Consider the following 71,019-nt stretch of genomic DNA (forward strand, 5'->3'; position numbering starts at 1 on the left):
AAATAATTAGAATCGACCTATTTTATATTACGGAGGAGGCAAAATGGAGCTGTATGGCGAGAGTGTTGGATGTGTTGTCATCTTTGTTAGAAAATTAGCACAAGGTTTAACCACCGAGTTACATGACTGACTTTTAAATAAATATACCTAGATGGGTGGTGTCTTTTCCTGAGTGGTGAATACTTACTTGGACAGGGGAATCACTTACTTAAATTATATTTGCCATCATTCCAAAAAAAGGTTTTTTTAACTCCTCTTTTGGAATTGTTCCTAGAGCTTCTGGCATATTCTTTTGAATATGTCTGAGGGTGAGAAATTCTTGTCCTTTCTGGATAATAGTGATTTTTGTAAATAGCCCCAACGTATTTGGCATGAAAGTTGGTAAATGAGCAAAATAATGCCATTTTTTAAAAATTGTAAAAAAAAAAAAAAAAAAAAAAAGCTGTGACAATAAGATAGGAAGCCTGTCTTTCAGTTTCAACAGGAGAGTGGCTAGTGGTTGGTTTCAAAAATTGGCAGTATTGCTGGAAAGGGCTGGTATCCTCCTCCAAGTGACCATGTCAGAAAAGAGAAGCCACTGAGAAATATGTTTCTACATTTGTAGTCCTTCCTTCACTATTTATCTTGGAAGACTGTTTGCCACCAGACCTTGGGTTTCCAGAAGGAATAGAGCATCGCACCTAATCAACCACAGGATGATTTTATCACAGCTCCTCAGGGCATCTGAACCCCTTACCTGCATGTGGATATATGTGCTAGCAACAAAAACAGATGTTTCCAAAGAATTAACATCTGGCTCTACTGGAAATAGAGCACCCAGCAGATTCAATTCTAACCAGTAGACTCTACTCCCTTAAAAATTTTGGATTTTCAGGACGCCTGGGTGGCTCAGTTGGTTAAGCGACTGCCTTCAGCTCAGGTCATGATCCCAGTGTCCTGGAATCAAGTCCCACATTGGGCTCCTTGCTCAGCGGGAAGCCTGCTTCTCCCTCTGCCTCTGTCTGCCTGTGCTCACGCTCTCTGACAAAAACAAAACAAAACAAAAAAAAGTTCAGATTTTCTTTTTCAGTTACGAAACAATCTATCCGGAAATTAAAATATCACTGATATCATTACAATGTAACCTGAAGCAACTGCTAAAGTACACTTCCTTTCGGTAGAGATCACTTACCTTGTTAAATTAAAACAAACACAATCAATCACGCGTTCATTCATTGGCTAGCTGTGAGTGCTTTACTGTTAAATGATGCCTTTTCTTTTATAGAAAATATTATTTTCCCCACCTCATTTTTTTTTATTGTGGTAAAATTCACATGACATCAAATTCATTGTTTGACCATTTTTTTTAAGAGATTTTATTTATGTATTTGACAGACAGAGATCACAAGTGGGCAGAGAAGCAGGCAGAGAGGAGAGAGGAAGAGAGCCCAATGCGGGGCGGGGCTCGATCCCTGAACCCTGGGATCATGACCTGAGCAGAAGGCAGAGGCTTTAACCCACTGAGCCAGCCAGGCGTCCCTATTTGACCATTTTAAACTATACAATTCAGGGCATTTAGTACATGCATGATCTTCTGCAACCATCGCAATGTCTAGTTCCTAAACATTTTCATCACCCCACAAGGAAACCCTGTCCCCATAAGCAGTCACTCCCCGTTCTTCCCTCTTCCTAGCTCTTGGCAGCTACTGATCCACTGTGACTATGGATTTGTCTGTTCTGGACATTTCCTACAAATGGAACCTTACAATATTTGGCTTCTTCCTCTTTGCATAATGTCTTCAGGGTTCATCCATATTATAGCATCTGTCCATCAGTATCCCGTTTCTTTTTATGGCAAACAATTCCATTTTATGGATATACTACATTTTGTGTATCCCTTCATCCATTGATGGATATTTTCATCTTTTGGTGTTTTCATCTTTTGGCTATTCTGAATGGTGCTGCCATGAACACGGGTGTACGATTTTTGGTCTGAATACCTATTTTCAATGATTTTTTTATATACACCTATGAGTAAAATTACTGGCTCATGTGGCAGGTCTATGTTTAAGTTTCTCAGGAACCCCAAACCTCTAATCTACTTTCATTCTTATAACTTCAAGGCGGACTTGATTATCAGACAGAAGCAGTGGGACTGCTCTAACCAAACCTCAGGCTGGGCCCAAAGGTGTCTATTTTTCAGAAACACCGACTATAGCAGCTAGGTCTGATCTGAGCCAACCTTGTTCCAGCACAAGGTTACACACTGGGCTTTGAAGAGCTTTTGCTGCTACTCTGCATGTCATAACATGAACCGGCCAGGCAGGAAAACCTTCCTGCCTCCTGGGCATCCTTGGTTCTCCATTATGCTGCACACACTTTTGGACAAAGAAAAAAATATATTATGTTCCCTGCTTAACTTACAGGCATCCCTCCTGATTTTGCAGAAGAGCTCAGATTAGCATCTGGAGCCCACGTAGAAATGGTGTGTGGGGCCCAAACCTGCTCTCTGGTTGGGGGCAGATGTTGGAGAGTGGGGCCTCCTGAACACAACTGAGACTCTAGAGAGATTTTCCATCCAGGGTCAGGCTTTTACCATACATTTTGAGTGAAGGCACCACCCCGTGATTCTGACCCTATGCATCCATAGATACTGGAGCTGGACCTACCCTGCTTTGTGTATTGTGGATTTTCCACCCTCTGGGATCAGCCAGGACAACAGGAGATAATCCTACTACAGCCATTGTTCATTGCAGCCTAGTTACTGAGTCACGAGGCTTCTCAGCCATTAAGCCAACCTGACAGTAGACTGGCACTGATTTTTTTTTCATTTAAACCTGTCGTGGGCCAACTCAGAGTGCCAACCTCTTACCTCAGCTCCCCAACACATAGGCAGCTTTGGAGTTACAGAGGCCCAAATCAAGGAGCACTGCCGTTGCCCTGCACAGAAGAGAGAAACCAAAACGGCTGTTTCCACTTGCCACTAAATACCGAGAATAGAGAAGTTGGCTTCTGGGGTCCTTGCTACGCAGACTGTCAATCCAGCTGTCACTTGTCCCTGGTCCCCTAGCAGCCCTTTCAGGTATCCTGGCCTGAATCTGCTCTTAGGGCAGAAAAAAGTCCCTTGGCTGGTCACATCCTCTGTAATCTGGCAGGAAACCGAAAATTTGCTTGCTCCGGTCCTCGGTCTGTTTGCTTATCTGCTTGTTTCCTTGTAGGGAAGAGTCTGCTTCACAGTGTCCGGTTTAGGGGGATTTTCACCATGACCTCACCCTCCGCAGCCACCATCCACTGACTTCAGTGCGACACCTCGAGTGGGAATCCACATTAATGAACATTAACCGCCCCCCCCCAGCCGCCTCGCACGTCTCAGATTAATGACAACCCCAGTTTCCTCCCCGGAAAGGAGAGTCTTTTGCAGGGTCTGCAAAAAGGGGGCTGGAGGGTTGATGATGTCTGGGTATCACTCTGGGCTTGGGAGAGCAGGATGTCCGAGAAACCACCTCCAGAAAATGCACTAACACCTTCCAGACTCGCGCCCGCGGTCTGAATACCGCTTGCGGCAAGGGGCTCGAAATTAGGCGCGCGAAGGGGGACAGGAGGCGGCGGGCACGTAACCCAGGTGTCAGAGCGTGGAGAGCGGTAGGAGAGCCCAAAGGGCTGTGTCTGGGACCTGGTCTCGGGCCTCCAAGATTCCGGGAAGACGCTTCTGCCCGTCCGTGAGGGCAGCTGATTAAAGGGAAACAGAAAGTCGGGCTCCGCCTGCGCGCGCCCGGACCGGCCGGAGACCACGTGACCATTCCCAGCTGCCCCTACCCGCGCCCGCGCCGGGCTCGAGCAAGACCCGTGGAGGCCGGGGAGGCTGGAAAGCGGCCGTGGCGTGCGTGCGTGCGTGCGCGCTCCCGGGAGGCGGCGGGCGCGCGCACGCCCGGGGGCCACCGCCCCTCCTGGGCCCGCCCTCCTTCCCTCCCTCCCCGGCTCGCCCGGCCCGCCCTGCCCGGCCCGCCCTGCGAGTCACCTCGCTGGTTCCCTCCCTCCGCGGGCGCGCTCGGGCCGCCGCAGCGCTCCCCGCCCTCGAGCCTCGTTGCAGGAGCCGCCCGCCGCCCGAGGAGGAGGTGGAGGGAGCCGGAGGGGCCCGCCGAGGCGGCGGCGGCGGCGGCAAGATGGCGGACTTCCTGCCGTCGCGGTCCGTGCTGTCCGTGTGCTTCCCGGGCTGCGTGCTGACGAGCGGCGAGGCCGAGCAGCAGCGCAAGTCCAAGGAGATCGACAAATGCCTGTCCCGGGAGAAGACCTACGTGAAGCGGCTCGTGAAGATCCTGCTGCTGGGCGCGGGCGAGAGCGGCAAGTCCACCTTCCTGAAGCAGATGCGGATCATCCACGGGCAGGACTTCGACCAGCGCGCGCGCGAGGAGTTCCGCCCCACCATCTACAGCAACGTGATTAAAGGTGCCGGGCGGGGGTCGCGCGGAGACCGTGGGCCGGGGCCGGGCCGGGCCGGGGGGGTGGGGGGGGCGGGGGCGGCCGGCGCGGGGTCGGGCACCGCCCTCGTTCGCTCCTGTCCCTGGCGGAGGACCGGGCCCGGCGGGCGGGCGGGAAGGGGGCGCGCCCCGGGCGTCGGTCCTGCTTGCGCCGGGAGCCCTCGCGCCCTCGGGGAGAGGATGCCCGAGGGCGCCCCGCTTCCCCCCTTGCCGTTCGAGAGGGGGGTCATGGGTGGTCCCTCACCCCACCCCCCGCCGCTGGCCTCGTCCCCTCCGAGAGGGAAGTGAGGCGAGCCGGGCTTCTCGGGGTGCTGGGTGATCGCGCCTGCCTTCCTCCAGACGAGGCCCAAAGACCCAGGAGTCAACCCCGGACCCTCACCCCCATCCGCCGACCCGGCACTGCCTGCCCAACCTCGCCGCCCCGGGTGGGTGACCCGAGTCACATGGGATCGGGGCTGCTCCCAACTCCCTGCTTCTTTGGCCGCCTCCTAAGCGAGCGAGTCCTGGAACCGTCTCAATAAGGAAACTTTTGCCTGAGACTTGTCAAGGGCGAAGGGTGACAGTTCCTGGGCCCTTTGGGGCAAAGATAACGCAACTTCACGGAGTCCTGTGTCCTGGGCTGGCATCAGGAAAGAGTAGACCCATACAGTTAATCTGAAAAAATTAGCATGAGTGGTTTTTCGCCCCCTTGTCACGGTCGGGCAGGATGTTTTGCCTGCAATCACTATGCAACACGTTCCTCTCTCCTTTTTGCTTAATAAGTGGGGTGCGGGGGGTACCACCACTTGCTCTCCTATTTAAATGAAGTCGTGCTTTGGTATAAAGAATCTTTGGCCTAAAAAGTGATGCGGAGCCTGTACAGGTTGAGCCAGTGAGTGGCTGTCGGCTTGGATCATAGGCCCTGCTTCTATTTGACAAGTGTTTTTTGTTTTTGTTTTTAATTAAGGTATTTGTAAGTGAAAAATACACAGATAATTTTGGGTCTTTCAGAGAATTGGAGAAGTTGGTTCTTATTTCAGTGACAGTTACGTTCATTTTTCTTAGTACCAAACATTTTCTAGTTTAGGCATTTTGGCAAATTTGAGATACAAAGCCTGGTACTTCAGGTGCCTCAGGAAGCCACCATCTGGGTAGCAATTTTCCAGGGGTTTGCTACCTGCGGATTTCAGCAGATTTGCCAGCAGCGTTTAAGTGGGATTTTTTTGTTCAAGAAGTTCTTAAACAACACCTTCTCATCACCTGTTTTTTTTCCCCTCCCACAATTGAGTTGAGGAAAAATATCCACCACCCCCGACCCCCCAGGAGGGGGTGGAGGTCGAGGGGTGGGGCTCGTGGGGGTAATTAGAAGAGCACTAGGCCAGGAGCTCACAGATGATAGCCAGCCAGCTCTGAACCCTGGCATTGCTGCAGTTGGGCTGTATAAAACAGTTGTATTTTTCCCATCCTACTGTTGAACATAAAACTAATTAAGGTCTCTTTCAAGGCTTAGGGCTCCGCCTTGCCAGTCCTTAATTGAAAGTACCTTTGTATCCTGATGCTGCTGAACTTAAGGAGTTATGTCAATGAATAGGGTTAGCATGTTAACTGATTATGGGCCAGGTAAACACCTGGTCCTTATTGTGCACTGGGTCGTAAGTGTGACCTACTTTGAGCACTGGTTATGAGATGAAATAAGTCACTAGACATCTGCTTTTTTGAGTTGGCATGCTCGGAAGATTGACAGCAAAATGTTATCCGGACAATTGACTGAGTAGTCATGTGACTGTTAATTAAGATGGACCAAAGATAACAGTTAAGTGATTAGAAATCCTGGGTTTGGATTAAGCTCTCTGAGTTGCATTCTCTGTTTCTATGCACTTTTTGCAGTTGCTCTTCCTCCCTCTTGGGGAAATCTAAGGCTTTCCTGTGACTTACACTGACTAGATGCTAGGTTTGGGAGTTTTTGAGTTTCAAATTGGTTCTTAGAAGACTTTGTGTTGGGGCGCCTGGGTGACTTAATCTCTGACTCGATTTTCGGCTCAGCTCCTGATCTTGGTTGTGAGGTCTAGCCCTGTGTCAGGCTCCACATTCAGCTTGGAGTCTGCTTGGGATTCTCTCCCACCCTCCCCCTTTGCTCCTGTGCTCCTTTGTGCAATCTCTTTCATAAATAAAATCTTAAAAAAAAGAGAGAGAGAGACCACTTGATACTGGGTTACAGCCGGGTGCTGCTCAGGGAGCAGACGAACTCAGAGTGATAATGTTTGACTCTTGGCATTTCTTAAATGTCTTTGAGGGGCTCAGAAAATCTTAGCTGCAGCTCTTTTTTTCAGAGCTTGGAAGTTGGCCTGTGCAGCATGATTTCTTTATCCTTTACTGGTTTTGGTTCTCTTGTGACTACCTTTTTTTTTTTTTTTTTTTTAAGATTTTATTTATTTATTTGACAGAGAACACAAATAGGGGGAGCAGCAGGCTCCCAGCCGAGCAAGGAACCTGATTTGGGACTCTATCCCAGGACCCTGGGATCAAGACCTGAGCCAAAGGCAACAGCTTAACCAACTGAGCCACTCAGGCATCCCGTGACTACCTTCTATTAAAAGTTTATAAAAAGTTATTTTATAAATTAGAACATGTTAAAATCGTTCAAAAAGAGCAATTGTGTTAATAGTATTTGCTTTTCAGGGCTCTAATCTTACGATTGTGAACACGTGTTAGTTTTTTTTAAAGCTCTGGGAAGTTAAGGGTGTTTGTTTCAGTGTTGGTCTCCAGTTTGGGAGGAGGTGGGCCTGGAGTAGTTAAGAAGCTTCAGAAGATAATAATGGAATAGAATCAGTGAGAATATCTAATGACTCCTAGCACACCTTTCTCTTTCTTTTTAAACAAAGGTATGAGGGTGCTGGTAGATGCTCGAGAGAAGCTTCATATTCCGTGGGGAGATAATTCAAACCAAGCCAACGGAGACAAGATGATGGCTTTTGACACCCGCTCTTCCAGTGCGTCCCAGGGAATGGTGGAAACTCAAGTTTTTTTGCAATACCTCCCTGTTATAAGAGCATTATGGGCAGACAGTGGTATACAGAATGCCTATGACCGGCGTCGAGAGTTTCAACTGGTAAGAGATTTGTTCTTTTACATTGTTGTCATTTTATTTTAATAACATTTACCAGTAACTGATTCTAACATACCTTTTTTCGCTGACTTCCACATTAAAATGTATCTATCCAGAATTTTAGCCTCAGAAATTTGGATTGCTATATAGATGAGCTTCTTTCTGAAGCAAGATAAAAATAAAGTAAACCCCTGAGATTTGGTGAAACAGTTATGTGTAATTGGTCATTATTCTTTTTTTTGAGTGAGATAATAGTGATTTTCTTAGGTACTTTCTCCTAATTTTATTCTCCTTTTGAAAACAATTTCCTCCTAATTGTAGCAACAATATTCATCCTTCTGAAAAATTGATCTTTTGTTCTCAGACTGTGAGCTCAGTAACTGCACCTTGTTGTTTAGATGTGTCATCTGTGTGGCCTTTTGATGTACTCTTTTTATGTTTCAGATTAATTTATAAAGAGATTAAAGTCCTTGATAACATTTAAGTCATTGTTGCATTCTATGTGTGTGTTTTTCTAAGATTTCCAAGCACATTTTACAAAACATTTCTTCTTTAGAAGCAGAATAATCGGAGACTACTGTAACATATATAGCTGTTATACAGCGCTGTGGAGAGGGTAGGAAAAGAAAAGGATCTGATCTAGGTTAAAGATACACAAATAATGATTAAAATCAATTTTTTTTAATCAAGTGTTTTGCAGTTTAATTGTTAATGCTTTGATTGTATTCTGGGTTTTATTTGCCGAAGACCGGAAAGATCCCAGGAATGATAACAATCTAGACTGTATGCACTTCAGAGGTAGTTCAGATTTGAAGTGTTTTACTGTAATATGATCCCAAAGAAGTGACAGTTGAAAGTAAAACTGCTTAGAAAGTTGTTTGATGATGTCATTGGCATTAAAGTGATCCACACTTATGGGTGTGGCTACAGAACGATACACAGCCACAGCCGACAGTCTTTGCTGTTAACAGTTTGTACTCAGAAGCTGTCTTGGCTATTAAAAGTTCTAGAACCGTGTTCATGACGGCTTTTTATAAAGCTGAGTTTTGGATCTTTATTTTCTCTGCATTATGGCTCTCACAGGCGCCGTACAATGGTAGCTGCTGTTACCTACTGTCTTGTATAGTTTTCCTCTTGGGTGTGTGTATCTCATCAGGTACTTTGTCCATTAATGAAAGGCAAAGACTATCTCATGTTATTATTAAAATCAAGTCATTGGCAGCATTGTATATTGACAATTAGGAATTTAACTTGACAGGTGACTTCCGTCCAGTTCTCAGACTCGTGGTTGATTTTTGTCCTCTTTTGTCCTTTTTTTTTTTTTGTCTGTCTTATTTTATAGCTGATAGTTCCTCCACACACTGTTTCTCGTCTCTCATCACCCTCTGTCTTGCGTTTAGGTGTGCTTATTCTCCTTTCTTCTTAATTCATTTTCTTGAACAAACCATACTTTCCACTCTAAGGTTTTGCAGCATCCAGCTGCAAAAGTGTATGGTTGGTATTGACTGGATGAAGGAATAAACAGCTGTACTCTAAAGGTTTCTGAGGGAAGGTTCTGTAAGTCCATTTACTTGAAGTTGGGCCTCACTGACACTTGATTTTGGATGTTACATTCTTTTTTCTTTTCTTTTCTTTCTTTCTTTTTTTTTTAAAGATCGTATTTATTTATTTATTTGTCAGAGAGAGAAAGCGCACAAGCAGGCAGAGAGGCAGGCAGAGGCAGAGAGAGAAGCAGGCTCACAGCTGAGCAAGGAGCTGGATGCAGGACTCGATCCCAGGACCCTGGGATCATGACCTGAGCTGAAGGCAGCGGCTTAACCATCTGAGCCACCCAGGCATCCCTGGACGTTTACATTCTAACAGTTTTGTATCAAGACTGTCCTGTCATGTAGTAGAGAAAAAGCATTCCTGAGTATTTGCCTTTAAGAACAAATAACCAAAACCAGTCAGAGTGAGGGCCTCCATGTTCTTCACTGGGCCCAGCTGATGCTTTAGGAACAAAGAAGGTCTTGAGCACAAGGAGTGACAAGCTCCAGAAATACTTTTCCCCATAAAAAGTAGGGACAGAAGAAGAGAGGAACAGGGAAGGATGTAATTTTAAACTCCTGGAGGACAGGAATTTTTTTCCTGTGTGTATCCTTGGCATTGTTAATGGTGCCTGTCAACGTACAGGAGGAGTTCAGGTATTACGTTGAATTAGTGACTCTTGTGCTTTTGGCTGCTGTGTGGTGCTTGGCACAGTGGTGGACATCGAGAGGGCCCCTGGCTCATTTAAAATATTCCTGCCGGTCCTCTTTAATTCCTTTTCTTCTCTACATGCAGCAAATTCCCAAGTGCTGTGTTTTCTACCGATGAAAAATCTCCTGCATCCGCTCCCTCCTTTCCTTCTTTCCGTTAATGTCTTAGTCCCTCTTGCTTGGACTCCCAGGTAATCTTGTTCAAACACCACAAGGGTTTGTTCAGAAAGCTGTGTTCTTTCCCCATTACCTCCAGAACAGAGTTCAACTTTTTGAGTCAAGCCTAGCGAGCTTGCTTATGATTCCGACAATGTATTCATTGGACTACTTCACACCCCGATAACCTCTCAATTCCACATACCCTGATTTTCTGCTGCTGTGGCTGTCTTTACAAGGGCTTTCTGTCAGGGTTTTTCACGACTCTCTCTATTCAGTAGGTCCTACCCTTGACTTAGAAGAATGGTAATCACATTTCAGTGTGACTGAATGTGGCCCGGGGACCCCTTGCATCAGATTCACTGGAATGCCTGCTTAATACAAAGCAAAACAAAAGCAGAGTTCTAGACTCATCCCAAGAGGCTCTGATTCAGGAATCTGGGGTGGGACCCGGTGATGTGTATGTATAGCAGATAGTCATCAGTGATTTGGATGAATGCTCCTTGGGCCGTCTTGAGGAACAGTGCCTTAGGGTCATAGCTTTCTCCAGCCCTCCGGCTGGAATGTGGCTCTGTGCCCCGTGTTCTCCTTGCTGTGCTTGCTTCCAGCCCTTGTCTGGTTGCCTGTACTCCACTTGTTTGCGCTTGTGTTTGGGTCTCCCACCAAAGTAGAAGCTCCATTGGTACACCTTGTCTTTTTCTCTCTCACTAGCATATAAGCCGGACACTTATTTTATTTCCTCCTTTTTTAGACATTCTGAATTACAAGGTTCTTCTAGGAAAAAAAAAACATCACACATTATCTTCTGGGAAATAGGAATCATTTCTGTACGCTAGTCTGTTAATTTTTTAGGAGCTGGGAAGTCCTTATATTACAGTCATAAATTTTTCTTTTTTATGTTTAACAATGTATATTCTTGAGTCTTGGATAGAAAAAGTAAAACCAGGTGGTTGAGTTATGGACATTGGGGAGAGTATGTGCTATGGTGAGTGCTATGAAGTGCGTAACCTGGCGATTCACAGACCTGTACCCCTGGGGCTATACATTACATGTTAATAAACAATTATAAATTAAAAAAACAAGTAAAAGTAAAACCATCAGGGGAAGAGAGAAGAGTTAGCAGATAGATAAAATTCATCTTTTTTTGTTTCAACTAACAATTGATTATTAAATTTATTAATGCAAATTGAAATGCCAAAAAACAAAACAAAACAAAAACCCAAACAGGAATAGTTTTTAAGCCTTTTTATGGTTTCTTTGCTTAAGATGAGCAACTGCCTTGTAATCAGTCTTCCGGGCAAAAGGGTTAGGGTAGTGGGATCACAGCTTAGCTTTTTAGCCAGCCATTCATTTGTTAGTAATAATTTCGGGTACAAACATGAATGTTTTCTTTTCCAAGTTCCCAAAGGCAAACATTTCCTTTTCTGGTTAGTTTCATTATGGGTAAGCTAAATAGTTTACTGTGAAAAAAGAAAAATCCAAGATTTACATTGCTCTTCTAGCTTTTAAGATACCTTCTAATTCTTATAAACCAGCTCCCGGGATACACATATTCAGAAGCGGTCTCTTAGCACTGGATTCACTATTTGTGATGCTGAGCTTCGGCTGTGTGTTCACTATGGCCTACCACTACACACATGAGATACCCCCTCTGGAACAGCGGGTGACTGTGGCCAGGGAATTCGGTAACTTACATGACTAGAGATGGGAGTCAGGGCTTGGCTGGAAAGTGTGTAACTGCAGATAAAGGAGCAAAACTAACAAAATGGCCAGGAATCCTTGTCAGTTGATTTTTTTAGATATTTAATATTCAGTTACTTCTTTGGAAATGTAAGCAACGTTAACAGGACTGGTTAAATAGGGCAGGAAAGTGTATGACTGGGAGGGACACTCCAGAGCTTCCTAGTTTCTATAAACACTTTAACTTGTCAGCACTAATACAGCTTCCTGTAATGACCAGTTTTTCTTTGCAGTTCTTGAAACCAAAGTTATTTTCTTTGTTATCGTGGTACCTTCAGTTAGACTTAATTTTTCTTATTCAAGCAGTACAGTTTGTGCTGGACTTTACACTTCTTCAAGCCGATGAGGTAGTTTATCCACTAAGACAGAGCTGCTCTCAGTCTGGGCAACAGAGTAACTATTTAGCCCCATTCATTGACCTATAAAGAGCTGAGCGCTAAGTAAAATAGGAACTTCAGTTGGGACTAACATTTATTTCTGTATTTATCCTGCAAAATGGATTTGAAATGCTATAGAATTAGAGGCACTGGTTTATTCTTTAACTCTAATTTGGATAGGCTTTTAAAAAATGAATCAGTTACTACTTTCAGTGGCAAAATATGTTTCTGTTGGGGAAGGAATTGGTCTGTTTTCTCCATGAATAAAATTAAAACAGGATTTTGACTTCAAGTTGCAAAAAACCTGTTGTCTCTGGATTCGAGGATATGGTAAAACACTTGAGCATATCTAACAAAAAGATTATATGTAACTGCAGAGATATTAAAATTTTAGGTCCTCATAGATAGAATTGCTTCTTGGTGAATTTTCGATCAGAAGAAAGTGGTTCCTTTTTATCCAAATCTTAGCAACCCAGAGCTATATAGTACTGTATATTAAAAAGAGAGAGGCTGCTTTGGCATGTACTTATAGTTATAATACAACTTCGTGAGATTGTCTGGATGTGTGTGCGTTTATATGTGTGTGTATCTCTTGACGTAGTATGTTGGTGTGTTTGTGTTTATATCTATTTTATTTATTTATCTTTTTGGTGAAAAGTTAACTAGCTATGGGATGTCTGGGTTCTAGCCGGGTGTTGTAGATTACTGTGCTGCTTTATTACGTTTTACTGCTGAATAAAGCTAGTGGTATAGTAATTTATGCTGCTTGGAAAATGTTCACTAAACAACTAAGAGATGAAGCCAAGAGATGGTTTTGTTATGAAAACTAGACTTCAGTTTCAGAATTCCTTGAGTGGACCTAGCCCAGGAGAAAGGCTTGTGGCCTTTAGTTTAAGAAAACCATAGTTGCCAAAGGCCGCCCTGGATTGAATAGTCCCTTTTCCTTGTTCACAGATAGGAAGCAGCCTGACCAAGCTGGGACACCTTGTCTGACTAGCCCAAAACGGGTGCCAGTTTCTTTCTCTAGAAAATCAATTCAAGGGCTGATAATTATATCACTTCTTATTACTTTACATTTTATGAAAATCGCTTTGTACTTTTCAGAGTCCTATCACGTATATTACCATATAATCCTTTAAAAACACTGTGAGAGGAATGAAATACATGCTATTGTCTCCATTTCACAGAGGATAAAGTTCAGATGCAGAGAGGTTTCTTGATGCTTTGGGTCACAGCTAATGAAAGGATAGACTGGATCCTGGAATCCTGGTCTGCCAACTCCTGGTCCGCAGTGCTGGCCAGTGGACCATTGTGGAGCACTCAAGCATTACATCCGTGGAGCATTTTTTCCTTCCATGCCCAGCCTCTTCTGGCCAACACCCATGCACACAAATAATTAACACTCCCCTAGAAAGTTCTAGCACGTCACTTTAAATATGTGTAAGGTTTTATTAAGAATACATGGCATTGCACTGGTGGTTGCACAGTTCTTCTGTTCTGAACTTTCATTATGTCCTTGTGCTGTTCCTTTTTAGAATCCAGATTATAGTTATGATATAAATCTTAAATGACTGATGGTAGATTTACTCATTTAGTGGCACAGTTCATCCTAATCACCATTCGTCATGATAAAAGTGGTTTGAATCTTCACCTCCTTGAAAACTCACTATATTAGTGGTCCTCACCTGATGTTCCATCAGTGAACGTGTTTTGTAATGTGGGCCCTGAATTGGGAACGTTTAATGACGGCTGCCTGTTATCTGACAGGCAGCTGTGTGTTTTTTAGGCAAGTGTCATTTGGGAATTGGCCTGCCTGGCGTATAGTTGCCCAACTTTGTGCTTGGTGTACAGAAGGGGTTATCAGAACCTTTGTGTTCTGTTATTTTATGAGCTCTCTGCAGTGTTTCTCACGGAGCAGCCACAGTTTTTATGCTGCTTGCGAGCCTTCCAGATTGCAGTTTGTTGTAAGTTTTGTTCCAGTTAGAAACTGCCTATTTTTTTAAGTGCGTATTTCTGAAAGTTGACAATTATTTTTATTTTCTTTTTTTTTTTTTAAAGATTTTATTTATTTATTTGTAAGAGAGTGAGAGCGAGCACAGGCAGACAGAGTGGAAGGCAGAGTCAGAGGGAGAAGCAGGCTCCCTGCGGAGCAAGGAGCCCGATGTGGGACTCGATCCCAGGACGCTGGGATCATGACCTGAGCCGAAGGCAGCTGCTTAACCAACTGAGCCACCCAGGCGTCCCTTATTTTTATTTTCTTGTTTGAAAGTACTTTGTCTTTTTTTCCAGCTGTATGATAGAGTCTACTTTGGTCATTATTGTGAACATATTTTTATTACAAGATGCTCTTTTTTCCAGAAGAATTTGTTTCATCTGCATTAGCAGAGCATCATTAGACTGGGCTGATAGGGATCAAGGAAATAGTAATTTTGTTTCGAGAATTGACTTCAGTGGCCTTGGTTAAAGTCACCAATCTGTTGCAGTGAGGGTCACTATTTGTCTTACTCTTTCTAATTTAATCTCTTTCTTCTCTTGGCAAAATGAATAAAAAAGATTTTTAAATCAGTGCAGTGGGCGAACTGTTTCATCCCCAACAATTACACAAGAGATGCAGAAAACTAGTAGTGGAATCACTCTCCGTTGGTTTATTTTGGCTTTAGTTCTAAGTCATTAAGACGTGTGTACCTGATTTTGTTCCATGAAACTTTGTATTTTCCAAGCAGATTAGAAAATAACCATATCCAAATTCATTGATTTATTTTACATGTTGTAAGACATTTTTACAAATGGTTTTAATGTGATGGTGTTCCACTTTGATGTGGTTATCTGCTGTGCGGTGGGATAATGTGAGCTGGATGACCAACTAGAACTTGTGTCCAGGCTCTGCCCTTCAGCATGTGAGCCTGAGGCAGTCCCTCAGCCTTTCTGTTTCTGAAATTGTAAAAGGGGGACTATCCGAAGACCTATTATTATTATTAGTTGATGTAGAAATTGCACGAGCTGATCCCTATAAAATAAGACTGTGGCCCAGTGCCTGACCCATATTAACCATATTATTAACATGAGCCGTTACTATTTCTAATAAGCCATACGTGCATAAAACACAAGTAGCTTTTTAACAAAATAGAGCCCTATAAGCATTGATTTGCTTCACTCTCTGAACTTGATTACCGACATAAAAATCCTGGATTCTAAAAAATGCAGAATATGACTCATATTCTTATGACACCGTATGTTGTCTCTGCGGAAGGTAGAACATCCGCAAGAGAACTGAGCTCCTCTGTGTTGCTGTATTGGTTCGTGTTGCCTTCTCCTATCGCTTCGCTTGATTTTTAATCTGATGTGTGGGCTGAATTAACCAAATCCTCATCTTCCTGCTGGCGGCTCGGTAGGATAGCCATCGGCAGAGGCGCCGGCGCTCTGCGCCGCGGCTGCACGCACATCCCTGTTCCATCTCCGCGGTGACCCTCCGCCCCCACACGCATGCGCTCTTCCCCCTCTGGTCCAGTGCCTGCAGCTGGTCGAGGCTTTGCAGGCACGCAGGTCAAAGAGGCTATTTGGGATGCTTTTCCAAGGTAAAAAAAAATTCCTTACACAATACAGAATGATTATGTTTTTAATTTCATGTTACTTTTTTTTGAGATTTTACAGCTTCTGATCATTTTTCATAACAGCCAAGTAAAAGCGCTAGTAAAACGGTGTCTTTGGGTTTCTTGAGCCAGAGCTGCCACATTTATCCTGCTAGTAGGACATTTTTCTTCTCACCTTCTAGAATGGTTAAAAGAGCTGAACTAATGAATAATTGGTGTGAGAGACTTTGACTTTCGTTTTCAATATCCTGGTTACTCTTATTCTCTGGATAATCTTTTTAAGAATTATTTTTCTGTTAACCAGGACCAGCTGCCTAGTAGGAGTATCTGTCATCTTATGTCGTTGCGTGACTTTTCATTTAGGCCTCATGATGTGTACTAATTGCTACTAAGTAAAAGAAAAATGGAAGCTACTAGGTTTTCCTAGTTGCTAGAGTCACAAGTTATTGCCTGGCCAACTCCCTGTTATAGGAGGCCTAACAAACAAGAAGACCGTGCTTTAGATAGATTGCTGTTCCCATGTGAGTTGGTTCCTAAATTCCTATTTATTGATTTTAAAAGCCTAAGTGAGTGCTATATTCTCACAAAGCTACAAATACTATTTATCCTAGTTTAAATATTTAAAAGAGAGTAATGTGATTTAGCCTATTGAGTTAAAATATTGCAATAGTAATGTTTTGCTCTTTGTTACATGCTGTGTTTGCAGTAAAATTATTGTTTGTTAGCTACAGCTTCAAAAATTATAGGGACTTTATACCATATAGATGTCACACATTTTAGTTCTAGAAAAGGGCAAGGAGAATTACATGTTCTTAATTTTTTTTCCTTGACTTTTTAAAATTATCTTATGATTAAATGTTGCAGCCAGTTTTAAGGTTGGTGTTAACAACTTAGTAAGAAACCAAGATTTTTTACCTGTTAAATAGCATTTTGCACATCAGGTCATAGTGTAAGATAACTTCGTTTTGAAAAAGAGGCTCTTTTGTTTTGTTTTTTAAACTTTCAATGTGTAGAAATGCATTCTTTTGAAGGGAATGTGTATGTTTATCTTTTTTCTTTTTCTTAAACATTTTATTTATTTAAGTGATCTTTACAGCCAATGTGGGGCTTGAACACACATCCCTGAGGTAAAGAGTCATGTGCTCTTCTGATGAGCCATCCAGGCGCCCCTCATCTTTTGTTTTTATTTTCTTTAAAAATTTTTTTTTTTTTTTTTTAGGATTTTATTTATTCATGACAGAGATCACAAGCAGGCGGGGGGGGGGGGTGAAGCAGGCTCCCTGCTGAGCAGAGAGCCCAATGCAGGGCTTGATCCCAGGACGCTGGGATCATGACCTGAGCCGAAGGCAGAGGCTTTAACCCACTAAGCCACCCAGGCGCCCCTCATCTTGTGTTTTTATATGTAGTTCTATTCTGTATGAAATGCAGGTATGAAGGTTTAGAGCATTACTTTGAGTATCCATGTTCCTTATAATCTTTCTCAAATAGGAAAAGTAAAGAGCAAACAGGAAAGACAGTGTGGGCAAGAAGGCCTTGAGGAGCAGATTTACAAGTTACGGTTACAAGTCTGGTAACCGTTCACTGGGAGCTCCCAGCAGCCCTCCGGTCACATGGTAGTGAGCACCTGTTAATGAGCCAGGCCCCTTCCACAGGCTGCACGTTTGCTAGTGAATCCAGTGAGAGCAGTCTCTGTTCTCACTGCTCTTGCTCGTTGGAGGAACCTACATTCGTGGTAAATGTTCTGAAGAACAAGGAAAGGAAGCCCTGAAGGAGAAAGAGGATGGTCTGAGGAGGCGACCTGTAAGTTAGGACCCCGTGGGTGAGAAAGGGTCGCCAGGTGAGGAGAAGGAAGGTTGGGCAGAAGGAGCTCCGTGCGTGCAGGACGTGGGTGGGGGAACGCTTGCTGGGGTGTGGAAACTGGGGGCAGATGAGAAGAGCCACGGTGAGTCAGAGGCCCGGGAAGCTAAGCGGTTCCAGGGTTCGGAGACTGTTGCGGAAGGAAGAGCTGGTCATCAGGTGGAAGCTGTGAACATGGAGGGAGACGGTGGCTTCAGGATGCGCTTTGTAGGGGCGAATCACGGGGCTCTGACAGACTGGAGATGAGGTGTGAGCGGGAGGCAGACGGTAGGCGTGACTCGGCTTCTGATTTAAATGAACCGGTAGATGGCGGTGCTTTTTGCTGAAATGAAAAGATTTTGTGAGAGAGAGGTGAGGGGGAAGATGAAGACTTGGGCATATTGGGTTGAGATCTCTGTGAGACATAGAGGCGGAATCGGGTAGGCAGTTGGACACAGGAAATCCAGACTGGAGCTGTCAGCTGTAGCTAGAAATTCAGGAGTTACTTGTATCCCGGTGATCTTTAAAGTCTACGGAATGTGTGCATGCACTCGGAGAGGGTGTGAAGGAGAATAGGGCTCAGGGTAGAGTCTCTAGGGACCTTCGGGCCGCTTGAGAACTTTCAGAGAAGGGGATGCTGGCAGACATGGCCAGAAAGGTAGGAGAATTTCAGGAACGTGTAGAGCCCTGGGGGCCAGAGAAGTGTTCTGGAGAAGAAACAAGTGGACAGCGGTGCCGCATGCCACTGAGGCGCAGTAAGGGGAAGATTGATGTGTTCCTTGATTTGGCATCTGGAAGGTGGTTGCTGACTGGGGCAGGTGACCTGGTGAGGGACAAGCCAGGCTGGAAGGGCTCGAAGAGGGAAGAGAGTTGAGGAAGTGGAGAAGATCCACTTGAGAGTAAGCTGACTGTTCTCGTTTCCCTTTTGCAGGACTTTGAACCACCTGGCTTCGTAGGTTGGGTTTTTTCAAGCCTTTTCAGAGTTCAAAAGGACATTGTGTTTATACCGACCAGTTTCTTTGCCTCTCACTGTCTCAGAAGTAGAGTTCATAGCGGGCGATAATGCTGTTAACATTAGGCCAGGCAAACACAGAGAGTTTTTCACTTTGTACGTGATTGTTTTACTTATGACCATTTCCTGTTTAGTGAGGGCAATAACTTGTTCAGTAAAACACATTCGTTCCTTTGTTCCTTCAGCAGACATGCACTGAACACCTGCCCACACCGAGTTCTGGACCGAGTAGGCCCTGGAGCTTAAGAACTGCTTGTCCGGCTGCCTGGGTGCAGGCTCTCAGTCTGGTGGGAGCCGGATAAGCCAGCCTCAGTGCTTGCCAGTGAGACGACGAATGCTCTAGTACACTGCTTGTGCTGCCCTTCGAAGCCAGGAATGTGCACAATCACTGTTTACTAGTCTAGAAAAGACCGTAGAGAGTATGGCTCCCGTTCACTTCATCTTGTACAGAAAACATAGGTCCGTAGAGGTGAAGGTTCACAGCAGGTTTGGGTTAGAGCCACTACTCAAAGTCAGGGCTGTATGACTCCAAGCCCATGTCTGATACTCACTACCGTGCTTTCCTGCATCCCTTCGTAATATAATTAACTCAACAGTGATTTGGAAACAGGAACTGATAGGCCAGCATACATTTTGAACTATTTCCCACGTTGGTCGGTGTTTAGAAACATTCACAGGTTGCACTGCCTTGCTGTCTGACACGATTGATCGGCAGATGGGGAAAGGAAAGGTAGTTAATGCCCTTGAAGGCTGTGTGAAGCTTCTCTTGACAGGAGAACTTGTGCTGATGGGCTGAACACTAAAACGGAATAAAGTGATCTGGATTTTCCTCCCATCTGCTGTGTGATTTTAGGCATAGAATTTCTTTATTATTGTTGATTGTTAATGTTAATTAATGTTGCAATTATTGCATAATGTTTGAGTTGTGGGGATTTCAAGATGCATTGTAGCACATCATCATAGAGCAGAAATTTCCATCTGGTGTGCATTCAGAAGGACTCTTATAGGGCCCTCTATTTAGACAGCAGGGGAATTGAAACTGTATTTGGGAAGTATGTCCTGTGTTGGAAGGCTGTATTCTTTTTTCCTTTTTTTTAACAGTTGAGGTCATTTCTTTTTGAGAGTTAAAGAAAAAAAAAAAAAAGATGTTCTACTGGAGATTTTCGTTCTGGCAGAGCTTAATGTTTCTTTATAAATTAGCGGGATTGTGTATGATTGACCCTTTTCAAAAAAAGTATTTTAACTTTGGAGAATTTTTTCAGAGCTCAAAACTTTAAGCTTTTTAGTGTAATCATTAGGTGGAAACTGAAAAATAAGAAAATTATTTTCTTTTTGTTTTTTGAGGAAATTACTTAAAGGCTCCAGAATCCAAATTAGCTTTTTTTTTTTTTTTAAAGATTTTATTTATGTATTTGACAGACAGAGATCACAAGTAGGCAGAGAGCAGGCAGAGAGAGAGGAGGAGAGGAAGCAGGCTCCCTGCAGAGCAGACAGCCCGATGCGGGGCTCGATCCCAGGACCCTGGGATCATGACCTGAGCCGAAGGCAGCGGCTTTAACCCACTGAGCCACCCAGGCGCCCCCAAATTAGCTTTTTAAAGTTTAAATTTTAAAAATATATATTCATTTTAGAAAATCATCCAGTTAGCCCTAATCACCATTTTAAGATATCTTTGTTGACATTTTGGCATATTTCTTCTGATACTTGAAAATAGTATTGGAGGTGGAGATAAACTTTTCTGTACTTTCTGTACAATTTTATATCCTATGCATTTAATGTTGCAACGTTAGCATTTCTTGGAGGAGGTAATGTTTCTCAGAGAACTGGTAAGGGATTCTTCTAGAAATGGGTGAATTTTTGACTTAAATGTAAATTCTTTCCTGATAAATATTTTTTTATGAGCAGGAGGTGGTGGTGTTACATGGGAACATGAGCTAAATCTTACCAGGTTGCTACCCAGTTGAACAACATTATATATGATATCATTCTAGCCCTCCATCTCTGCCATATTAAACTGCTTCTTCACATTTAAAATCTGTATTTAGAGTTACCTGGGTGGCTCAGTTAAACGTCTGCCTTCGGCTCAGGTCATGATCCCAGGGTCCTGGGATCGAGCCCCTGGGTGGACTCCCTGCTCAGCAGGGAGCCTGCTTCTCCTTCTCCTCCCCACCTGTGCTCTCTCTGGCTCTTTCTCTCTGTCTTTCTCAAATAAATCATATCTTTAATTTTTAATTAAAATGCTTAATTTTTGAGGGAAGATTTTAAAAAGGAATTCTGAAACCTGTGTTATTTTAAACAAGGGATTGTAGTTCTTAACTAGGGTTTAGAGAATGACTGGTACTCAAGATAACAAAACTGAATAGCTTATATATGTTAGGTATGTGCACATAAGTAGAAGATACATATGTATGTATAAATACTTACTAAATGTATGGCTAAACTTTTTTGTTTCTTCGGGATGAAATGTTTTGATGAAAGTAAGGTTCTTTTTTGTGATTTCTATAGTAGAAGAATTACCAGGCTGCATTGTTGTATATATGTGAATTGGAATTTGGTAGGACTACAGTAATACTCTTAGAAAACTATGATCATTAGTCTTAAATTTTTTCTGGTGAGAAATCTCATTGAAAAACTGGATGTAAAAAGGAACTTATTAATTTGTGAGCAATGGCAAGGAAAGGACCGTTTACAAAATAAAGTGATAACTTAGTTTGGCCCCAAATTTTCCTGTTTTTAATCTTGTGCACGAGTTTGTTTTTACAGCTCATATGCAGGCTATGTGGAAATTAATTGCCTAAGCTAGACAAAACTTTTTTGGGGAAATTCTGTTTAGGCTGTTATAAACTATCTTAGATTAGTCAGGAAAAGTATTTACTTTGAAAAAATGTTTTCAAATACTGGGGTGGTTTTTAATGTAACTGACTAATTTTTGGCTCTTCTGGAAGTTTTAAGTGATGCACATGGAAAACGCTGGCCAGAATTTGAAACTGCATTCAGTTGGAGTCCACTGAATATTGACCTGTTTTCCTTTTGACAAAGAACAAGAGCTTATATATTTCTAGTACAAGTAAATACTTTCTTGTTCCACATGAACCAAACCCGCACGAGTGATAGTACTTTAATAAGTATGCTTTCATCATGAAGATGTCAGCATGACCCTCGCTCCAAACTTGCAGCGTATATCGCATCTGTACTTTATAATGCTTTTTTCCAGAGAAAAAGGAATAGGGAAAGCCTTTTTTAAAAAGGGGGGGAGGGCATTTTCATTTCGAAGATACGGAATAATAGGTCCTTTGTGAAGAACAGGAGAAAGGAGACTGTTGAAGACACCAACAGAGAGAAGAAGTGAGCCTGCCGGTGGCCAGCTCTGAGAACCAGGGGGAGGGTTTTGCGTGTGTCCTGTGTGCCTACACCGTGTGTAAAGCTGGCTGGCCTCTTTATCGTATTTTAGTTTGAAGAAAAAAATTAGCCGGGGGAAAGACATGAAACTCTTTAGAGAGCTAGTGTATTTCACATATTTAAAATACAAGGGTTTCAAGCTCTTCTCACTTTATTGTCATTTTCAAAGGTATGAATAAACTCTTAAAATATAACTAGGCCATGTTTTATGTTTACCAACTTTGAGAAATTAAGTATAATGTTAGAATGTTAGATTTCAGTTAAATAGTGTGAGCAGAGCAGTATCATGGTAACTTTCATATTTTCATGTGAATATGTGAAGAGAATAGAGAAAGGACCAATCTGATGGGAAATTGAGTCTTTAAATAATTTAAAAAATATGTATTATCTTCTGCCTTTGTTTTAGCCGCATCATTAGATTGAAATGAAGAGTCTTGATTTATTAACCAGCTTTAACCCCGAACTTTTCTGCTCTGTACCTTATTTATAGTTGCATTTGCTTCTTACTGTAAACTTACATAAGTAAATGCTAGGTGGAAAAGCTTACGTTGCTCCAAGTCTATTCATAGAATATTGCCCTAAAGTCACCCTATTTAGATACGGCTTCATCATGATATTTGCAGGGCTTAAATTACTAGTATATACCAATATAAATTACTGGGTTTTTGTTGTTGTTGTTGTTTTTAAAGCATATATGTTGGGGTGCCTGGGTGGCTCAGTTGGTTAAGCGTCTGCCTTTGGTTGAGGTCTTGCTCTCAGGATCCTGGGATCGAGCTCCCCACACCATCCCACGCTCATGCGCATGTCTTCTCTCTCTCTTAAATAAAATTTTCAAAAAATTTAGAAATAAAATAAAAGAACATATAGGTCACTTTTAAAGGTGAGTGGATGTTTCCTTTTGAATAGATTTTTCCAAACATATGCTTAATGAAGCCTACCTAATGAATATTCGGGGAACTTTGATCTGGCTTAGTTTGGGGGATTATAAGACTGATGAAAATTAAAGGCGTATTACAGGCATACCAGAACCTTCTTGTGGCCATCGAAGTAGTACAACTCCCAAGGGTAATCAGTTTGAGGAGTAAACAGATTTCTGGTTTTCTCTCTAATCTCTTGATTGTTTTTCATCTTTAAAGTATTCCAAACTTGCAGATGAAAGACTTCACATGCATGGGAAGTGTGTAAACAGCTTTAAACCATTGCACTTAGCCATTTTAGAGCACAGACATCTATTCTGTAGTTCACTAGTACTTCTTCAGGTAATGTTTTGCTGTTTTTAGCATTTGGCTAGTGATTGGTTCTCTATATAAAGAGAAACTGGATATTAACTTTGAGTTTTCATTTTCAGAATCACATGTATACTTCGATTTCAGAAGAAAATTTCTCACTGCTTAATTACCTTGGTAGTATAGATTTTCTCTACTGTTTATTGTACTGCCATGTTTATTTTTAAATAGAAAACTAGGGGCGCCTGGGTGACTCAGTTGGTTCAGTCAGGGGTTCTTAGGGGTCCTGGTATCAGGCTACATCGGGCTACATGGGGCTCCCTGCTCAGCCAGGAGTCTGCTTGTCCCTCTCCCTCTGCCTTTCACCTCGCTGTCTGTCTGTCTGTCTCTCTCAAATAAATAAATCTTTAAAAAAAAAAAAAAACAGAAAACTGTTTTAGGTAATGGTGGTCTTATAACTAAATAAAAGGGCCTCAATGCATAAAAATGGGATACTTTTTAATTCACTTATTTTTTTCTGATTGACTTCTTTTTTTTTTCTTTTTTAAAGATTTTATTTATTTATTTGACAGAGAGAGATGACAAGTAGGCAGAGAGGCAGGCAGGCAGAGAGAGAGAGAGGAGGAAGCAGACTCCCTGCTGAGCAAAGAGCCCGATGCGGGACTCGATCCCAGGACCCTGAGATTATGACCTGAGCCGAAAGCAGTGGCTTAACCCACTGAGCCACCCAGGAGCCCTGACTTCTTTTTTCAATGAGCTTTCTGCCACTTATAGGCACAGTTAATTAGCCTGCAGTTAAATTCTAGATATTTTACAGGATTAAACAATGGCAGTTTTTTTTTAATAGTAAACTAAAATCTGATACATTTTCCACATTTTTTTCCCTGCATTTGATTGAATTTTATTTGACCTTTTCATCCCACAGAATACTTATTTAGCAGGTAAAAAGATAGTGAGTGCTTCTTCCTTATTGAGCACCTTGAGTTGCTTTACCTTATCATGCAAAGTTTAAGTGTCTGTTATAGGAGCAAATTAATTTCCTAGGTTTAATTGAGGTTTTAAGTTCTTCAGGATCCTGTGCTAAGATATAAGTAGTGGTTCTAGTCACTTTTCTCATATATGCTTTTATAATATTTTAACAGTATAATACTTATTTACCTGGTTCATCAATTTTTGACCATAAAATTCTCAGGGAGTTAGCTCCGAAGGCTGCAGACTCTGGTGGACATTTGAAAATGGGCCCTAGGGATATGGAAAGGAAGGCAGCTGGAATGGCAGTAAGGTACGCCTGGAGTGACCAAATAAAGGAAAAGCTGTGCTTGTAGTCTTAAGTCCACTGTGTATGTCACATTTCAGATCTGTCAAAGGAAGGTGTAATGTTTTACTTGTGAGACCTAGTTGAACGAAAGTGATACTTGAAACCTACTTTTACAATAAGATAAAGCCAAGTAAGTTTCTAATCTAGTTTCTTGAGAGCTTGTTTTTGGAATTTCCAGCTGGGGGACGCAGCTGCTCATATACCCTTGACCAAAGGGTGGTCTTCCTCAATCGGGCAAGGTTTTCCTCTTGACTGAGCGCACAGCTTTGGGAGGGACACACATGGAGCGGTGAGGGAGGAAGGGGAGGCCTTGCCTAGCCGGCCAGATCAGCCCTGGCCATCCGTGCGGTGACACATACCCAGCGAGATCGCCCTCACATCCTCTAATCTAGTTTCTTAATATTCTTGGCGTTTTTGCAAGGCTTAAAAAACACAACTGACTTGGTGTAATCGATACCAAAAGTCATGAAAATGTCAATATAAAATCCAGCTTTGAGTAAGATGGGTGTCCAGATCTGAGCTGACTCTCGAATGGCTACATCAGAGTCTCCTCTTTGAGAGCTTTCGTTTTTGATGTGGTAGATTTGTGGTGGACCTTGGAACCTGTAGTTTTTTTAAAAGACTTATTTATTTATTTAGAGAGCGAGAGACACAGGTTTCGATACTCAGTCCCCCGACCCCAAGATCAAGACCTGAGCACAAATCAGGAGTTGGATGCTTAATGGACTGAGCCACCCAGGCGCCCCGAGAGTCAGTATCTTTGCCAAGTGCATTAGAAGTGCTAAGGCACTGCCAGGTGTAAGACCCTGGCAGAGCTGGAATCAGAACACTGTTTCCGAAAGGGGCCAGTAGTGGAAGAATAGTATTTTTTTTTAATCTTTTTTTTTTTTAATTTATTTATTTGACAGACATCACAAGTAGGAAGACAGGCAGGCAGAGAGAAAGAGGAGGAGGAAGCAGGCTCCCTGCTGAGCAGAGAGCCCGATGTAGGGCTCTATTCCAGGACCCTGGGATCATGACCCGAGCTGAAGGCAGAGGCTTTAACCCACTGAGCCACCCAGGTGCCCCAGGAGTATAATATTTTAGACTTTGCATGCCAGCACACAAAATCAAGGGCATTACATGGGTATTTATATAACAAAAAACACAAATTTCCACAAGTTTTTTGTGGGTGAAATTCAAAAATAGAATAATAAAAATTATATAGAGTGTTTTGTAGTATATAGGTTTACTAATGAGAAGAGTGGGATTCTTTTGGAGATGAGTAACAGTTTGCTTAATTGGGGTTCAAATTTGAATATTCCCTCTCACCAAACTAAGTTGCAGATGTTTATTAATGCTGATCTGTACTGATATTTACACAGTTCATCCTTGAAAAAGATGTCTTTTCATACAGATAGGTACTACCAAATGAGCGTATGATTTTTTAAAAAATTTCATTTATTTATTTGAAAGAGAGCAAGTAAGAGCACAGGCTTTAGGGGGGGCAGAGGAAGAAGCAGACCCCCTGCTGAGCAGGGGAGCCCCACTCTCCCGGGCTGGATCCCAGAACCCTGGGACTATGACCTGAGCTGAAGGCAGACACTCAACTGACTGAGCCACCCAGGCGCCTCTGAGCATATGATTTTAATTGAGCGTAGTCACTGCTTGGAAGACATTTATAGAATTCTGGTAGATTCTTCTCAGTGTTGCCTCTTGGCGTGTTATTTACATTGCAAATTATCCATTTCCAGTTGATGGTTAGGTGGAAGCTCCTCATTGTACAGTTAAGTGGATTTTGAAATATGACAGTATCCTCTGTCCTTGCATTGGGATCTGAAAGATGCTGCAGAAACTAAAGTTTGATTTTGGAAAAATACATGCTGCAAATTTATGTGAGGATGGTGGTCTCACTTCTTTTTTTAACTTTTGGCAGCAAAGAAATTATGTATGTATATATAAAACAGTTTAACATTGCTTATGATTAAAATAATGCCAGTTGTTGAAATGAGTTATCACAGTATAAGTTTTGCAAAAACTGGTTTGCCTTTTAATTTGAGGTTAAATTCTTTAAGATATATAATCAGATGTTCCCTAAAGCTAATTTCCAGAGCCATTCATGGTCTGCATTAGTGATTGAAGGCCATTCTTATTGGGAGAAATTCACTTTCATCCATTAGTTCCAAAAATCTCAGTAAAGATTTACCTCTGCTAAGCTCTTGAACTGTGTAATAGGACAACTCAGCATATTCAGCTTTTCTTTTTTACAGAATTCATGGAATTGATGAGACATAAGTCCATGGGAAGTGAATTAAGTTAATTATTGACACTTCTCTGGTTCAGAAACACAGGAGAGACCCATCTACTTTTCCACAAAGTACCGAGTCACGCAATGTGCAGTCATTGTGACAGTTTTCCTAAATTTGTCCTTTTTTCTGCTGTGCACATACTTCTACTCTGTATATCAGTTGTAACACTCACTGGCACGTTACAATTTAGATGAAGTCGCTCTCCAGCTTTCTCGGCTTCTTTGAGTGTATGCTCACGTGTAGCTCCCGCACACAGGCCGTTCAGACAGGCTGAATCTTCAGTGCCTTCAGACTTGGCGCTGGTTGCTGGAGTGAACAACCGCGGAGCAGTAAGTGGGAGTCCTTGCTTGGCCAGCAAACCTGAACCACTTGGAAACGGACTTCAGTTTCAGTCTCTTTCCATCTTTCGTGAAGAAATCCTGCTGTGATGAACTATTCCCTTTTAAACTTGGTGATTTTTTTCCCCCTGTTGCTTTCCTGTGAGTTGGGATTATTTTTGAAGAGTGTTTAGTCTGGTGATGTGGACGTATATTGTATTCTCTTAGCATAGCCATGACACCGCTGCTGATACACACGGTGCTTTTCCATCGTGTGTGGTTTATCAGAATTACCCCCGTTCCGTTGTGCCTCAACAGCGGGACATGGAAAGCCCTCTTTTGCTTTGTGTTTTGATGGATATTCACTGGTTTAAAAAAAGAAAAGAAAAGAAAAGGTCACGCTCTGGCACTCCCCGGGACACATGAGACCATTTCAGGCTGTCACTGCGTCAGCATCGTGTCGAGCACGGTGAGGAGAGCCCCACACGCAGCCGTGTCGTGACCGCTCGTGGCGTCTGCAGCAACCGTTGCCAGTGCGCAAACAAATGAGGGAGGTCGTGTTCGATACAGCTTTATTTATGGACCCTAAAATTTGAATTTCATATCATTTACAGATGTCATGAAGTATGCTTTTGATTTTTTGTCCCCCCAACCGTTCAGAAACGGGCCACACGGAAACCAGCTGTGGGCTGGCCTTGGCCTGCAGGTCATGTTTGGAGGATCCCTGCTCTTGAAGATAGGGAAGAGGAGAACTCGGGGAGCCCCGAGCCGGCCTTTCCTTCTGCCACAGTGGCACTGTCACCGCCCCACAAACATAGATTTTTCCTATAGTTCTGCAGTGAGGATCCTGTTTAAAGTTCCTGTTACCCATTGCCAAGTTGCCTTATCTAGAATATGCATGCCTTGCTTTTTAAAAATCTGTATTAAAGTCAGCTTAAATTCCACATCCTTTTAAAGTTGTAGATTCTAAAGTGCTGTCCTTTATACATTTTAGCTGTGCAGAAGAGACTGTTGAATATGTGGGTCTCTTGTTCAGTAATTGGGCAGATAAACTGCCAAGCTTGCCGTACTCTGACTACACATTTGCTTAATAAAAATCACATTCTCATTTGTGTTCTCAGCTTTTCTGTTACCTTTACACTTGGTCTCTGACTTATTTTACTCTAAGCAAAGAAAGAACCTTTGTAGCACATGATTCTTGTGGGATAACATTCAGGCCATTCCTAGTTTAGACACAACTTAGAAAATTCGGTTTGTAGAACTAATAGGATTTTTTAATTCACCAGGACACTGGAGCTAATTATAATTACCTCTCTTAGCATTTTGTTCTTGAGGTAACTTAAGCTGAGTAGAACTATCTTGTGTCGGGAACCCAGGCCCACTGGCTGCTATGCCACACTTAGACAGTTATGCCAGTATTCCAAACAGAGGAAAAAGGGCTAAGGGATGACATGAAACATTTAAAACATCTTAAAAGCCGCTCTTCTTCGCAATTTTATGAAAATTTCTCTTCAGTAATATAAAACAGACTGAGGAAGGATATAGTAGAGTTTCAGGTCATCACCAGCAAAAAGTGAGTGTTAGACCCATGGTATTTCTTGCCCGATACATAAAATTATTTACTTCTGTATTAGCGAAGAGACTAAGCAACAGCATAACTTGAATAATGAGTTACAGCAAAAGTGGACGTAAGATTAACAGACGCAGAGATACAGGGAAAGGAGAACTTAAATCATTTGTATAAACTGAAATTGTTGCATAGAGCAGAACTTCAGTAATTATCCATGGAACCACGAAACTTCCTCATTTTATTGACAGTTAAACTGAGACCTGGAGATGTTTAGAAATTGCCAGATTACTGTTAGAAAAAGGACTAAAATTCACATGTTTTCCTTAACGTTAATAAGTAGACAACTAGAAGACTTTTTGATCATTTCTGAAACTGCTAAGAAAAAATACTTGAGGGAAATTTCCCCCTGGTAATTCATCCTTCATTCACCACTTTTGGGGAGGTGGAGAGGAGGCTGCGGGTGCTGGGCACTGAACTAGATATTAAATTTGCCTACAAGCAGTAAAGCACGAACAGAAGGGGACCTTCAGAAGCTCTTGGGCTTACTGAGAACAGACTTGAGTATTCATTTTCCACATCCTTCATGATGAGATTGCAAACAACACATGTTTTATATTTTTTAATTTGGGATTTTTTTTGAGGTTGTAAAAAGACAGGTTCTCTCTCTCTTTTTTTCTCTTTTTTTTTTTCAGTAACACCTTCTAAAGCTACTGTGGGAAACTTCTCCTTTGAAAATAATTTGTCTTTTTATTGCACACGTGTTTGCACATGCCTTGTGTGTGTGCGCACACACTCACGCTTACGCTTACGTCTGTGTGTGCATGGGTTTAAAGTTGCTTGTTTCACAGTAGCTTAATCTGGGGGCCTGACCACTTAACAGAAGGGTTCTGGCTCCGGTTTACAGCCGCGCGCATTAAAAGGCACTAATGCCGTCCTTGAGTCTGTCCCACTCTCAGGTTTCTGACTATAATGGAAGGATCAATAGTATAACCTAATGGTCCAGAATGGTGAATTAACATGTTTTTTTATGGTTCAGGTGTTATTTTAACCATACTGTATTTTTTCTAGGAATGATAAGTTGAAGTATTTATCCTCCTTAAGGCAAGGCATAGTCACAGTACAATCAGCTGGCAGCAGGGCACTTTCTTGGGGACTTGAAATACTAGAGTTAATCCATGCGTTCAAATACGTGGAAGTGATTTTATAAATACTGTGTACAGCCTCAGGTGCAGAAAGGACTGTGTAAATTACACTGAAATTTCCGTTGAAACTTCAGTAGAAGTTGAAATTTAACAACAGGAGCAAATGCATATTTCTGTAATTATTATCATTTGATTTGGGTGAGATTATGAATTCCCAGTAAACAGAGAGGCCTGGAGTAATTTGAACCTAAAAGATCTCAGATCCACTCTTAGAGAATGTATTTAAATCAGGACACATCAGGGAAAAGAACTTAAGCTTTTTTTTATATTTGTAATACCAAGAGAAGAACAAATAGGAACCATTTTCTTTGTTTTTTTTCTTTTTTTGAGAAGAGAATATAGTCACTCATTGAGCTACAAAGTTAGCTTTTCCATATTTAAAGAGAATAGTTAAAGGATACATACTACAGACCCATTCTTATAAATCCTTGAGTCTGGATTTGTTAATGGAATTATGAATTTTTAGATTTCAGAAAGCTAATATAGTACATATACTGTTCATTTTGTAAAATCCATAGTTTTGCAGCAAAATGTTTGAGCAGTTTTACTAAGTGGGTGAGATAAAGACTGTAAAGAACCTAATGTCCATTCAGGTCAAGTTTTACTCCTAGCTAAGTGTTGGAGCCAAGCTTACCAAAAGCTTGTAGATAAGGGGTTATAATTTCTTTGTAACCTTCACTTGGTGATCTAGTATGTTAATTTAGCACTTGGTGGTGTAAATACTTCATACATGGCAATTGTATCAAAATAATTATTTGATGACATGTAATGTTATCATATTAGTATAACAGCATTTATTAAATCATTCCCCTAATGGTAAATGGAAAAGTAGACTCCAAATCTTGCTGTCATAGGTAATGCTGAATAAGATATCTTTTGTTTGTGACATTTTGTTTATGTTGAATAAATTCCCCGGAATGGGTAAAAGTTCATTAAAAGTTTTCACCCATACTACTCATAATTTCCTAAAATGTTTGAATTTGCAAGGTCACTCGAATGAGTATACCAGCTTCTCTAGATCCACAGAAACAATGGGATGGTTATAAGCATTTATTTTTTTAAAGGGGAAAGGGGGAGCTTGCTGCTTTAGACCATGTGCTCATGTTAAGGTGATTTTAACTTTCATTTATTTGGCCATTAGTTAAGATAAACAGCAGTACTAATTGAAATATGTTTCTGTGTAGCTGATTTTTATTGTCAGTTTGGATGTGGAACCTGCCATTTTCTGTGCTCCATGGGGCCCCTTGCTCGGGGGTGTCTGCACGAGGGGCATCGGGGGTCCCAGTGTGGAGCCAGCCAGGGTTTATTACAAACACATCCACAAAACACATCCTCTCTGGTCTCAGCTTCATTTATTTTCATCATGACTTCACACCGTTGGGTACGAGAGTCAGTAGAACCGTTGTGGCAGTGAGTGGTAAGCATCTTAAAAACATTTATCCTCTTTGCCTTAGTAATTCTTCTGAGATCACTCAGGACATAGTTTAAGAGCACAGAGTGCTGTACTCAAAGCTGTTTATCACAACATTATCTATTTTTTAAGTATTTTTAAAGTATTAAAAATGTTTACCAGAAAAAATGCAAATAGTCAACATTAGGTCGGTGGTCTTATTTAACCTTTCAGATAATAAATACTAGGAATTATTTTGACCATTAAATTTACTTAACAGTTATTTAAGTGGAAAATCAGGAACGAACTTGACTGTCTTATTTCAATATGTTAAGTATACAAAAAGTGCTTGAAGAAAGGTGTTGTCAAATGTTAACTGTGGTCCTCCCTGAGTGGTGGCGGTGGTGGCTGTTGCCACTTTCTTCCTTGGTTCTTTTTATTAGTTATTTGTTTCCACAGTGGGTTTATATTAAATCTAAAATCAGGGGAAAAGCCAATGAATGCAATATACAACACTCCCAGTCCAAAAAAGCACCTTTTTTTATAAATTTGGTAAATTTCATTTAAGGTATCTGATATTATGTATTTAATATGCACATTACTGAATGGATAACAGTTTTTTTAGTCAGACTCATATATTAAACAGAGTGACTGTCTCTTTTCATATTTGTCCAAGTGACTTCAGTATATCAGAATCATCGTTTGAATTTTTACTTTTTAAATACTTTGGGTTATTTATTTATAGTCCTGTAAATAAATATTGAAATTTATAGATTAAGCCCAGATTCCCTTTGGTCTGTAGATCTCCGTCAGAACACAAAAATATTAATTTTTTTCATTAAAATTCATGATACAATGCAAAAAAATCCAAGTTTGCCCAGATAATCTCTTCATTAATGCAAAATGAATTCCTTGAAGATTTTTGCCATCTTGTAAAGATCATCTTTAGATGCTAGAAATACTCCACAAGAGGACCATCTATCACTGCTCACAGCCTTGAGGGAGTCAGCCGGGCGCTCCCCACAGGGACACACCCGTGTACTTGTCCATGAATGTACTTCCAGGCAGCCGTGCTCCAAAAGTGTGTCCCACAGATCTCTAGGGGGGTCCCGGGCACCGTAGAAAGGGAGTCTTCAAGTGAGCCCTCTTCTGAGTGGTACTAAGCGCCTTTCCCTCCTTCCATGCTCACACTGGCGCCGAGCGTGCAGAGACAACAGCAGTGGCCTCGGCTGGCTGCACCTTGGCACAGGTCCAGGCTTTGGCCCCACACAAAGCTGTTGTATCCTTCACTGCCATGCACTTGGAGTCATCATTTCACACACACACCCTCTGTCCCTTAAGATGCACCCTAACTAGACATTAAAAACTAGTGTTTTAAATCTCGACCTTTTGAGGTCCCCTGTCTTTCCTATTCTGTGTGATGGGCTGGGCGGCCCCCTGCGCCCACTGACTTGGGATGGAAAAGCGCTTTGGCAGCTGGTCGGAGCATGAACTGAACTAACCATATTTTTCATGGAACACACATTTTTACTCAAGAAACCAATCGACATTCAGACTTGGGCATTGGACATTTTTTTAGAAAAGAAGTGAAGGTAGCCTATCACTTGAAGGAATATACGGGATATTTTTTGCCATTGATAAAATTTGAGCTTTGCCGTGAAAATCACAATTTTAGGAGAACTTGTTTTGGCCTACCACTGTGAGCTTGTCTGATTCCCAGTACTTAAGACAGAGAGGTGAAACACATACTCATGACTAGGATTTTCTTTTTATTTTTTTATTTTATTTTTTTTTAAGGTTTTATTTATTTATTTGACAGAGAGAAATCACAAGTAGGCAGAGAGGCAGACAGAGAGAGAGAGGAGGAAGCAGGCTCCCTGCCGAGCAGAGAGCCCGATGTGGGACTCGATCCCGGGACACGAGATCATGACCCGAGCCGAAGGCAGCGGCTTAACCCACTGAGCCACCCAGGCGCCGGCATCTGGGGGGTCTGCATTACTTGGTCACTCCATGACCCATGCCTGGTGTTACAGAAGGGTGGTCAGGTGAAAGATCCTTTTTGCGTATGGGTAAACCAGTGAACCTTAGTGTAACAAAGTTCACTGGAAACTGGAAAGTTCATTGGGAGGCTTCCTGTGACACAGTGAACTAACTTTATTATTTTTTTTAAAGATTTTATTTATTTATTTGACAGCCAGAGATGACAAGTAGGCAGAGAGGCAGGAAGAGAGAGAGAGAGGAAGGGAAGCAGGCACCCCGCTGAGCAGGGAGCCCGATGCGGAGCTCGATCCCAGGACCCTGAGATCATGACCTGAGCCGAAGGCAGAGGCCTAACCCACTGAGCCACCCAGGCGCCCCGGTGAACTAACTTTAAAAAACAAACAAAACAAAACTGCCACTTGTGAAGTTTTGGTATAGTAGCAAAAATGTCTGCAGTTATCTGAAAATATTTTATGAAAATGCTCCCTTTCCAACTACATTTTTGTGAAAGACCAGATTTTCTGTCCATACTCAGCCAGGACAGCCTATAGCAGCCATTCACATGCAGAAGCAAATGAGTATCTCACTGTCTTCGATTGAGCTCTACTAAAATGTGCTAGTACGGAATGTGTGTATTATTAAACTGTTTAAATGAATTTTCAAAATACTAAATTTCTCAGTTTTCCTTTCTAACATGGTAAATGCTAATAGGTACAACCCACATAAACATCTGTTTGGGATCCTTAAGAATCTTAAAGATGTGCAAAGGGATTCTGACACCAAAACAAATCGAGAACTCCTGTGAGTCTGTGACCCAGTGTGGTCCCAGAAGTCACGTGAACTGCAGAAACTACTACCAACTAGTAGTTTCTGCCACTAGTTTTCCCACTCCCCAGCCCCAGGTCAGAACCTGCAGTCACCCAAGATCTTCAAATAATTTCTCCTACATGTGAAAGAAGCACTGCCTTCCGGAAATTACGGAAGCAGCCGCGGGCAGGGGGGTGCTGTGATTCGGCAGTCGAAATCCAGCAGCGGTGTGAAAGCGCGGGCAGAGCGTCCGAGGAGAAAGAGGCCTTCTTGCCCCAAATGGCTCCCCTCTTGTCTGTCCTCTGTCCAAGGATTTCCTCTTAGGACTATATTCTAGATACTCAAAACTGACTGGGAGTGTAATAGAAATCTGGACTCAGAGAGAGTAGGCTGGTCACTCAGGAGAAGACCTAAGGGAGACATGAAGCCTGCAGCGTTAATTCAAAATCAAAATCTTTTGGAGGTAGGCGTGTCTGTCCGGGCAAGTGCCTGTTACTGAAAGATGTTACGGTGTCCTCGCCACATCTCTGGTTTGCTCTTGTCACTAACGATAACAACCATTGGTGTACACTTAAGGTAAAAAAAATATAGACAAAAATAATCCCCCTTAAATTGTATGTTTATCTCAAAAGTAGTTTTTACCTTTTAATAACATCTTCCCTTTGGCTACCTAGATGGCTCTATCAGGAAGCGTGCAGGGAACTTCAGCCATGAGACGGCCGCTGGGGCACCGCCTGTGGGTGAAATTACCCAGCCTGTGGCGCTGGGCAGAGGCAGACACTGTATGCGTTCTTACTGGGGTCAGTTGTAACTAAAATTGTAACTAAAATTTATAACTAAACAAATGGTGTTTAGATTAAGTGTACAACCAGACAGTTTAATGTAAACTGTTGTAACAGAATCTTCCATTTCTAAGCTCTAATAACTGTTTATTTTCTTCTTGTTTTAGGGTGAATCTGTAAAATATTTCCTGGATAACTTGGATAAACTCGGAGAAGCAGTAAGTTTTTGTTTATGTTTATTGCCCTTTGAAAGCAGTAGTCAGGATATTAGTGGGAGGTTTAGAAAAATTATGTATTAAAATAGCTGTTTGCTGCTTCCTTTTTCCTAGTGGCAGGACTCTGACTCTTGCTGCTCCATTTTTTCTCCCTCTGTTATCCAGATCTCTGCCGTTTCCCTGGGGGTGCCTTGTCCACTAGTTCATGAACGTGAAACTGTTTAGAGAAAGAAGTTTATGTTTGAAAATGAGATTGCACATTGTCTCTTCGAATTTGGGGTCTTTCATGTGGGCTTTTTTGGTCAGAAGAAAGAGAACACAGTGGGTTGCTGGATTTCAAAACCCTTTAGGAAACGGTATTTTTCAGTTCGGTAAAGGCCTGCAGAACGAAGAGCTCCACGAAGCAGGAGGAGGAGTCGGCCCTGGAAGGAGGGTGGGTGGTTTTCCTCCCAGCTGGCACTGTGGCCGCTCCGGCTGCCTGGGCCTCCTGCAGACTCGCAGCTGCTCTGTCTTCTCTGGGCTGGATGCAGGCCAAAGACTGAAAGAAAGGTTGCTGTGCTCGGAAAATGCTTGAAAGTCACTGCCCCAGAGTCACGTGTTACCCTCTGGAGTTACCGAAGCATTATTTGCCTCCTTTTAAAGCGGCTTTCTGTAATACATGTTGGTTTAATCGAATGGGTTTTTTGAGATTCCCTTTAAAAATAAAACCAAAAGAATGCACAAAATGAAAAACCCACGGCGAGGAGGAAAGTGGCGCACTGTCCAGGACTTGAGACAGTCTACCTTCTTTTTGCAAGATAATTTTTACATTCCCTTGCTTTGAATTTTGCAAAATTGTGCTTGTCTGCCCTGAAGCCAGTGTGTGTTCCAGAAGTAGGGATCTCCATATTAATGGGTTTTTACTCACTCCATCAGTGAAACATTGTATTAAGACTTTATTTCATTGTCTTTTTTCACGTGATTAGATTATGAGCCTTGGGGGCGGGGTGGGGGGTAGTTACATGTAGGCCAAATGCCGAGAGCCCCAGGAAGAGTTACTGCGGGTTTTCCCATCCAGACGGGGCTGCTTTGACCTCTTCCCAGTTGCGGTTCCAGATAAGCTGTCCTTGATGGCACCGTGCAGAGCAGGTCCCCCTCTTGTGTTTGCATCAGCCCCTGCTGTTTGCAAAGATCGTTGCTCTTTCTGCAGTTGGTTTATTTATTTGTGTGTTTACTCATCCTGTGCCTTCCTCTTGCCGTAAGAGCAAGGACAGCATCTCTTGATCTTGAAGAGTAGAGCTCTTGAGGCCCGATGACCGTGCCCGGCACACAGCAGGCACTGGCGAACAGGCAATAAGTGACTCCAGGCCGGCTCTGGTCCGGCTGTGCGAGCTGCTTACGGTCAGGTAGAGCACGGTTCGGAGGCCGTGGCCGGGACGAAGCAGAGAGCGCGCTGCGGTCGGTAGGTGCGCGTAAGGGAGGGAAGAACGGCCCAGGCGGCGCCACAGATGGGTCCTTCCTTTTGTGCGTGTCGGGCCAGTCCCAAGACGGCGTTTTCTTCTCCGTCTCTGATGGGAGTCCCGGGGCCACTGAAACCCTGCGGTGTGCCTAGCCCCGTGACCCTCTGGGCAGGAGAACAGCGCAGGGGTCGGCAGCGTGGGCTCTGCAGCCAGACCACCTGGATCCCGAGGCCGGTTCCCTCACAGACCGGCCCTGTGTCACCACGGGCATCCCTGCGCCTTACTTTCTTCGTGTCCTGGGCGTAGTGAGAGAGCATATCGGGTTATGGGGTGATAACGTGGAGTAAACCCCAGGTCTTGGTCTGCTCAGGCTGCCATGACAAAACACCACACACGGGGTGGCTCCGACAGCAGACCTTGACTTCTCACGGTTCCAGAGGTTGGAAGTCTAAAGTGGAGGTGCTGGCATGGTCGTTTTCGGGGGAGGACTTTGCTCCTGGCGTGCAGACTGCGGCCTCCTCTCTAGGGCTTCTTCACGGGGCTCTGGCTCAGCACATACACAGAGATCGCTTGCTCTTACAAGACCGCCAAAACTGTCTTCTTAGAACCCTCTGACCTCATTTCACCTGAGTCATGTCCTATAAAAGACTTTTCCCAAAATACAGTCACTTTGGGGTTAGGGCTCCAGCATATGAACTTGTGGGGGACAGAGTTCAGTCCCTGGCGTTCACTAAGGTCTTCAGAATAGAGCCTCACGTGTAGTAGTAAAGGCTTGATAGCTGTTTGGTTCTTTGATCCCTGTTTTTAAGGAACTCATTCTAGTCGAGACAAAACTGTGCCATACATAAGATAAGCAGAGGACGATTAAGTGCTAGACAGTAAAGACAGTGTTTGTCAATAGAAGGGGAAGAGATGCTCTGGCCCCGGGAGCTGGAGCTAGCCCGTAAGAACGGGGATCCGAACTGTCTGAAGGGTAAGGTGGATTTAGACTCGGAGAGAGGAGATGCGGCCCACCAAGGTGGGGGACAGCGGGGTGGGTTTAATGTTAGCAGGCATATCTGTCTGACAGAGGACCTGTGATGTTCTTGGCTCTAATATATGAAAAACAATTTCTAGAAGGCAGTAGCTTGGGTCTGGACGCGTTGTTCATTGTACTTGCACGACTGTGCAAGTGAATGGTCATGCAGTGGTACCAAGACATGCAGCTTTGGGCAAGTCCTGACACGAGGCTCTGAGGTAAGCCTGGACAGTGTAGAGCAGAGTCTGCCAGTTCCAGAAGACAAGGAGTAAAGCGGGTCGTGAAAGCCAGTCAGCAGAGTTCAGATTGGATGCAGTGAGGAAGCTCCCCATAAGTTCTGAGGTTACGATGTAGGAGTGGGGCTGAGGGGAGTGGCTGGCGGGAGACACGACCGCACGCGAGACCACATGGCGCGTACACCGTGTGCCTGGGCCGGTGCCCAAGCACTTCCCCTATTGAACTCACACCCCCCTTGATGTGAGGGCCAGTGAACGTTATTGTCTGCATTTCACAAATCAGGAAGTGGAGACACAGCAGGATGAAGTGACTCGGCCAGGGTCACACAGCTAGTCTGTGAAGTGCTGGCTCCAGAATTCAGTTCTCGAATCGCTGGTGTTCTGCCACACCAGTTAGCACTTGATGACATTGTCCTGGTTTGGGGGCTGTGTAGGAATTAGCTTTCAGCTTCCTAACCAGATTGTTAGCCTCGAAGTGAGGCAGTTAGAACTTGTAATTTTTGGAATTAGAAAATTAAAAAACAACAACCCAGGGCTGGCGTGTTTCCGCAGCAGCTGGCACATGTATGCACAGCGTTTCTGGAAAGCAGTTGGGCTCTAAGTGTCCAGGGTCATCAAAATGTTCGTTAACGTTTGACCTCATGATCTTATTCCTGGTTATTTCATCTCAGGAAAGAGTCCGGGGGGGGGGGGAGTATGTGTATGAGAATTTTAATTGCAGAATATTTACTAAAGTAAAATATTAGAAACGACCTTAGTGAACACTAGTCAGGGAATGTTTATGTAAAGTACAGTACATTCACTCATTTGGCGTATTTATTTACACTCCTTTGAAGTGAAATACAACTACATCAGCATGTATAACAGTCCATGATGAAATGTTAAACAAAAAATTAGGGGTAGGTAAAAATTGTGTGGGTGTGCTGATTCTAGGTAAACTAGTTAAGTATGTGAACAAAAGCTAAAAGGGAACCTGGAAACCTAACATGTTTTATGAAGCCCTAGTGTTATATAATAAGTGGTTGTGGATTTCAGGTAACTGAGAACTGCCTCCTTTTTTTTTTTTTTTTTAATTCTAACTCCATTGCACGATTTTGAGGAGATGAATAATCACGTTGTACTGAAATTTCAAAATTATATCACACTATTTGGAAAAGCATAAGGTACAGCATTATTATAATCAGCGTTGTTTTAAAATCTTGCCTCAATTAGAAAAAAATACGTATTTTGACCTTGACGACGAGCATTAAAAAGTTCTCCCATTCAGTATTGCCCAAGAGCTAAGTCAACGTTCTGGAAAAACACTAGCCTGGGAAGAAAGAACCAGTTATACTTCATCCGGAAGTCCGCTGTCCAGGAGAGCCGCTGACTCGTGAGGCTGGCAGCTTCTGTCTGTCCAAGGTCTCGGAGCTGACTGGTCCCGTGCACAGAGAAGGGGTCTTTGCATAAGCTGTCCCTCTGAGGCAGGTCGGCCTGGTGCGGCCACCTTTGCTTCATGGGCCGAGGCACAGGCAGAGTGACTACTTGTGTCACAGGGAGAGGGCAGGAGCATAGCCGCTTGGGCTGGACGCTGGAAGCAAACCTGGGCGGCGCCCCGAAGTCAAGTCTGTGCCTTGGCCATGCGTGTGGTATGGCCGTGGTGATGCTGTGGAGTGACTGTCGTGGGAGTTCTTGGTGGTGAAGGTGGGGCCCGGGCGGGGAGCGTTTAGAATGAGCTACAGAGAGGTAGGCAGAACCTTGTACTGGGAGGTGACCCTTAGGATCTGGCATCTCAGCCCTCCCTGCTTTTCACAGAGAGGCAAGCAGCGGGTGGGCAAGTGAGCAGGAAGGTCCCCGGCTGGAGCGGAGGGTGGGTTGGTGAGTGGCGGTGGCTGCGCGGCGGTGGCCGGGGCGAGGGGCCACCTGCTCGGTGAGACTTCGGTCTACAGACACTGCCGGAGTGAGAATCAGAGAATGTTGAACCAGTCTTCCTTCCCTAACAATGTAATCGATCTGGGCGGTCTGTAACGAGAATAATAGTACCAATGCTTTAACGCAGCCAGGAGAAGCCACTAAAAAGATGAGTTTGTGGGGCGTCGGGTGGCTCAGTCAGTTAAGCGTCTGACTCGGCTCAGGTCGTGCTCTCTGATCTCGGGGTCCTGGGACCAAGCCTTCTTTACATCTGCGTCTGCTCCCAGGCTCTCTGCTCAGCAGGGAGTCTCCTTGTCCCTCTCCCCTACCCTCTGCTTGTGCTGATGCGCTCTCTCTTTCAAATAAATAACATCTTTTTAAAAAATAAATAAATAAAAAGATCGGTTTGTTTGTGTATCCATTCCCTCAACCAGTTAGTTCAGTAGAAACTTTACTTACTCCTGGGTTACTGAGTATAAAGCAGTTTTTCTTCTTTTCCAGGATTACATTCCCTCACAACAAGATATCCTGCTTGCCAGAAGACCCACCAAAGGCATTCATGAGTACGACTTTGAAATTAAAAATGTTCCTTTCAAAATGGTTGATGTGGGTGGTCAAAGATCAGAGAGAAAACGGTGGTTTGAGTGCTTCGACAGCGTCACGTCAATACTTTTCCTTGTTTCCTCAAGTGAGTTTGACCAGGTGCTGATGGAAGACCGACTGACCAATCGCCTCACAGAATCTCTGAACATTTTTGAAACAATCGTCAACAACCGGGTTTTCAGCAATGTCTCCATAATTCTCTTCTTAAACAAGACAGATTTGCTTGAGGAGAAGGTGCAAATTGTGAGCATCAAAGACTACTTCTTAGAATTCGAAGGGGATCCCCACTGCTTAAGAGACGTCCAAAAATTCCTGGTGGAGTGTTTCCGGAACAAACGCCGGGACCAGCAGCAGAAGCCTTTGTACCACCACTTCACCACCGCCATCAACACGGAGAACATCCGCCTCGTCTTCCGCGACGTGAAGGATACCATTCTTCACGACAACCTCAAGCAGCTCATGCTGCAGTGACGTACAGAAAGACTGGCCGTGTCATACCTTCTGTCCTTTGATTGTTTTCTGTTCGTTTTGTTTTTCTAAAATAGCAGTTTACAACAGGAAATAGAAGAATCTGGATCCTGAGTTTGACTTCTTGGAAATCTTAGTCCCCCTCCCGCGGACTCGGGTTCGTGGCCGAAAGCTGCTGAGTAACACATCGCCGAAACCTGTTGACGTGCAGCCTTTGATCTGTTTCACTGTGGCTTCCCTCGGAGGGCTTTGTGCTTCCTGCCAAGCCTCTGACTGGGGAGAGTTCGGGCTCCAGCTTCTCCCACTTCTCCAGCTGAATTCTGTAGTGCCAAGTTCCGAAGGTGTCCTCGAAGCCTTATTGGTATGAGGTTAAGGACATTCAGTTCCAAAAAAAGCAAGACCCCCTTTATCTGCCCTGCGCCCGGCAGCAATCCTCGTGCCTAGCTCTAGGGTGACCTTGTTTGGAAGGGCCGTCGGAAAAAGGGCCGACCTAAGGACTGGTATTCTGTAGCTGTGCACAGCTTTAGCCTTCGTGGTTTTTTAATTGCTTATATAGCGACAGTTGATTAGTTTGAAAATTTCTGTGGTTTCTGAAGGTGATGTTCTTGGTGTTTTACAGTTTACACAAGGATTCCTAGTCTGATGCTCGTGGAGTTTCACAAATGGTACAGGGCAGGGGGAGGGGAGCCAGAGGAGAGCCAGTGCCCTGCAGAGTGTTTGATGCAGAGGAATGAGTTGAATACAATGTGCCCTTTTCATATTTAAATTTCATGTCATAAATGTGCCACATGTGAGGCAATCTGGCCATAGCTGCAACTATAAAAATCACAAATCAGTTGATAACAGAGCTTTCTGAATAAAACATACCCCTTCCAGGGCCTTTCGTGCTTTACGCGCGGACTTGTTCATCCTGTCTCGGGGCCTCCAGGTCCTCGCTGCAGAGAAGCACTGTTGCACCATCACAGACATCCTTCTGTTGTTCTCCCGTCTGTTCCCATCAACTCCGACTGTGGCGTTCATAGGAGTTTTTGTTTATTTGGAGCTTGCCAAGGGCAGTATTTTCCTGTCAAACGACTCAAGAAGGCATGATTTGAGATTCCTGTTCATGTGTCTCTAAAAGATACGTGTTTCTATCATTACTGCTAATGAAATTCTAGCTTTATTGAGGTACATTTTGAATGTCTTGAAGATACTTCTAAGAACAAGTAGTGATTTTTTTAGTTCACACCGAAAGATGGTTACATTTGACCTCTCCTCTGCACATACAAGATGAATGTGTACCCTTGAGGACAGATACGGTGGTGGTGGACTTATCAGAGGGGCTCGTTTGCAGTGCTAGAATAGTGCCTGCTAGGTTGGGTGTGGGGTGAGACCGGGCCTAGAGAGGCAAACCCCCCAGCCTCGTGCCAGTTGGGAAGATCGGGCAGCTTTTCTCCTTTTTCTGGAAATTGGGATTAAGACTGTGATGTCTGTCACTTTACTGTAGAGCTGCGTTCTCAGGTATTCTGCTGGCTAGAAAGTCCTTGAAAGATTGGTCAACACTACGGGATCACGCAGCCTTTCCAAGGCCGTGGCTCTTGGTCTGTCTGGTGTCTAGTGCGAGAGTAGGGCTTTCCAAGGAACTAACCAGGGATTGTTCTTAACCGTTCCTGACTTTTCTTGCATTTGAAGTTCCACCATCATTTTATCCATAATAACTTTCAGTGTGTCCATGCCTTGGTCGTGCACAAGCTACAGACCTGTAGCCCAGCAGCTTAAAACAAGTCTTCATAGTATAAAGCTCACGTGTGTTTGAATACTTCTACATCCAGTGCTTCTTGCCAAAAAGAATACAGTGTTTAAATTCACAAATTAGAGTAACATCAGTGCTCGTGGATATCGGAATGCGCGTGCACAGTAACATTTGGACTTTCTGCGCACAGATTGCACAACTAGTTTAATTGAATGACTCAAACCATTGCACTCCAGTGAAGGCTCAAGTTCCCGGTACAAAGAGGAAACTTAGTCTTATCGAGTTGTGTTTAAGATCTGTGATACGAACCGTAAACACTGCCTGACAGCAGCAGTCACCAAGTTGTCCCTTTCGACCACCAAGGCATATCAAAACAGCAGATAGGTAAGGCATTATTCTGGGTGTTTGTGATTCTCCTTCCTGATGTTTGGGATGTCTCAACGTTCTTTTAAAATAAACTTTAGACCATACTTTGAGGCAGCGGGTTACTTCTCCTTAATGGCAGGCTTATTTAGACAGTGGAGGTATGAGGCTCAGTCTGAAGGCTGTAGCTCACATGTTTTTATGGACTGTATTTTAAAACCATTTGAAGGAGTCTTAATACCTGTATTATGAAAACTAGATCCTTTTGAAATACCACTGTAAGAAGAAGGAGATGGAACTTAGTGAACCAAATTAAAAAGGTGCTCATGGCTTTCACCACGCTAGTTTCCCCTCATCTCTAAAAAAAGTGGCTTAAAGTTGTTCGGTCTTTTTGCTTTTTTAAATCTTAATCAAGGTCATGATTTGGAATAAAATGTGCCTAATTCTCTATTACATTGTGTTCCTCAATTCAAATGTCTTCTTGTTGAATTCTTAAGAAATGTCACAAAAGTGCCCTCACTGGCCTCGAAGAAATGTATAATATACACAGTTGCCTTACAAATCAAAGAATGCCATGAATTTGGGCCCTGATTTTCATAGGGAAAAGGTTTTGCCAAACATTTTCTGAGGATCCACATCATGGAAGTCTTGAGTCTGCCACTTAAATATTGTGTTTTTGGTAACCCGAATCGTTGCTTTCTGCCGACCAGCATATGACATTGAGGTCTTCCCTCCAGTGTTACTGGGTGGCAGAGGCACTGGGTAGCTGGAGAGCAGCCGAGGGGCGGGGGGTGGCCCCGACCACCCGTGTCTGTTCTGTTTTCTTGGAAGTTGCACCGGTGCGACCTAGGCTGGGAAGCTCCGCTGGTGAACCTCTCAAGTTGAGGTTGTTTAGGGAAATCCTTTTTCAGCTGGTGGCAGTGATTGGTTTCAAGTAGAAGGAAGTAAGAGTATGTCAATACCAGAGATGATGAGAAGTAGTGATTTTGATGCAACGGAAATTGTACGCCCCTGCCATTTTTGTGTAAGAGAGAATGAGTAAATCTGAACTTGCAGTGTGGACCCGAGTACTTGTATTTATGCTTTTGACAAAAATGTATTTTCAGCCTTAGTACACATATCCGGTTATGCCTTATTTATGTGAAGAATGAAGTTATCCCAGTCCTGTTCTGTTATGTTCTGAAATTCAAATCACTAGTGGAGAAGGCCTCAAATTGGTGCTTTCATTATGTAATGATCCATTTAGACAAAACCCCAAACCAAGCCATTTGGAACAAGTTTCTCTCCTTTGCAATTTGTAGCAATGTTATTTCCGTCTGTGTAATAAGAAGGCTAAAGATCAGTGTTAACTCTGAATTTCTTGTTTGAATCCATGAAATCATGCCTGTAAAACTCAGTCAAACATTTGTAACAAACTCCCCAATAAATCTAGAGAAAGTCGCTCTGTTACCTTTTTATTGCTTTTAGTGTAATTGAAGGAATCAAGCACAGAACGTTTGCACGGGTGTTTTCCAGTCGGAAGTTTGACTTCGTCCTGGGTCACTTTCTGTCGCTTTCCCGACATTTCCGCATGTTCGCTTCCGTCCGTCGGATCCGCACGGGGTGTGCCGCTTCCCTCTAAGGACTGATTTTCTTCCACTGATAGGGTGCAGCCTGCCCTTTCAGCCTAGTAAAGCATGAGGACTGGGGATTGCACAGGAGCGGGTATGGATAAGCCTCCACAGTCCAAGTGAGGCAGATGGTATGATCCTTACCCGTTATCTTCTGGTACGAGGTTAGGGCTTCAAAGGTTTATACTAGAAACTAAAGTAGAGGTCTACACCTGAACATTTTAAACAGGTGGACTTTACGGTTTTTTTCAAGTCCCATCAAGGTCATGTCAGCCTTAGGCTGGTGAGTGGTTATTAACATTTGAAGTAGTGTGTGTACCATTATCGTTCTTGTGTCTGTACTTGAATGTATAGTTAGCCTGTAAGGGGACATACTCATTCTTGTGGCATCCAGGTCTAACCGTCTGATTTCCAATGCCAGAGCTTATATGGAACAGAAAGTGAATGATGGGGCGCTGTTTCCTGGGTTGATGGCAGGTTTGGGGACCTAGCCATATCTGTTGAGAAAAAAACTTCCAGCTCAAAGTATTCTAGGACCCATATGCGTACATTTTCATTGTGGAAGTGGTGATAGGAATATGCTACTTCCTGGGTATCTGATTTGGGCTTGTATTTAGAAAGCTTGTTCATGATATTTCTTGCCATAGTAAGTGATACATCTGTCCTCGGTGACGCCCATTTGATGGTACCAAGGGGGATCAGAAAGGGGACGGGTAGGGATTAATTCTTGGAAGGTATATGTGACAGTGCAACAAACTATACCATTTACTCTCTCCTTGACCTCCTACTTGAAAGCAGAATGGCAACATGTTTCTGTACCACTCTACCTGAGAGCTCATTTACCACAAGAAGCCTTATCCGAAAGTATATTTTGTAACAACCTCACAGATACTGTACCCAACAAAACGTGATTTGTATTAGCTTTGTTAAAAGTATTGGTGGCTTAGATTTTTTATACATATTATATCTTTTTATAACTTTCCAGGAACTAAGAAGCACGTTATCTGATATTGTACATTTTTTTTCCTGTCAGTGCTTTAGTTCAGGATTGGCAATAAATTATTTCTAAAGGAGATCTGAAAGTGGAAAGCATGGTTTGATTTTACACAATGAGTTGCTAGTCATGAAGGCTTTTTACTTTTGTACATATTTTGCAAAAATTTTGCCTCTTGCTATTAATATTTGCTTTGTAAAAATTACATTTAATAAACATTTATAAACTATTCAATACCATGATGTTATTTAAACCAACAGTTTGATAAATGTAAAGTATAAAGCAGATAGTTAAGTTTGGAAGCAAAAATGTAGTGATTTGAAACACTGAAATCTCAGCAGATCGCCAACAAAATTTTGCATTCCTAGTAATCCATAAGTATGTCCTTACTGTAGATGGGAAGGTGGACTTCATCCAAGGAAGCTCCCGGACACTTAATATGTCTCTTTTATCTCTCCATTCTTTTTTTTTTTTTTTTTTTTAGATTTTATTTATTTATTTGACAGAGAGAAAGTGAGAGATCACAAGCAGGCAGGCAGAGAGAGGGGGAAGCAGGCTCCCTGCCGAGCAGAGAGCCCGATGCAGGGCTCCATCCCAGGACCCTGAGATCATGACCTGAGCCGAAGGCAGAGGCTTAACCCACTGGGCCACCCAGGCGCCCCCATCTCTCCATTCTTAAGATTGCGTAAACCACACTACAGTGTTGGGAGTTGTGTTTGCCCACCTGTGGAAGTAATGCTCTTAGGTCTGTTGTGATCGAAATAGTGTTTTAAAAACCAACATACGATCACTCGTTTTTCTTAATAAACTTTATTTTAGATGGTGACTTACAGAAAAATTGCAAAGGTCATAGAGTTCCCCACTACACCACAGCCTTTACTTGGTTGCCCCAGTTAATACAGTGTGCCTCAGGTACATTTGTCATAAAGAACCAATACTGGGATTTTATTATTAACTAAAGCCCACACTTCATTCCCATTTCCTTAGTTGTTCCCTGATGTCCCTTTCTGCTCCAGAATGCATCCGGGATCCCAGAGTGCCTAGAATTGTCCTGTCTCCTTCAGCTCCTCTTGGCCACTACAGGTTCTCAGACGTCATTGTTGATGACTGTGGCAGGTTTGAGAAGGAACACTGGTCGGGTATACTGTAGATGGCCCCTCTGTTGGGATCTGTCTGCTGCGTTTCTCCTGATAAGTCTCAGTTAAGTGTTGGCGGGACTGCAGAGGTCACCAAATCCTATCCCGCACACTACCCATCTTTTCCCTTCACAACTTCGGCTAAATTAGAAGTTGTTAAATAACCTTGGACATGCTCATACCTTTGCTTAGGTGGCGTATATCGAAAACAGCATGTGCTTGCCTGGAGCAGGATGAAGGGTCATTCCCCACAGTCAGAATCGTAACAGCAGGTGTGAATAAAGGTTCGGTGGCCATGACTGTGCACCAGACTGGTTGGCTCCAGGCCTTAGCGGCAAAGAAACATTCTGTTCTGAGGTCTCATCTTGAACATGAATTTCACTCTTGGGCCCACGAAAAAGGGAGGTAGGAAAATTTGGACTGAGAAATATCTACAAATCTACAAATACCTACAAACGTACCTTGAAAACAGGCCGTTGAAGCTTTCTTTGAGAGACTGAAGATCTTTAAAGGTTGAAATTAAAATCACGAGCATTTGAATCCCCAAAAGAAATCAAGAAGGCTTAAGAAAAAAAAATTGTTTTCTTCTGCTATTGTTGGAAAAAAAGAATATTCCTTTGTCAAAGGAAGTAGCTTAAGACTCCATTATTGTCCAGTAAAATGTTTGGGCACCATCGTGGTAATGGGCGTGAGATGCTCTCAAAATGACCTGTTCCCTTGCCCACAGTGTGGGTTGTCAGAAGAGAAAAGAGACTGGTTTCAAGAAGGCCGGAAACTCAAGAGAGTTTTTAGGTTAAACCAGAGGTTTGTTTTGGTGACGGGAAATTTGGCAAATCCTCAAAAAACAAATGACCAAGGACAGACAGTGTTTTAAAATATATGCTGTAATTTTTCCTCAGAAATTAGTGGGGCAACCAAAATAACAGCACTGTGGTTGCGAGGAGTATCTACGAAAACACGGCGCAGCTAGATTTCACAAGGGTCCCCTTTCAAGTACACAGAGACAACAAAAGGCTCAAACAAGGGTTCGATACAAGCGAACCATTCAGGGCAGTTGTGTGAAGCTTCTCTGCCGGCCAAAAGAATACGGAGGGAAGTTGTGTCCAGAATTAACATTTATACTGAGTGGAGGAGTGTGTGGGTTTTTCTTTCCCCGTGGAGGTACATGATAAGAAAATGTAAGCAACAAAGTCCCTTTCAAAGTTGATTGTCCTTTTGTAATTTACTCCACCGCAGCTTCAGGCTTCCGTCTGAGTTTCGGTCTGGGTCAAACATCACAGAAGAGGGGGACCATGCTTATAAGATGAAACTGAAGGTCAAACAGCTGACCTTGAGAGCGAAAAAGTATACTTTGCTTTTTTTAATTTTTCTGCAGAAAAACCCTGTAAGCCTGGCAGGATTTAACTAGCTGGTTTATTTCAACGCCAAAACAAGCTCCTCCAAACTTCATCCCAAATAAAGAGAGCATCACAGCACCTTTAGCTCAGCGATATTGGTGACGTCACATATTCAAGTGAGTTCTGTACATGCAATACATGCATTGCGTGTATGTAGCGGGTTTAGTTTGGGGGAAAATGCTGTGAATCAGTGTAGAAATGATGACATGCCAGGCTAGGACCTAGATGGAAATAAAGAGCCTCAATTCAACCCGCGCATACTGTACAGCATAAGCCTCTGTAAAGTAGAGCGGACAAAACTACACTCAGCCCCCCTGCCCAACATTCAAGGCATCTAGCATCAACCTCCCTTGCCAGCCAACCCTCCCTTCCAGCTGCATTCACCCCTTAAACCAGCTCTGCTGCTCCCCACCCCCACCGCCGCGCCCCCTTCTCTGGCTCGCTTTGCCCCCAGGCCAGATCCTACTCACCTTCAAGCCCAGCTCTGAAGAAGACTTCTGGCTTCCCGCCCACCCCGAGACCAGTAGCAGTTTCCTTCCCTTGTGTACCTCTCCCACCTTATTCCTCTCTCCGGGCACGTCAAGCCTTCTACCTTCTTTTCGAGCTGTTTCTCAGCTCCTCTCCTGATGGTGACGTGAACTCAAAATTGCTGTGCAGATGTCCTCGCTAAGCTCTCTGAGTGCCTGTTGGACATACCTGACTATTCCTTTTTTTTTTTTTTTTAATCTTATTTATTTATTTGACAGAGAGAGAGATCACAAGTAGGCAGAGAGGCAGGCAGAGAGAGAGGGGGAAGCAAGCTCCCTGCTGAGCAGAGAGCCTGACCCGGGGCTCGATCCCAGGACCCTGAGATCATGACCTGAGCTGAAGGCAGAGGCTTTAACCCACTGAGTCACCCAGGCACCCCATTTATTTATTTATTTATTTATAAAGATTTTATTTATTTATTTGTCAGAGAGAAACGGCAAGAGAGGGAACACAAGCAGGGGGAGTGGGAGAGGGAGATGCAGCCTTCCCGCAGAGCAGGGAGCCTGACCCAGGGCTCGATCCCAGGACCCCGGGACCATGACCTGAGCTGAAGGCAGACGCTTCACGACTGAGCCACCCAGGCGCCCCACACCTAACTACTCCTAAGAGTAATCAACACAGCGTCCACTTCTCAGGAGACCCAATTCTGACAGGAGCCTGAGTGAAGCCAGACTATGAAGAAGTAGCCTCTGAGTTGACTATCACCAGCTTCAGGAGGGACCTGATTCCACTGCTGATCTGAGACACCAGGAGGCGGGGCTGATGGCTTCCATGTTCTTTCCTATGCTCAGATTCTCGAAAGCCTACTAGAATATTCCAACATGTAATAAAAATTGTTTATAGAAGAATATAATAGGATTACAGTCTCTAGTACAAAATTCCTATGATAAGGTCTTTAGTTTTTCCTCAAAGAAAGAAACATAATAAAGAGGGTTCTGTGAGGGGGAAATTCTTTGAAGATGTTAAGGGTAACCCAACAGGTTTTGAAAAAATGGACCCCCAGTGTGTTGCTATTTATTTCCGTGCACTCTGCCCTCAAAGGGAATCTCCCCATAACAAGAGCACGTTAGTCTTCCTGAGGTACTGAAAGTTAGGATCTGGGAGCCTCTGAAAGTCATGGGCACTTTCACATTCATTTGTGTTAACGGCCGCCATCTTAGTTCAACCTGCTATAAAACTGGGTGGCCCACGAAGGACAGCAGTGGGCTTCTCCCCGTCTGTAGACTGGAAGCCCGAGATCAGGATGTGAGCACAACGGGCTTCTGGAGATGGCCCTTCTTGGCTTTGCACACTGCCAGCTTCTCACTGGCAGAAAGAGCTAGTTGGCCGCTTTTTCTAAAGGTACTAATCCATCCCTCAGGGCTCCACCATCATGGCCAAAGCCCCCATCTCCAAATACCATCACACCGAGATCAGGGTCTCAACATGTGAATGGGGGAGGGGGCGACCTTCAGCTCATAACAGTCCACCAAAATGTCATCACGACTGGCTTGAATCCAGCTTGATCTTCTGCTTTTTTTTTTTTTTTCTCCTCCTCCAAGAAGAACCACTATTTTCAGTGATCAGAGCTGAGATAAGGACCCAGCAGCTATGAGCATCTTCTGTTTCGACACCTTTTTTGGTATGTTTCTTTTCATATATTACAAAAAATGTGTGGTGGAAAACCACCCCTAATCTTACCGATCGATCACAAATGCTGTAAGTAAGTGTGATCTTTGTCTTCGTCAGTCTTCCTGGTATATGATTCAGTGATGTGTCATTAGCATAAGTCCCAAGGATAATTGTTTTAAATAGTTGCATAGTTCACCTAGTACCTGCCTGTTTTATTACCAAATGAATAAAATTGCCTACCATCACCATTTGAGATATCTTCCCCAAATGGAGAATTATTCATGCAACATCAGTGATCTGCCCTACGTGGGATCAGTTTTAGACCTTTCTGTTCGCTCCTGCGGTGCCTCAAACAAAGGGTCAAGGTCTTCGAGATGTGGGATGTATGAGGGACATAAGAGGACTCAGAACCAGGCACTGGTGTCTGGGAGAAAAAGTCAGGCTCTACAATCCTCTGAGTGGCAAGCATTCGAAAACGAAGTGGGTGTCGTCAATTGTTACTGTTGTCAGAACCGATCACGTCTCAGGTCTGGGCGAGAAGATGTCTTTAGCCCAGTCCTCAAGTAACCAAGGTTTTTGTAACAACGTCCAAATCACGTTCAATGAGCACCCGAAAGAATTCTCACCATGAATAGTGACCAGGGAGATATAAATCAGAGCCGCAGTGAGGTACCGCTTCACAGCTATTAGGATGACTAGAATTGGGTTTTTTGTTTGTTTTATTTTTTGTGTTTTTTTTTTAATGAGTGTCAGTGTTGGTGAGGATATAGAGAAATTGGAACCCTCAGGCATCCCCGGTGTGTATAACCCCTTTGTAAAAAAGTCTGTCATTTCCTCAAAATATTAAATATGGAATGACTGTATGATCCAGCAATTTTGGTCCTTGGTCTAAGCCACAGAGAAACGAAAACAAACATCCGTACAATAATGTGTGCGTGAGTGTTTAGGCCAGCATCATCGATAATAGACAAAAAGTGGAAATAGCCCAAATGCCCAGCAAATGAGGAATCCGTAAAATGTGACCTATCCGTACAATGAAATATTATTTAATACAATGAATCAAGTACTGATCCATGTTGTAAGATAGACGAACCTTGAAGACATGTCAAGTTAAAGAAGTCAGACACTAAGGGCTTCATCTTTACAATCATATTATCTAATTCCATTTACAGGACATGCCCAGAAGAGGCAAATCCGTAGATACAGAACGTATATTGATGATTGTCTTGGGAAAACAGGCAGCTCTGGGAACGGGTACAGGCTTCCTTGGGGGATGATAACATTGTCCTCAAATTAGATTGCAGCAATGCTCTCATAACACTGTGAATGAGTTAAGACCCCCTTATGAAATTGAATATAAGATGCTTAGAGTCTAGGGGCCCCTGGGTGGCTCCGTCCGTTAAGCTTGATTTCAGCTCAGATCGGGATCTCATGGGTTGTGGGATCTAGCCCCATGTCGGGCTCCGCACTTGGCAGGAGTCTGCTGGAGATTCTCTCCCTCTGCCCCTCCCCCTGCTCATGCTCACACTCTCTCTTTCTTAAATAAATAAATCTTTTTTTTTTTTTTTTTAAAGATGCTTAGAGTCTAACGGGACAGAAAAGATATGTGCATAAATAATTAAGGCCAGTGATACCGTAAGAAATACCACTCAAGGGGACTAGATAAATTGCTGTGTGCCTTCAGAGAAAGGCAATTACTTCCACCAAGATGGCACTGGGGACACTCTTACAGAAGAGAAGGCCTTCCAAAATGACTCACACATACCTGGACGCGAGGAGTGGGATAGGCTGCATGTTGGCTGGGTGAATGGCAGAGAAATGAGAAAGCACTTTTCACTGAGCAGTCTTCTGTAAGGCACTAGAAATAGGAAAAACATCTCCACTAACCCCATCCCAAGAAGCTCACTGTCCAGTAGGGGGAAAAAAAATAGGAAAGGCTGTGATAAAAGATGAATGTCATAGGGAGCTCTAAGCAGAGGGTACAGCCTGTGCAAAGATCGGGGGCCCGGAGGAGCTTACTAATGGGGGGAGCAGCAAGAACCCTCCCTGAGAGTCGGAGAGGACCAGAGAGGCAAAGCCCATGGCAAAATATTCATTGCTCGTTATGTGCAAATTTTGTGTAGCTGAAATTTTTCAGAATAAAGAGCTAGAGGGGTGGCTGGGTGGCTCAGCCAGTTAAGCGTCTGCCTTCGACTCAGGTCTCGATCCCTGGGTCCTGAGATCGAGCCCCACATTGGGCTCCCTGCTCAGTGGGGAGTCTGCTTCTCCCTCTGCCGCTCCCTCCACTTGTGCTCTCTCTTTTCCTCTCAAATAAGCAAATAAAATATTAAAGAAAAAAATAATAAAAAGCTAGAAAAAAGAAAGACATCATGGCCTGTGGGCGGTGGTAATGTAAATATTAAACACAGCTTCAAAGCCTAGACTTGAGTGGGGCCCCTACCTGTAGGCACTAAGGGCCGAGTTATGGCAGATCTGTGACATCAAGACTCTATCTCCTCTCGCTGCTCCGCGGGTGGCCTCCTTCCCACAAAGCCCCATGGGGCTGCCGCTCTCTCCAGCCTGCCCACCATCCGTCTCTGTAATGGCCTCTGTGCTCGGTAATACAAGAGGTCCAGGCCGCCCATTCCAGCACAGGACACACCTCGTTACATTGTTTTCACGCAAGCTTTCAAATCCAAATTAGGACATCTCTAGAGAATTGCAGGGCTGCTTTTTCCTTTTATTTTGGAAGCTTATTTAAGGAATGATCGTGGGATGCTTCTGTGATTGATAAACAAGAGGTTGATCTTGGAAGCAACACGAGCTTAGATTCAAATCCAAACTCTTATTAAGCTGTGTGACTTCAGGCAAATTACTTAGCTTTTCTGGGCGTCGACTGACTCTCTTCTGTCACACCCACCGCTGGACGTTGGTTATTACAACATGAAATGCAGAAACGCTACAGTGTTAGGCATGGGATAAGACTTGGCAATGGTTATTGTTTTTGTCTTTAAGAATGTTTGATTTTTGTCTTCATTTCTCTCTTCTCTTCCCTTCGATTTCTGTCTTCCTTCTGCTTTCTCATCACCTTCTTTTTCTCCTTTTGCACCTTAACAATTTCCCACTTGAAGAAGCCGGAAACCAACGTGTGAAATTCTCAACTGTAAAACTACCTTTGCCTCCCAGAGGTGACACTCGAGCTGGAAGTTCCCGAGAAAGGACTTGTGTTGTTATTTGGTGGGAGGGGGAGGGTAGGGATGGAGAAGTCCACCTTCTATTAATTAAACCTTATATTAAAAGGATCTGTAAGCAAAACACAGGGGCACCTCCATCTTTTGATTGGCTGAGCTCTACAGGTAGAAAGTGTTATTAAATCAGTGTCTGATGATGAAATGCTTGGGTGGCTCAGTCAGTTAAGCGTCTGCCTTCGGTTCAGGTTTTGATCTCAGGGTGCTGGGATCGAATCCCACGTCAGGCTTCTTGCTCGGTGGGGAGCCTGCTTCCCCCTCTGCCTGCCACTCCCCCTGCTCGTGCTCTCGTTCTCTCGCGCACGCTAATACCTAAATAAATTCTAAACGAAACAAAAACAAAAAAAGCCAAAAACTTAAATCAATGACCAGTGACAAGAGAGTTCAGCTCTACTCCATTTTTACAATGGGAAAACACAAAACAGGCATTTTTTTTTTAAAGTTGGCATTATGTTCAGGCAGGTACTAAATATTCCTCAGCGCATGAAGGGTTTAACACTCATTTTTCAAACATTTTTAATTCAGGCAAGATCGATACAGAGCAAATGGGGTCCCGGGTTGCCCCATCTCATTTGGACCCTTAGAAAGTGAAGAAAGGGAACATGACGTGTTCTCTGCCTGAAGCTGACTCAGTTAGGCTCCCTCCTGGGACCTGTCTCAGTAGAGAGGACACCCTTGCAAACCCACCTTGGGCAAGTGGAGATATCACTGGGTCTGGGGAGCTCACCTGACCAAAATGGGCCCACCCATCTGCTGACTGGGCGGGCCAGAACGGAGCCCTCCCATGCAGCAAGCTATTAATTAATCAGACTTGGTCCCCCTAGTGAATTGGAGAATGGAGACAGACAGAGACGAGACAGAGCAATCTGTCTCTGGGGAGAGCTACACTGCATCCTGGCAGCTCTCCTGGAAGGGGCTAGAACGTCTTCACTCCCCATCCTGATGGAAGCCTTGATGGTTCCCCATGCTTCAAGATGGCCCTGGGCTTCCTAGAGAGCTCCCAGGGCACAAGGCAGAGGCCAACAGACACAGTTAACAGGTTTTCTCTCCAACCCGCTCGCTCTGCATCTTTGTATTCAGATGTCTATATTTCTTTATTCCTTTTTGAGGTAATATTTTTATAAGAGCCTTCCTGAATGTATTTGGCTGTCGCAGTAGCAAATCCACTCAAATATTCAGAATGTTCTCCCCCATCTCAAGACATCAGTAACGATTAAGTAATCACACCTGCAAAGACCTTTTGTCACCATACGTGGTGACATTCACAGGTTCCAGGGCTTAGGACTTGGACATCTCCCCGAGGTGGGGTGGGGGGGCGGGCAGGGGGAGAGTGTTCCAATGGGCTGTGATTCCGCACCTCCCCCTCTGATTTGCACTGGAGACGTGCCCTCTTATTCTCCAACTTTTGGTAACAGCAAACACGTCTGCAGTCTGGCCCAGCCTTGCTCCCTTCTGACTCCCTATCTCTGGGACAACCGCATCATTTTCTCCAGGTCCTCCTGGGAGCTCTCTTGGACCCTTCCAACTCCTTCCCTTCCCTGCCACTGCCCCACCCATGCTTTATATGAGTCACAGATCTCAGAATCACGAAGTCTCTGAGCAGAAGGGAAACTTCCCATCCAATACTTTTGACTCAGAGACAGGGCAAGGCCCGAGAGAGGTGGTGACTTGCCCTTGTCACGTGCTGATCTAATGGCAAGGCTGGTTGAGAGTCCCAGGCCCCCAGCCCCTCCTAGCCCGGCTGCCCATCCTGCTCACGGTCCTCCTGCGGACACCGCTCCCCCATCCTTCATCTCCAGCCCTGCTCTCGCCTCCTCTCCGCTGGGCATTGCAGAAGCTACCTGGGACCCCCTCTTCCAGCCTCCCGTTTGGCCAGTCTCCCCAGCATCCATTCACTGCTTTTACCTGACTTGCATCCTACCCCCCGCCCGCCCCACCCCATGGAAATAGCTTCAGCATCTCCCTGCGATGCAGACGCCAAGTTCAACGAGTCAGCCCACCTGTACTGAGCATCTGTTATGTGCTCGCTGCTGGGAGGTCGGGAGGCGGGGTCCATGATGAACCAGACCCAGGCCTGGCCTTCGATCGCCGTCTGGGCTGTGCACTGTCATGGCCCAGCATTCATGTGTGGCACCCACCTATCCGGGCCCCCCGCCTCCCCAGGCTCCCACTACCCCAAGCAGCCCATCTCCACAGCTGGAGTGGGTCAGGGGCTTGTCCCCTGTGTGCAGAATGGCCTGTCCCTTCCTGACCCCGCAATGCATGTGCCCGGCCCCACCCATGGAGCCTGCCCCCGGCACTCCAGCCCAGAGCCCTGAACTTAGCCCTCTTGCCAGTATGGATACTTCTGCAACTTTCGGTCCTGCTTCCCATCCTGGGTGGCAGAAGGAACCCCTGTCAGCTGCCTCACAGGGTGGTTTTCTACCTCCAATCCCTCTCCGTTCCACTTGTCTCTTGTGGGTTTTGCCTGGCAGGTGGGGGAGGGGGCACCTCGGTGGTCTGCCCAGCAGAGGAACCCCAAAGCTCCCCACTCTGAAGCCCTGCTGGTACCGCTGTGTCTCTGAGGGGGCACGGCTGCAGCTCAAAAAGGTCAGACTGGGTTCCTCTGCCCGGAGTGCTCTGTGCCAGAGCTGAGGACCCCCCCGCCCCGTGGGTGCCTGTCACCCATCCCCACCCCAGAGACCAGAAGCCTGGGGTCCTCGGGGAATTCCTGTTTGGTCCCCAATCCAAAGCACTCCTGCCTGTGGTTCCACTGAGCCCGTCCTTTCTTTTGAGCCTGAGAAACCTGACCAGCCAGATGGCACAGATTCCTGACATTTTTCTGGGCATTTTACCTAGCTCTGGGGAGTGCAGGGTTTCCAGACCTGTTGCTGTGTCACAGACTACCCCAAAACTCAGTGGCTTGAGGCAACAGCCACGCTATTTGCATCTGTGGGTTGAGGATTTAAACGAGGCTCCAGGGGAGGGGTGGGTGGCTGGTCTCCCTCGGCAGGGCGGGGGGGGCACCATCCGAGTCTCCAGCACCGCGTGGGGGGCTCAGCCGGTTTGGCTCCCGCGTCTGGGGGTGGCCATCAGGCTGAGTCCCTCGTTCTCCTTCACGGGGGCAGGGGGCCTCTCCCTCTCCACGGAGGCCTCCCCAACCAGAGTCAGACTTGTCATCTGGTAACTCAGGGCCCCAAGAACCAAGGGCAGACTCCACTGGGCGTCCCTGAGGGGACCAGCAATGTCAGGAGGGGTGACTCCCAGCGGTGTGGGTCCTGGTGGCCACCGGGCGAACAACCTACTCTCCAAGCCTAACTCCCTGAGATATAGAGGGGCGGCTGGACCCCTCAGCACCCCTCCTGCGGGCCGGCTCCACTGTTCTCTCCAGGGAGGAGCAGGGGGGCCCCACGTGCCATGGCCTCATTGGAGTGGGCTGTTACCCCGCCAGCCCTGGGGCCCCAAGAGCTTCCCTTTGGATCAGCTGGAGGGAAGTAGAGCCTTTGGGTCACCTTCTTCTTTTATATATGAGAAAACTGAGTCTCGTTTGAGGTTTTAGCTCATACGCTTGCTAAAGGCCACATTGAAAAAAAAAAAAATAGCACATGAGGTTTGAGAGCCCAGGACTCTCATTTTTTATTGAAATATAGGGAAATAGGGGCACCCCGCTGGCTCAGTTGGTGAAGTATGTGACGCTTGATCTCAGGGTTGTGAGTTTGAGCCCCTGTTGGGTGAAGAGTTTACAAAAGAAAGAAAGAAAGAGAAAGAAAGAAAAAGAAAGAAGGAAAGGAAGGAAGGAAGGAAGGAACGAAGGAAGGAAGGAAGGAAGGAAGGAAGGAAGGGAGAAAGAAAGAAAGAAAGAAAGAAAGAAAGAAAGAAAGAAAGAAAGAAAGAAAGAAAGAGGAAGGGAGGAGGAGGGAGGGAGGGAAAGAAAAAAGGAAGGAAAATAGGGAGATAAATTTACTTTTCAGAATTTCCTCCCCAACCAACTTTTCCGAGCTGCATCTAATCTGTAAAACAGACGGTATCCATGCTTTCTTCCCCAAACCTCCTTCACCCAGACACTCACAGCTTTGCTTGGACGGACCTGATTGTTTCTCATGCTTTTTGCTTGAACCCAAGAATGAGTTCCATGGAGGCAGCGTCTGGGAAGACAGCTCACTCCCGATGGGAGGACGCTAGTTCCCAGGAGGACAAGATGCGCCCCACCTTCCTCTCCCAAGAGACTATTTGGAAACATGTTCGTATTTGAAAATGGAACTCAGGAAAAGGTTTGGGGGCCCTGGATTCCCTTTTTGGCTTTTTTTTTTTTTTTTTTTTTTTGCTTGCATATTTATTTCATCCAACCTCCTATTTCCAATCTTATTCTCTTCTTTGCCTCTTTTTTAAATCTTTTTTTAAAATTATTTATTTATTTATTTATTTATTTATTAGAGAGAGAGAGAGCATGAGAGGGGAGAAGGTCAGAGGGAGAAGCAGACTCCCCATGGAGCTGGGAGCCCGATGCGGGACTCGATCCCGGAACTCCGGGATCATGACCTGAGCTGAAGGCAGTCGCTTAACCAACTGAGCCACCCAGGCGCCCCTCTTCTTTGCCTCTTTATGCCCGAAGAAAGTCACAAAATTCGCCTCGTCCTCTCCCTCTACCTTCCACGTGTACAAGTCATTCCCTCCATCGAAGATGCCAGACCACGCTCACTCCACCTGCTGATACTTTTTGAGAAACGTGCAAATGCCACCCCTGCAAGGAGACTTTCTTCATCCAGTTCCCTCCAAGCAAATGGGATCTCTTTCTCCTCCAAGCTTGGAAAGCACAGAGCCCCTGCTGTGTGGCTCCTGCATGGGTCCTGTACAGTGTCCCTTGCTTTGTGCACTGTAAGCACTGGGCTTGTGACGGACCACACTGTACTCTCCCTGAGAGTACACCGGCACTGTGCCTTGCGTGGGTAAGTATTTGCTAATTCTGTGGAATTTGGCTTTGAGCATATAGAATTACCTTTCTTATCTTTCCAGAACTGTGTATAGGTGAGGTGAGCAAACCCGAGGTCATTCCCACCTCCAAGAATTTGGAGATAGGACAATAAGATTTCCCTTAGAGATAGGGTTGCCAGACTTAGCAAATAGAAATACAGGATGCCTAGTTAATTTAAATGTCCGAGAAACAGTGAACACTTTTTAGAATAAGTATACCCGATGTCATACTTGGGACACACATAAACCGAACAGTCATTCATCGTTTCTCTGAAATTCAAATGGCTGGGACTCCTGCGCTGTGTCCGGCAACCCTACTTTTGAGAGTTCGACCCTAAAGAAGGAAGGAGAAGAAGGAAGAAAGGGAAAGTCACCCTTGGAAGTCAGAACGGGTCCTTCCGCAAGACTTGATTCCGCTTGGAGAATATAGGGAAAGCGTATTTACAGAAACACTTCAAACCTTCTATTGTGACATATCTTAAGAATGTGCCCATCGGGGAGGTGGGGAGGTTGGCCAGAGATGGAAACTGGAGGGTGCTCTGATCTCATTGTGGAGAGAGACTCACCAGGCCTTTGAGTGGCTACTGGGGTCACTCCAAAGTCCCCATGTTTGCCAGGAAAACTTACTAATCAGGTGTCCCTTCGCCTCCTGGGACTGAGTGTGTTGATCAGGGACTCGTGTCTATTCAGCCTCTGCAGGGCGACTGTTAAATGTTCTTGGGGTTCTTCTGCACCATTTTCTCTTGTGTCCCCTGGGGACTGACACCCAGTGACAGTCACTTGCGTTTTCCGTCAATTCCCGCACTCTTTTGCTGGCTGGCTACCACGGCAAACGGCAGAATCCATTTCTCCAGGGTCTGAGGACAAGAGCGTAGGAAGCAGCCTTTATCAAGTGTTTCTTCTATCTTACGTAATCCTTGTCTCAACTCCATCCCGGCTTCAGAGACACAGAAATCGACCTTGAGAGATGTCGTGACGTCTCCTCCCCAGGCCACACACTCAGTAAGGGGCACAGCTGGGACTCAAAGCCATGGCTTTTTCCCATGCTTATTAACCATCACAGACATTTTGACAAGCCTCTTTCTTTGCACACACATACACCCATGGTTTTAGAGAAATAGTCTCAAATTATATACAGTGTTTGGAAATTTTAAAAAAGAAGCTTTAAAAAATTGTTTAAATTTTTAATTTATTTTTTTAAAGATTTTATTTATTCATTTGAGAGAGAGAGAGAGCACAAGCAGGGAGAGAGGCAGAAGGAGAGGGAGAAGCAGGCGCCCCACTGAGCAGGGAGCCCAATGCCGTATTCGATCCAAGGACCCTGAGATCATGACTTGAGCCAAAGGTAGATGCTTAACTGAGCCACCTTAGGTACCCCAAATCTTTTTTAAAAAATTCAGCAAGGTTGGGGCGCTTGGGTGGCTCAGTGGGTTAAAGCCTCTGCCTTCAGCTCAGGTCATGATCCCAGGGTCCTGGGATCGAGTCCCGCATCGGGCTCTCTGCTCAGCAGGGAGCCTGTTTCCTCCTCTCTCTCTGCCTGCCTCTCTGCCTACTTGTGATCTCTGTCAAATAAATAAATAAAATCTTAAAAAAAAAAATTCAGCAAGGTGTGGGGTACATCCTTCCATATATGTGCTCCCAACAGCCATGCAAAGTAGAGCTTTGAACGTTAACAAATACTTTGGCAACAAAAACAAGCTCAAAAAGATTCCGGATACGAAATCCAAATGTGAAGGAGTAAGAAATAGTCATCCTGGAAAGAAATATCCTCACGCCTTCTCACATCCAGGGCCTTCAACAAAAGCCTGTTAATCTGTTTCAAAGCCACTGGATAGCCACCCACAGGCAGCAGAACCTTTCCACGCTCTGTCTGAGCGGAGGACAGAAGGGATTTGAATTACCATTTACAAGGCTTTACCCAGGTTACTAGGCTGGATCCTGGATCAAGGGAGGGGTGTACCTCAAACCAGAGACCCTAAATAGGAGGGAAAAGGAGGGTCTGTCAGGAAGCACAAGGGGGAGACCCCAGCCAGTTTCTTTTTACACCTGCTGTTTCAGAAGCGGGTCACTGTCGCGACTGTAAGTTAATCTGCTGCCGGAAAAATGATTATAAATCACAGCTTTCTTGTCCTTCCAATATACACATCTCCAAAGCCTTCCCAGGAGAGCTTCTGGCTGCCCACAGACTTAACCACCCCAGTGAGTCATGCCAACGGGCCGTTTGGTCAGAGTGCATTTCCTTAATTAGAACCTGTGACCGACAAATCCAGCCACGAGGCTCTATCACAAGGACTTGTCATGATCACTGGTTTCTTAGCAAAAACTGACCTGCTGAAATGTCAGGGCTTTGCGTTTTTGTCTTTGGGGTTTTGCCATGCTGTTAGTAATGTGGTCAGTTTCTTCTAATAATAAATAGCTATAAGGGAGCTTTCCCAAGTCTTGCTTCATCCTCTTAACTGCCCTATGGGGTAGAGGGTCTTACTGTCCCATTTTGTAGATAAACACACTGAGGCTCAGTGGGGTGAAGGACATTGTCCGAGAGGGGCCACGGAGGGAGCGGTGGTGCCTTGCCTTGAACCCGAGTCCACTGACAATGGATAGTAGATTTTCTGCCTGTGGCACAAGGCTGAGCTTCTAGAATATTCTGAAGTAGGATCTCTACAGAACCTCCCTCTCTCAACCAAAGTTGTTAGGCCTGCACCTCATTCCCTTAGGGTCCCCGGTGCCTGCTGGGCTGACTGGTGCCACTGGACAGCCCAGAGAGAGCAGTGACCCAGAAAGGCAAGGAGAAAAGTTTCCAGGCAGGAATGCTCTGGTGTCAGATACCAGGGGTGATACGGCTGGTCACGTGCCACACTCCATCGTGACTTTGTGCCTTTGGTACGTGCTGTTCCCTGTGCCTAGATGGTCCTGTCCTGGCTGGTCCCTACTCCTCCAAGATTCAGCCCAAAATCCTGCGGCTTTCTCCACACCGTGGAAATATCAACTGTGTTTAAAATCTAACACAGCATCATTATTTTAAAAAAGCCAATGCAAGGCAACAATTTTTTTAACTTGTTTTTAATACGTGTGAATTTTATACCTAATATGTGAATATTATGCCTAATACATGAATTTTATACCTGAGATAATTTATATGTTTTTGTATTCATACCTCCAGTAAATTTTACATATAAAATATGTACATTTGCCCAATGTTTATAGCAGCAATGGCCACGGTCACCAAACTGTGGAAAGAACCAAGATGCCCTTTAATGGACGAATGGATAAGGAAGATGTGGTCCATATACACTATGGAGTATTTTGCCTCCGTCAGAAAGGATGAATACCCAACTTTTGTAGCAACATGGATGGGACTGGAAGAGATTATGCTGAGTGAAATAAGTCAAGCAGGGAGAGTCAATTATCATATGGTTTCACTTATTTGTGGAGCATAACAAATAGCATGGGGAGATGGAGAGGAGAAGGGAGTTGAGGGAAATTGGAAGGGGAGGTGAACCATGAGAGACTATGGACTCTGAGAAACAGCCTGAGGGTCTTGAAGGGGCAGGGGGTGAACCAGGTGGTGGGTATTGGGGAGGGCACGGATTGCATGGAGCACTGGGTGTGGTGCAAAAAACAATGAATAATGTTACTCTGAAAAGAAATTTTTAAAAATGTACATTTGTATATAAAGCTGTAAAGTAACAAAATAGTATCATACTGTGTATGCCTTTTATAATTCTCCTCTCCACTCACCATAGAATGGATATATTTTATATTAGTAAGTACTGATTTACATAAGTTTTTTTTTCAGAATACTTAAAAAGATATAAAACTCATAAATGCTTATCGCCACAAATAATTAAATAGTACTAAAAGATATAAAGAAGAAAATAAACTACACAGAAAGCCCTCCTACTAGAGAGAACCATCGTTAACATTTTGGCAAACGTTGCCTGTACGACACAAACACTCAGGCAGTTTCATAAACAGGCTCAAGCTATACATTGTTTTGTAAACCCTTTTTATTTTTTAAAAAATATTTTACTTATTTATTTGAGAGAGAGCAAGCAAGAGCTTGACAGAGCACAGGCAGAGGGAGAGGGAGAAGCAGGCTCCCCGCTGAGCAGGGGAGCCCAATGCGGGACTCAATCCCAGGACCCTGGGATCATGACCTGAGCCAAAGGCAGATGCTCAACCGACTGAGCCACCCAGGCGCCTCTTGAAAACCTTTTTAAACATTGAGCAGGGTCTTGGCCACATCATTCCATGTTTATACATAGAGCACGAGATTAATCGTTTTCATGGCTCCATCTTTTTGAATTATGAGGTTATAATTTTACATTCGACCTGAAATGCTAGTGCTGACCATTCATTTTCAGGTTCTCGGGCATTTGAAACAACACCATGACGAACACCCTGGTAGGCACAGCACAGTGTTCTTCCTGGAAGAAGGGGGACAGATGGAAAGCTCAGTAGGTACCAGCAGTGCTTAAAAGTGCGCACCATGAAGAGTCTGAACGTATAGCCAGTGGGCAGAAGGACTGGGGGTGATTTGTCCTCTTGTTTACTCTTCTGTCCTTTTCGTGTTCTTCTACATGTCTTTCATCAGGTTGACTCGAGTAGGAATGTGTGTTCACATCGTGCACCAGTACGAGCTTTAGAACCACTCAGGCGTCAGCCCTGGGGGCTTGTGTCCACGCTTGTGCACGCTTGCTGCCATCAGTCGCCATCACTGACAGAGGGCTGCTCCGTCCTGTCCCTTGGTCCTGTCCCTCCGTTGGCAGGGGGCGAGCGTGGAGGGAGGCAAGGGCTCGGGGTCCCTGGGTAGCCCCTCTCGGGGGGCACCCGCAGTTAACGCGGCCGGGGCCTCTCCGGGTTGTGAGCTCAGTGGGTTGTGCTTGTGAGGGAGAAGGCTGGCAGGACACACCAGGGCAAGGAGGCCTTTCCTGCATGAGCTCATGGGCAGAGCTCCTTGTCCCCTTGTACCTCCAGGCTGGCAGCTGGTGGCAAAACTCCCTCACCCCCAACGTCTCCTTCGGCTGCTGCCCGAAGTGACCTGGCAACCAGAAGGAAGCTGACTGCTTCTGGGCGGCAGCTGTCCCCTCCCCCAGAAAAGTCTAAAAGGATGCAGAGGATGTCTTCAGTGTTTCCAAAGAGGTCACTGATTGAGTGGGCTGTTCTGTGTTTGGTTAGTGCTGAGACACTTCCTCTTTCACTTGTGTCTCATTCAGGCTTCCTCCCTCCCCCCTCCCCCTTTTTGGAGAATGAAAAAGGGGAAGGGGAAAGAAAACCGAAAATTTCAGATGTAGCTGCAATGCCAAAGCCCGTCCCTGGGGGGTTGGGGGGCTGCAAGAGGCACAGGGTTGGGGGGGGATGCCGGCACCCTCCAGCGGTCACAGAGGCCCCTGGACTTGGCCTTTTTCCCACCCCTCTCGCTGGCTGTAGCTCCCATCCAAGCAACCCTCTGTGCTCCCGTGTTCCCAGAGATCCTTGCAATCCTGGGTTCTCCTTTTTAGGGAGCTGATTTCCTAAAGTAAAAACTCAAGTCGGCTTTGGTTCCCTTCATTGAGCAAGCCAGACAGATATAGGGAAGACGAGTGTGTGTGTGTGTGTGTGTGTGTGTGTGTGTATGTACACAGACAGACACATGCACACACAGATTGTGGTAGCTTTTGGAAACTGTCTGAGGCACAGAAAGTAACTCGCCTGACAAGACATCAAAGGACTGCAAAGAAGCCACATGGAGCAAAAGCCTTCGAGACCGCCTCACAATTTCTATGTGGTTGACGATAAGCATCTACTTGCTCCAGTAAGTTGAAGCAGAACTGTACCATTTTATTTGTTCCCGGAAAGTCACTGAAGTCACAAGTCATAAATAATAGAAGATAGAAAAATCCTCTCTTCACCTAATGGACTCCAAGATCTCTTTCTTAGCTTTTCTGCTAATGGCCTCCCCGGACTTGGCACCACCTAGCTGCCCCGTGACCGGGAGATGGAGCCTCAGTGTGCAAGCAGGACTTGGTCCAAAAGACCATTTATAAGTTGGTTGTTTGGAACACAGACTGCGTTTTCCCTAAAACTGATGTTTGCCAGGGTGGCTGGGCTCTCGGGTTCCCCTTGCACAGTTCTTTCTCTCTCTCTCTTTCTCTCTCTCTCATCCTTGGCTAATACCAGCTGTTCTGAGTCCTCTCTCTCTCTTATGGCCCCGGGGCGCTTGGGGTCTTGGGAGGGTTGTCCGCAGGGCGGGTGGGAGACATCAAGTCAGCTCTTGCTTTCCGGGTATAGCTCTGGCTCAGCAGAATTTAAATGTAAGTGAATTTTCTTTTCCATCTTCTTACGTCCCAGGAGCATCCAGGTCCCAGTGCCTAAATCACCCAGATCGTAGGACCCTCCCCAATCTGCCTTATCTGCAACCCTGTGACCCTCAATTACTTACTGGGTTCCACTCCCTGACCAGTCAGACTTCCATTTCCCCAGAGCAGCTGATACCAGCTGAGGACTAGGGGAAAAGTAAACTGAGCAAGTATGAATTCATACTAGTGGGTAAATGACTGAAACCCTCTTAACGTATTCTCGTGACACTTGAGAATCCTTGTGGGCAGTAAGTTATAAAGGATGAAAACAAAGGGGTTAAGGATTTAGAAACTGCACACTAATGAGTGGGACGCTTGCCCTGTTTCCAGAATATTGGCAGACAGTTAGGAAACAATCCTTTTTTTTTTTTTTTTTTTTTGAAAAAATGTCAGGTCACAGGTTCAGAGACTGGGGAATCTCCCCTCAGTGAATCGGCTGGTTGTCTGCCAGCTCACCCTGGAGAACCCCCAGTGGATAATCTGCTTTCATGTACACAAAACCATCAACCAGCTTTGTGTGCCTCATGATGAAAGCTTAACAGATAGCAAAAGGATCATCAGATGTTTGTGGAAAGTTCTAACATGAAAGAAAAAGACCCAAACAGAGGAAACAGCAGAACTCAACTTCAAAAGTAGCATAGTTCATAGCCATAGAGAGACAAGAGAAGACATTTTACCCATTAAATGGGAAAAGGTGCAAAATAAACACTCAGAACAAGAGAGCGCGTTTGGCTATTAAAGAATAGGATGTTCGCAGGGGGAAAAGCTCAAAAGAAAAGACTAGAAGAAAACAGTACAAAAAGATGGACAGGAAAATACTGAAGATAAGAAAAGGAGAGCGCCCATCCTGAAGTCCCGCATCCAGAAAATAAGGAAAGAAAGAAATTCTGCAGAACGGAAGGATAAGAGACTCAAGACTGAAGAGCCCACTAAGCGGGCAAGAACATGAATGAGGGAGGAAAGAGCTCAGACCAGTTTACGTCTTTTAAAAAACATACAGCGGCACCTGGCTGGCTCCATCAGAAGAGCATGTGACTCTGGAGCTCAGGGTCGTGAGTTCAAGCCCCATTTTGGGTGTAGAGATTACGGATACAAATATATTTTTTAAATGTTTTTAAAAAAGAAAAAGAAATCAACTGAAAAGGTAGAATACATTTTTCTCAGCAGGCTCCACTGTTAAAGAGACAGAAACTGTCGTTCAAGACCATCCAACAAAGACAGGACCTAGAAAATTCCCAGGCTCTCAGTTTTTTATTTGGAACTTCTGGAGAACGACACCAAAGGTATAAGGAGAACCAGAGTCTTAAAAACTTCAACCATCCTTGAGTCATCTTTACCTTATTAGGAGAAAATTCTCCGTGGGCCTCTTATACCCTGCACATCTTCTAAGTAGAGAAATTGACTGTCCTTGTTCCATACTATTCATCCAAAATGCTTTTATAATAAATAGTTACAGAAAAGAAAAAATTGTATATACTTAAAAACCATAGAGTTCTTCAGGGCTCTAAGGAAAAAAGGGAAGACTCCAAGGTCCTCCTTTAAAAAAGCAAGTAACCTAAGGTTTAGAAATCGAAATCATTGAGTGTCAGACAAAAATGGAACAAACCCTTCCAAGTGCTGAGGCAAGATGATTTTCAACCTAAAATTCCATACCCGTCCAGCGAAACTCTCAGGCAAGTACGAGGGTAGACTAGAAGCATTTCTAGATAGGCAAGATTTCAAAATATTTATTTCTATGTAACTTTATTCCCAAAGGATCTAAGGCATGTGCTACTACAACGAGAGGAGTAAACCAAGAAGGAGGAAGACACAGAATTTAAGAGAAAGGATCCAACAGAGCAGAGTACAGCCACAGTCCCAGGCCGAGAGCTGCAGAGCAAGCCCAGAGAGGGATGGTTCAGACGGGAACAGGGAATGGAGAGCTGCAGAAAAACAGCTCCCAGAAAACAAACAAACAACGGATGTGCTTAGGCTATGCAGAAAATATTGACAACAGAGATGATGAAGCATTTTTTTTTAATTACAAAGAATTAGAGGAGGCCCAAGAAACTTGGTAAATGGATTTTTCATAATTTAAAAAGAAAACCAATCCAATAACAGAAATGAAATGATGATTAACTCCAGGTGAAAATAAAGAGTTCTACAAGAAAGAGAGCACGGGGGCCCCTGGGTGGCTTAGTCCATTAAGCGTCCAACTCTTGATTTTGGCTCAGGTCAGGATCTTAGGGTCATGGATCAATCCCCGCATCGGGCTCCTCACTCGGCACAGAGTCTGCTCGTCCCTCTCCCTCCGCTCCTTCCCTCCATTCCCCCAATAAATAAATAAAACATTTTTAAAAAGAAAAGGAAGAAAGCCCGGTCCTAGTACACTGCTGGGCTCTGCAGCCAACAATGAGTAATTATCATAATAGAAGCGCTGACTACAGAGTCAGTCCAAAGTCCTGATACAACTACATGGGTGGGGAACGGGAGATGGGCAGTGTGAGAATACAAAGGAGAGTTCGACCCCCATATATCACGGCAGCAAATCAATAGATACCACCTTAAACCACCAGAGCAAGAAATCTCATTATATACATCCCGTTCAGAAATGGACAAAAATACTAGGGAGAACACCTGAGAGCCTCATGGAAGTTGGTCTGTGGGGTGAGGCTGTTACTTTTCATGACAACCCTTTCAGTATGATTTGGCTTTTAAAAATGTACTTGGAATACTTTCATATATTTAGTAATTTTTTTTTTAAGATTTTATTTATTTGTCAGAGAGAGCAAGCGAGAGCGAGCACAGGCAGACAGAGTGGAAGGCAGAGTCAGACAGAGAAGCAGGCTCCCTGCGGAGCAAGGAGCCCGATATGGGACTCGATCCCAGGACGCTGGGATCATGACCTGAGCCGAAGGCAGCTGCTTAACCAACTGAGCCACCCAGGCGTCCCAATATATTTAGTAATTTTTAAAGAAAGTCCAAGAACTAGGAAAATGAACGATAGATTGGTTGCTAATCTGAATGGATCTCTAATGGAATCTCAGTGAGTAAAATTCAGAAGCTGTAGGGAAGTGGTTGTGGGACAGGGTGAAGAGGTACAATTATCACATGAGTTCATACTGGTATGTTTTAATTGTACTGTGGTTATTTATGAAAGTCTACTTGGTTTTGGAAAATATATGCTAAGGTATTTAGGAGTAATGAGACATCATGTCTGCAACTTACAAATCGTTCAGAGAAAAATTATATATAAATGTACCTTACATATATATATATTCTTTTATTCTAAAAATAAAGCTTAATGAACATGGGGTACTCAATTTTTTAAACAATAAGCATTAAATACGTTGACACTATACAGAAATAACGTATCCTTCTAAAACTCGGGGGCAACCATAAAGTGAATTTAGTTTAAATGAAAAAACAAAAAACTCTAGTTAATGAATACATGAGTTGAATGAGAAGCCAATGAATAACTTTTATGTTCCAGATAACCTTGAATGAACGTCTTTGTCCTTAAGCACCTCACAGTTTAGGGAGACATTGAGGAAATAAGTTATGATCATTGCAGTAAGGACAAACCTAGCAGTATGCACAAGGTAGTGATCATTGCAGAGGAGGGAATTTTGTGTTGCAGGAGGTGGGGTTAGGGAACGCTCTACGGAAGAGTTAAACACTGAGCTCAATGAAGCTTCTCGGGGCGCCAGAAGGCCACTGGATGAAAAGGTAAAAGGTCCAAAGTAACTCATTTGATCCCTAAAAACCACAGGAGGTCTGTGCTGCTTTTATCTCCTCTGTACAAACCAGGAAGAGATGCATAAGTCTTAAAAAATGGATGCTGGCCACATGCTAATGAACAACGGGTTCCAAGGTTTAAGCCCAAACCATCATCTTAGCCCTTGCACTACACTGACTGACTCTCGGGATGTCTGGAGACAGGCATTCAGTCAAAAGGCAAATCGTCCCAGAAAGCCAAGAAGCATCTCAGACACAGCGAGGCTGATGCATTGATGTTTTCGGTTTAAATTTGGGGACCAGGCATGATATGGATGGATATGGATTTCACTGAACACTGGGTTCAGGTAAGGGTGGAAACGGGCACTGAGGTCAAAGAATGACTTTGGAGATTTCAAGATCCATGGGGAGTAAACAAACTAGAGACGGAGGTGATCACTGGAGTTGAAAAGACAAAACATTTCTCACATTAGTCCTCTAAGGAGAGACAACATGGGGTTAAGGCAGGAGAAGGTAACCATCAGACCGGGCTGAAGTCGTCAAGAAAACGCGTTGTCTGTCCTTCCTGGGGAGTGAGAAGGCCCATTAGGATGAAGAAAAATCAGAGAATGGTAAAAGGGTCTGAGCTTCAAAAGCATAGAGGCTGCTGGGTCACAGTAGGACAACGGCTTGGAAATGAAACTGGGGCTCGGGAGTATTTCTGAGTGACCGCTGGGAGGGAAGAAGTGATGTGCAGGGAAGAAAGCTGAGTGTCCCTTAAGGTGAGGTCTTGGGAAGAGAACTTTGGGGGGGGGGGGAAGCGGGTGGTGTGAAGGAACAGGTTTACACTGGACTCGGGGTTTTGGGAGGGTTCTTTTGTGGGAAGCTGCTGAGTCCAACGGAGTCCAGAGAGCATGGGGCAAGAATGACCTGAGCTGGGAAGGAAGGAGGGCGCGAGCGGTGGGGGGGCTTGTCTGGCGGGGCTGCTGGAGGCCCACACCCCTGCAGGGAGCGGGGATGGCGATCAGGTCGGGATCTGTCCTCGGCAGTACGAGGGGGCCTGCCCCAGCCTGACCCACTACTCCGTCCTAACGTCTGCTGGGCACCGGGACGTCGAGCGGTGGGCCGGGGGTGGGGGTGGGGGGTCCTCTGCTTTCAGACACAACTTCCCAGTGCTGAGGGGCTCCGGGGGTCAGAGCTGGCTCCTCTCATCTTCCACGGGAGAACCGAGAGGCCCAGAGAGGGTAACCGGCCTCGCCAAGGCCACACAGCTCGCTCAGCCCTAACGCCCGCCCGCGCCCGTCCTGCTTCTCTCCTCCGCTCCCGCACAGCCGGGAGGCACAGAGGGACGCATCCCCGGGCGCACAGAGGGAAACCCCGCGGGCGTCTCCAGGCCGGGCCCCCGCCTCCGCGCAGCCCGCCGGCGCGCGCTCCACCTGCGCTTCGCGGTTGCGGCCGCGCCCGGGCCGCTGCAGGCGCCGCCGCCGCCGAAGGGAAAGTCCGAGCGGGGACGGCACCGGGGCGCGCGCCCGGGCCGTACGTCAAGCTGCGGCCGCGGCTGACTTATTTTGGAGCCGCCTGGTGACATCAGTCACGCCGAGGGCGCTCCTCAAACCCGCGGTCCCCCGCGAGGCCGGCGCAGCCCCGGGGGAGGGGGGGCGGAAAGGGACCGTGGGGACCGACTTCGACGCCTCGCTCCCGGCTCACGGCGGCCAGGACCCCGACGGCGGACCCACCACTAGGGCTCCGAGCCTGCTGGAGAGCCGCGCACGAGGGGGCGTGGCGCGCGTGAAGGGGCGTGGCTCGCGCGAAGGGGCGGGGCGGGGCGCGACGGAGCGGCGGCGCGGCGCGATGGGGCGTGGCGTTGCGCCGGCGCGGGGCAGGGGAGGGCGCGCGGTCCGGCGCGGGGCGCGACGCCCGGGCGCGCAGAGGCGGCCGCAGGAAGCGGGGCGGTGTCCAGGGCCGGCGGGGTGAGGGCAGTGTTGTGGAGCCGTCAGATCCGGGCCGTGGCCTCCCGGGCTGGGAGGCTCGGTTGTGGAGGGATGGGGACGGTCGCGGTCGGTGGGGAGGGGTGAGGATTGGGGCGGGGCCGCCGCGGCGGGAGCAGGGGAGGACAGCGGGGGACGGGGGCGTCTCCGGAGAGCAAGGCCCTTTGAGGAGGCTTCCTCCGGGCGGAAAGACGAAGCGAGGCTCCCCGGGGGATCCCCACCCCACCCCAACCAGGGACCGGGTCGCGGTTGCACGGGCCCCGGGCCAAGGTGCGGGTTGCTATAGCAACCGGCGGGGGCGGCCAACTTGTGAGGTTTGCCCAGGATGTGCTGGTTTTAGCGCGGCAGGCCTCCAGCCCGCAGGAGCGAGCCTCTCCTGCCTCCCGCGCTTCCACCCAGCGTGGCCAACCTCTCACACTGCCTTTGTACCATTAGGGTGAAGGCACCCCGCACAGCACTTCCCCGGCCAGGCCCAGGCATGCCCGTCCTGGTAAGGCAAAATCTTCGATGGGAGCCTACCTCCCTAAAGGTAGGTGGCCTGCAGGAGGGCACATTTGGTTGCTGTTTTGTCCCGTAGGAGACGCGAAAGGTCAGCCCGGTTGGGGAGCCCTGAGGACGATTTTATACACACATCCGAGCTCTGACAGCAGTGACCTCCGTTTGGGAATTTCGCCCTCGCTCTGGAACCCCAGGATTCTGATGTCCAATGAGAACGAACAGACATTACCTTAGCTTGAATTTCCCCATCAATTGTCAATTATTAAACTGGAAAAAACAAAATCTAGAGAATTAGGAAATATGATGGGTTCCA

General features: G+C 45.0%; 2 protein-coding genes and 1 long non-coding RNA gene across 11 annotated transcripts in view; all 3 read left to right on the forward strand.

The window, feature by feature from the left end:
• Positions 1 to 3,197: 3,197 nt before the first annotated feature.
• Positions 3,198 to 44,173, forward strand: GNA13 (G protein subunit alpha 13). The gene is made up of 4 exons (XM_082708275.1): positions 3,198 to 4,425; positions 7,319 to 7,545; positions 34,937 to 34,987; positions 40,069 to 44,173. Exons 1-4 carry the CDS (start codon positions 4,143 to 4,145, stop codon positions 40,639 to 40,641), a joined length of 1,134 nt encoding a protein of 377 aa, XP_082564401.1. The 5' UTR covers positions 3,198 to 4,142; the 3' UTR covers positions 40,642 to 44,173.
• Positions 44,174 to 47,848: 3,675 nt separating this feature from the next.
• LOC309852065 lies at positions 47,849 to 61,883 on the forward strand. The gene is made up of 3 exons (XR_014305056.1): positions 47,849 to 47,986; positions 57,828 to 58,161; positions 61,394 to 61,883. It is a non-coding gene; the product is annotated as an uncharacterized lncRNA (long non-coding RNA).
• An 8,174-nt stretch (positions 61,884 to 70,057) lies between these two features.
• The window catches only part of AMZ2 (archaelysin family metallopeptidase 2), a 10,233-nt gene continuing 9,271 nt past the window's right edge, over positions 70,058 to 71,019 (forward strand). For 2 of the 9 annotated variants that reach the window (XR_014305058.1, XM_082708290.1), the window contains exons 1-2: positions 70,077 to 70,190; positions 70,644 to 70,737. The gene's annotated coding sequence lies outside the window, so the exon portion shown is untranslated. Of the gene's footprint in view, positions 70,479 to 70,643; positions 70,738 to 70,785 lie in introns of all 9 variants that reach the window. The other 7 variants (XM_082708291.1, XM_082708293.1, XR_014305059.1 and 4 more) reach the window with 7 other exon arrangements.

The sequence above is a fragment of the Mustela nivalis genome, assembly GCF_964662115.1.
Source record: "Mustela nivalis genome assembly, chromosome: 17".
NCBI classification, from domain to species: Eukaryota; Metazoa; Chordata; class Mammalia; order Carnivora; family Mustelidae; genus Mustela; species Mustela nivalis.

Bases quoted from the DNA above. Each gene is read 5' to 3' on its own strand.
- GNA13 (XM_082708275.1), top strand. From the start codon at position 4,143: ATGGCGGACTTCCTGCCGTCGCGGTCCGTGCTGTCCGTGTGCTTCCCG. The intron at 7,546-34,936 runs GTAAGAGATTTG...TTCTTGTTTTAG, and splicing joins GGCGTCGAGAGTTTCAACTG to GGTGAATCTGTAAAATATTT. The intron at 34,988-40,068 runs GTAAGTTTTTGT...CTTCTTTTCCAG, and splicing joins TGGATAAACTCGGAGAAGCA to GATTACATTCCCTCACAACA.